General features: G+C 39.3%; 1 non-coding gene and 2 pseudogenes across 1 annotated transcript; all 3 read left to right on the forward strand.

Annotated features, from left to right (window-relative positions):
* The first annotated feature begins 25,777 nt into the window (after window positions 1-25,777).
* On the forward strand, window positions 25,778-34,732 carry LOC136125607 (RAD52 motif-containing protein 1-like; annotated as a pseudogene).
* On the forward strand, window positions 26,703-26,775 carry TRNAV-UAC (transfer RNA valine (anticodon UAC)). Its single transcript has one exon. It is a non-coding gene; the product is annotated as a tRNA-Val (tRNA).
* A 30,725-nt stretch (window positions 34,733-65,457) lies between the features above and the next one.
* Window positions 65,458-72,089, forward strand: part of LOC136125634 (RAD52 motif-containing protein 1-like) — an 8,812-nt pseudogene continuing 2,180 nt past the window's right edge.

The following is a 72,089-nucleotide window of genomic DNA, read 5'->3' on the forward strand; positions in this document are numbered from 1 at the left end:
CACAGGGAACTCTACTAAATATTCTCTAATAGCCTATATGGGAAGTGAAGATGAAAAAGAATGAATATATGTATATGTATAACTAAATCACTATGGTGTATACCTGAAACAAACACAACATTGTAAATCAACTATACTCCAATAAAATTTTTTTAAAAAAGAAGGTGTGGTATATATATAATGGAATGTTGGAATATAATGGAATATTACTCAGCCATAAAAAATGAAAATTTTGCCATTTGCAGTAACATAGATGGACCCAGAGGATATTATGCTTAGTGAAGTAAGTCAGAGAAATACAATACTATATATTATCACTTCTATGTGGAATCTAAAAAATAAAACAAACAAATGAATAAAACAAAAAAAACAGACTCACAGATACAGAGAACAAATCAGTGGTTACCAATGGGGAGAAGGGTGAGGAAGGGGCAAGATAGAGAAAAGGGATTAAGAGGTACAAACTACTAGGTATAAAATAAATAAGATAGAAGGATGTAATGTACAGAACAGGGAATATAACCAACATTTTTGTAATAACATTAAATGGAGTATAATTTATAAAAATATTGAATCATTGTATTATACTCCTGAAACTAATATAACATTGTAAATCAACTATACTTTAATTAAAAAAAAACAAAAAAAACCTACTGATTCTTTGAGGCAAAACAATTAGTGCCTTCTCACCAAGTGGGAATGTTTCATCTCCCAGAGCCTCCAAACTGAAAGGCACCAAGGTCCATAAGAAGTTGACCCACAAAGAGCCATTTACTCCCCCAGATATTATGGTTACCAAGTGAGAGAGTATTGATAGCTCAGTGGGATACCCAATTCCTCTAACAAGAGTAAATTTTACAATGGAATACTCTGGTTCTAAATCAAGAGCATCATCTCTGTGGGACAGATTAGTACTAATACCCAATATTTAGAGTGTATCAGAATCACCTGGAGAACTTGCTAAACTACATGTATGTGGGCCCCTCCATCAGAATATCTAACTCAGTAGGTCTGGGGTGGAGCCTGAGATCTTGCATTTTTAATAAGCTCCTAAGTGATGTTGATGTTGCTGGTTCTCAGACCTTTGTGTAGCACTGGGCTGGACTATCCACATCACTGTATTAAATCTCTGGTGAGAAACTGAGTTTTAGTTAGAGAAAATGACTAAGAAGGTTATGTAGCCAATTAACAGTAGGCCTGGAGCTGCAAGGTAATCTTTGAAGTCTTGACTCTACATCACTGGTATATAGAATTAGAGTTTCAAGGACCAGTTAAATTGCAAAGTTAAATGAGAATGATCTAGACTTGTCTCTGCATTTTGAGATAAATAGGTAGATGATGATGATGATGAAGAAGATACATAGGTAGTGATGAAATAAAATTCATATTTTATAGCAAGACAAGACAAATTTAAACATAAAATTTTTCTCTGCCTGTTTGGGTCTCCTCCCTCCCCTTTACTGTGTATTGTGAATCTGCATTAACCAGAACTCCTTAGAAGGTAACATTCCTTCTTAATCTTGTAAGGAATCAGGTCGACCCACTACTTGCTTTGTACATGAGGATCTGGATTGTGTAAAGTATCAATATGTCATCTGACATATAACCCTTTGTCTCAAAAACTTATATAACTGTACTTTGACCTCTAATGGGTGGAACAGTCCTCAGAGCTTTCTGAAAGACTGTCTCCCAGGTTATAATCCTCAGGTTGGCTCAAATAACATTTTCCATATCTTTCTTAGATCAACCACTGATTATTTTTTTTCACTTATAGTAGATAGATGATAGATGGATAGATACATATAGAATGATATAATTTCAGAATGTGTGCCTTTTAAATAAATCAAAAATCATTTTCAGAAAAAGTCACTACCCTGCTCTAATTTTTATGCTTTTACCACAAAACAGGGAAACCTCTAAGGGGATTCAGCGTTCTATGGGACCATACATCAATATTCCTTTCTGAAATTGCTTTTTCAGTGGCCACATAGATCCAGCTCTACATGGACCCTTAATCTGATTTCCAGATTGAATATTTAATTTCTTTTCCAAAGTAAAAGTTGGCAATTGCTTGATTAATTTAACCTCATTCTTCTTTGTCATTAGAACAAATCTAAACGTCTCAGCTGACAACACCACTTTAGAAACATCCTGATTCTGATAAATGGCTTCCTTAAATGCCTTAAAAGTATTATTAGCGTAGATGCTTGTTTGATTCTGAACTCCTGCTCTCCTGAGAGCCATGGGGTGGGAACTGAATTCACATTGGGAGGGGATTGCCGTGCCCTCAGGCAGAGATTTAGATTAGTATGCAGAACCTGTTGTGCGTGACTGTGTGAATTTTTTAAGTCTTTTTTTTTCCCCTACTTTTCCATTTTCAGGTTCCAAAAGGGGAGCTCAATTATTCACTGTTAAAAAATGGCCATTCATCATCAAAAAATCTAGAAACAATAAATGCTGGAGAGGGTGTGGAGAAAAGGGGACACTCTTGCACTGCTGGTGGGAATGTGAATTGGTTCAGCCACTGTGGAGAACAGTATGGAGGTTCCTTAAAAAACTACAAATAGAATTACCATATGACCCAGCAATCCCACTACTTGGCATATACCCTGAGAAAACCAAAATTCAAAGAGAGTCATGTACCAAAATGTTCATTGCAGCTCTATTTACAATAGCCAGGACATGGAAACAACCTAAGCGCCCATCATCGGATGAATGGATAAAGAAGATGTGGCACATATACACAATGGAATATTACTCAGCCTTAAAAAGAAATGAAATTGAGCTATTTGTAATGAGATGGATAGACCTAGAATCTGTCATACAGAGTGAAGTAAGTCAGAAAGAAAAAGACAAATACCGTATGCTAACACATATATATGGAATTTAAGGGAAAAAAATGTCATGAAGAACCTAGGGGTAAGATAGGAATAAAGACGCAGACCTACTGGAGAACGGACTTAAGGATATGGGGAGGGGGAAGGGTGAGTTTTGACAGGGCGAGAGAGAGTCATGGACATATACACACTAACAAACGTAGTAAGGTAGATAGCTGGGGGGAAGCAGCCGCAAGGCACAGGGATATTAGCTCGGTGCTTTGTGACAGCCTGGAAGGGTGGGATGGGGAGAGTGGGAGGGAGGGAGACGCAAGAGGGAAGACATATGGGAACATATGTATATGTATAGCTGATTCACTTTGTTGTAAAGCAGAAACTAACACACCATTGTAAAGCAATTATACCCCAATAAAGATGTTTAAAAAAAAAAAAAAAAAAAATGGCCATTGAGGGCTTCCCTGGTGGCACAGTGGTTGAAAGTCCGCCTGCCAATGCAGGGGACACGGGTTCGTGCCCCGGTCCGGGACAGTCCCGCATGCCGCAGAGTGTGGCCTCTGAGCCGTGGCCTCTTGGCCTGCACGTCCGGAGCCTGTGCTCCGCAAAGGGAGAGGCCGCAGCATTGAGAGGCCCGCGTACCACAAAAAAAAAAAAAAAAAAAAATGGCCATTGATTATCTTGAAAATCCAGGCCAAGTAAAGGTAAAGATACTGATGCTCAGCTGCTTAAGTAGTCAGTTTTTGTTAATAGATATAATTATTTTTCACACCTTACTAAAGAACATGAAGAGCAGTAAAGAAACAGTATTATTGGTAATTTTTAATCAGGTTTCTATAAGACCCAGTCAGAAAGTAATTATTCAAACAAATGAAGACAGCATAATCCATCACTGTACTAAATATCTATTAAATTAATAACGTCTCATTTTAAGATAAAGTACATAAGTGATATACAATTCAAGTAAAGCATCTTTTTTTTTTTTTTTTTTTTTTTGTGGTACGCATGCCTCTTACTGTTGTGGCCTCCCCCATTGCGGAGCACGGGCTCAGGACGCACAGGCTCAGCAGCCATGGCTCATGGGCCCAGCCGCTCCGCGATATGTGGTGTCTTCCCAGACAGGGGCACGAAGCCGTGTCCCCTGCATCAGCAGGCGGACTCTCAACCACTGCGCCACCAGGGAAGCCCCAAGTAAAGCATCTTTGTTATGCACTTTACCACTTCATAAAAAGCAAATTACAAGTAATTCTATTTAATGATTACATGTTATGTATAAAATAATGCACAATTACTACTTCTAATATCTTTATCATTACAAAGATATTAGAAACATTTTTAATCATTACAAATTATTATTGTTAACATTAATAATATTATTATTAACTATAACTATAGCTCATTTTATAAAGCACCTTTTTCTGTGTAAAGCATTTTGCAGCATTACTGAAGTTAGTCCACAAAACACTAGAGTTAGATATTCTACATTTCTTATTGAAGAAACTGAAACCAAGCAGGACCCTGAGTCCCAAAACGCAGATTTGAACAGTTCCTAATCAGGGAAGGGAGGGGATGCAGAGACAAGGGAGGAGCCGTCAAGAAACAATAGTGCAGCTTTGGGGTGGGGTCCTGGTTCCACCTCAAGGGATACACATAACAATATCTTTGAGCTCTTTACAAAACTAAAACCCCCAAAATGGAGGATGTTAGCATTCTTCTTTCCAAATTAAAGGATCCAGAGAAGCTCTTCAAGAGACCACCTGAGGCCAAATTAAAGGAACCACAGAAACTCATCAGGCCACCTGAGGCCAGATTAAAGGAGTGCAGGCCCTACACACACCTTGATCCTTATCAGCAACCCCACCCTTGAACTATTGTTATAAAACTCTTCATCAAATCCCCCTGGGTTGGGACACACAGTTTTGAGAGGCACGAGCCCACTGTGTCCCCCTTTGCCTGGCAAAGCAATAAAGCTATTCTTTTCTACTTCACCCAAAACTCTGACATTTGATTTGGCACTGGTACACAGAGGCTGAGTTTTCGGCATCAAAACTGAGGCTAAGAGAGTTTAAAGGCCAAAGCATCAATCAGCTAGTAACTATTAGACCTGCCTGGGAAATCAATTTGTGTCTGCCTGTCTCCAAAGCCCATGATTCTGGTCCCTCCCACACTACCACCAGCTATAAGGGTCAAAGATAACACACTTGATATAATAGGGTTCACTGCTCAATACAATGATAGAGGTGTTTCTCTACATGTGCTAGCCCAAAATGGCATTTGAGAGCAGAACAATTTTGCATTCAGTGTCCTCTACAATCAGTTTCTTATTTTCCTTTTTCATTTACTAGAAGTAGTATGTTCCTATTTCTATATCCTAATTCCTGTTTCTCTTATTTTACTGGAAGAGAAAAGTATACTTTTGCTTTGTCTAGGGTAACTTATTTACTACTAAAATACCATTCAACCTCTTGTTCTCTCAAGAGTCTATCAAAATAGATTTTGTCCACAATAGCCAGAGCTAATACAATTATCCCAGGACTAGCAACGGGATGCACTAAAGGAAAGAAACTCATGACCTCCACCTTGTGCAAACATCCTTCTTAACCACTTCTAAAGTCAGTCCCTATTCCTTCACCTCTTCCCTTCCATAAGAAATGTTTCTGATTATTTCATCAATACAGGTCACTCTGGTACAATGGAAAGAAGACAGCCTCTGGAATCAGATAGATCTGGGTTGCAATGCTGGTTCTATGTTTTAATACTTTTGACTACACCATTAACTTCTCTGACCTCAAAGTTCATGCTTGTAAACTGCTATGTTTTGAGGATCTAAGGGACAATTATATGTAAGAACCTGGTACATCAGAAATGGAAGCTAAATTTTTGGTGGTGAGCATGCTATAGGGTATACAGAAGTCAAAATATAATGCTGTACACATGAGGCTTATATAATGTTATAAACCAAATAATTATGATGTGTTCATTTTCCCTCTCCATCTTCTAGAGATGTAATGGGAAAAAAGGCACATGCTTAACATCAATAATATCTCGAAGAACAGTAGGGGAGGGAGACGTCTATGCAAATCAGTATAAAAATTATGCTAAATAGGCCAGTAACTCATGTGCCTCTGTTTCTTTCCTTTATTCAGAAAGTATTTATTGGTTGTCTACTATACTCCAGGTACAAAGGATGACAGTAATCCAAACATTTAAAGAAGAAAGTTCCAGAAAGTAGGGGCAGAGATAGGTAGGAGGACCTAGAGAGGGAAATATTTGATAAATTCAAAGATCAGGAATCAAATTAACACAATTGCAGTATGGTGAACCTGGGGAGTGGTAAGAAATGGCACTGAAGCCAGGCAAATCCTAGGCTATGGGAAATCTAATACAGTCCCTTCACTCACACCCAACTGGTCATTTTCTTAAATTAACACAACTTTACTTCTTACAGAACTACATGATATGAATCTTGCTTTACTTCCAGATGATCCTACGTCTATTGGCTACTTGTTACAGAGGTTATTTGCTTTTTTTTTCCTACTGTTGCTACAGAGATTCTGACTTAAGTGCGTATCATAAACAAAATGTATGACTAAAGCATTTTAGACTTTTCAGATGACCAAATCTGGCAGGGTTGCAGAATGGTTAGAAGCATAGCTTTCAGAATAGCAGCAGCCAAGTTTAGATCCCCAGCTGAGGCATGTACTGGCTCTGGGGCAGACAGCAAGCCCCTTCACTTTTCTAACCCGGTCTCCCCTTCTATAATGGAAACAGATGGTTCTAAGAATTAAATTCTGCTCCAGTGCACCTAGCACAGCACCTAACACATAAGGGCCTAGCACAAGACACTGATATTATTAACATGTAGTATCACATTTCAAAATAAACATATCACTTGACTCTTTCTCTCCAAAACCAGAAGGTAAAGAATAAACTGTTTTATTAAGTTTAGTTTGTAACTGCCAACATGTTTACCTGTGCCTTCTCTAAATTAGGTAAAATAATGACTTAATCAAATTTAATGAATGAAGAGTTTCTGTCTTCATAAAGACTCATCTTACAGTAACAGGCATGATTCTAAAGAAAGTCATGCAGAAGATGGTGGAGGAGTAAGACGTGGATATCACCTTCCTCCCCCAAAATACATCAAAACTACATCTACATGTGGAACAACTCCTACAGAGCACCTACTGAAGACTGGCAGAAGACCTCAGACCTCCCAAAAGGCAAGAAACTCCTCACATACCTGGGTAGGGCAAAAGAAAAAAGAAAAAACAGAGACAAAAGAATAGGGATGCGACCTGCACCTCGGAGAGGGACCTGTGAAGGAAGAAAAGTTTCCACACACTAAGAAGCCCCTTCACTGGTGGAGACAGGTTGCGGCGGGGGGACCATTGGAGCCATGGAGGACAGCACAGCAACAGGGGTGCAGAAGGCAAAGCAGAGAGATTCCCACACAGAGGATTGGTGCCGACCAGCACTAACCAGCCAGAGAGGCTTGTCTGCTCACCCGCCGGGACAGGTGGGGGCTGGGAGTTGAGGCTCTGGCTTTAGAGTTGCTATGAGACTAGATATCAATTACAGGAAAAAAACTGTAAAAAATACAAACACAAGGAGGCTAAACAATACACTACTAAATAACCAAGAGATCACTGAAGAAATCAAAGAAGAAATCAAAAAATACCTAGAAACAAACAGCAATGAAAACACAATGACCCAAAACCTATGGGATGCAGCAAAAGCACATCTAAGAGGGAATTTTATAGCAATACAATCCTACCTCAAGAAATAAGAAACATCTCAAATAAACAACCTAACCTTACACCTAAAGCATTCAGAGAAAGAAGAACAAAAAAAACCCAGAGTTAGCAGAAGGAAAGAAATCGTAACCATCAGATCAGAAATAAATGAAAAAGAAATGAAGGAAACAAAAGCAAAGACCAATAAAACTAAAAGCTGGTTCTTTGAGAAGATAAACAAAATTGATAAACCATTAGCCAGACTCATCAAGAAAAAAAGGGAGAAGGCTCAAATCAATAGAATTAGAAATGAAAAAGGAGAAGTAACAAACTGACACTGCAGAAATACAAAGGATAATGAGAGATTACTACAAGCAACTCTATGCCAATAAAATGGACAACTTGGAAGAAATGGACAAATTCTTAGAAAAGCACAACCTTCCAAGTCTGAACCAGGAAAAAATAGAAAATATGAACAGATCAATCACAAGCACTGAAATTGAAACTGTGATTAAAAATCTTCCAACAAACAAAAGCCCAGGACCAGATAGATTCACAGGAGAATTCTATCAAACATTTAGAGAGGAGCTAACAACAAACAACCCAATCAAGAAATGGGCAGAAGACCTAAACAGACATTTCTCTAAAGAAGACATACAGATGGCCAAGAAGCACATGAAAAGCTGCTCAACATCACTAATTATTAGAGAAATGCAAATCAAAACTACAGTGAGAAATCACCTCATACCAGTTAGAATGGGCATCATCAGAAAATCTACAAACAAAAAATGCTGGAGAGGGTGTGCAGAAAAAGGAACCCTCCTGCACTGTTGGTGGGAATGTACATTGATACAGCCACTATGGAGAACAGTATGGAGGTTTCTTAAAAAACTAAAAATAGAATTACCATATGACCCAGCAATCCACTACTGGGCATATACCCAGAGAAAACCATAATTCAAAAAGACACGTGAACCCCAATGTTCACTGCAGCACTATTTACAATAGCCAGGTCAAGGAAGTAATCTAAATGCTCACTGACAGTCGAATGGATAAAGAAGATGTGGTACATATATACAATGGAATATCACTCAGCCATAAAAAGGAACGAAATTGGGTCATTTGTAGAGATGTGGATGAACCTAGAGACTGTCATACAGAGTGAAGTAAGTCAGTAAGAGAAAAACAAATATCGTATATTAACGCATACACATGGAACCTAGAAAAGTGGTGCAGATGAACCAGTTTGCATGGCAGAAACTGAAACACAGATGTAGAGAACAAACGTATGGACACCAAGAGGGGAAAGCAGCGGGAGGGGTGGTGGTGGTGGGATGAATCGGGAGATTGGGATTGACATGTATACACTGATGTGTATAAAGTGGATGGCTAATAATAACCTGCTCTATAAAAAATAAATAAAATAACATTCAAAAAAAAAAAAAAAAAGAGCACAACCTTCTGAGACTGAACCAGGAAGAAATAGAAAATATAACCAGACCAATCACAAGCACTGAAATTGAGACTGTGACTAAAAATCTTCCAACAAACAAAGCTCAGGACCAGATGGCTTCACAGATGAATTCTATCAAACATTTAGAGAAGAGCTAAAACCTACCCTTCTCAAACTCCTCCAAATTATATAGAGGGAGGAACACTCCCAACTCATTCTACGAGGCCACCATCATCCTGATACCAAAGCCAGACAAAGATGTCACAAAGAAAGAAAACTACAGGCCAATAGCACTGATGAACATAGATGCAAAAATCCACAGCAAAATACTAGCAAACAGAATCCAACAGCACATTAATAGGATCATACACCATGATCAAGTGGGGTTTATCCCAGGAATGCAAGGATTCTTCAGTATACATAAATCTGTCAATGTGATAAACCATATCAAAAAATTGAAGGACAAAAACCATATAATTATCTCAATAGATGCAGAAAAAGCTTTCGACAAAATTCAACACCCAATTATGATAAAAAACCCTCCAGAAAGTAGGCATAGAGGGAACTTACCTCAACATAATAAAGGCCATATATGACAAATCCACAGCCAACATCATTCTCAATGGTGAAAAACTGAAACCATTTCCTCTCAGATCGGGAACAAGACAAGGTTGCCCACTCTCACCACTATTATTCAACAGAGTTTTGGAAGTTACAGCCACAGCAGTTAGAGAAGAAAAAGAAATAAAAGGAATCCATATTGGAAAAGGAAATGTAAAACTGTCACTGTTTGCAGATGACATGATACTATAGAGAATCCTAAAGATGCGACCAGAAAACTACTAGAGCTAATCAATGAATTTTGTAAAGTAGCAGGATAAAAAAATTAACGCACAGAAATCTCTTGCATTCCTATACACTAATGAGGAAATATCTGAAACAGAAATTAAGGAAACACTCCCATTTGCCACTGCAACAAAAAGAATAAAATACCTAGGAATAAACCTACCTAAAGAGACAAAAGACCTGTATGCAGAAAACTATAAGACACTGATGAAAGAAGTTAAAGATGATACAAACAAATGGAGAGATATACCATGTTCTTGGATTGGAAGAATCAACATTGTGAAAATGACTATACTACCCAAAGCAATCTACAGATTCAATGCAGTCCCTATCAAACTACCACTGGCATTTTTCACAGAACTAGAACAAAAATTTTCACAATTTATAAGGAAACACAAAAGACCCTGAATAGCAAAAGCAATCTTGAGAAAGAAAAACAGAGCTGAAGGAATCTGGCTTCCTGACTTCAGACCATACTAAAAAACCTCAGTAATCAAGACAGTATGGTACTGACACAAAAACAGAAATACAGTACAATAGAACAGGATAGAATCCCAGAGATAAACCCATGCACCTATGGTCATCTTATTTTTGATAAAGGAAGCAAGAATATACAATGGAGAAAAGACAGTCTCTTCAATAAGTGGTGCTGGGAAAACTGGACAGCTACAAGTAAAAGAGTGAAATTAGAACACTCCCTAACACCATACACAAAAATAAACTCAAAATGGATTAAAGACCTAAATGACACTATAAAAACTCTTAGAGGAAAACATAGGCAGAACACTCTGTGACATAAATCACACCAAAATCCTTTTTGATCCACCTCCTAGAGAAATGGAAATAAAAACAAACAAACGGGACCTAATGAAACTTAAAAGCTTTTGCACAGCAAAGGAAGCCATAAGCAAGGTGAAAAGACAATCCTCGGAATGGGGAGAAAATATTTGCAAATGAAGCAATTGACAAAGGATTAATCTCCAAAATACAGAAGCAACTCATGCAGCTCAATGTCAAAAAGCAAACAATCCAATCCAAAAATGGGCAGAAGACCTAAACAGACATTTCTCCAAAGAAGATATACAGGGGCTTCCCTGGTGGTGCAGTGATTGAGAGTCCGCCTGCCAATGCAGGGGACACGGGTTCGTGCCCTGGTCCGGGAGGATCCCACATGCCGCAGAGCGGCTGGGCCTGTGAGCCGTGGCCGCTGAGCCTGTGCGTCCGGAGCAACTTTAAACGGAGTATAGTAAATAAAAATTAAAAAAAAAAAAGAAGATATACAGATTGTCAACAAACACATGAAAGGATGTTCAACATCACTAATCATTAGAGAAATGCAAATCAAAACTACAATGAGGTATCACCTCACACCAGTCAGAATGACCATCATCAAAATATCTACAAACAATAAATGCTGGAGATGGTGTGGAGAAAGGGGAACCCTCTTGCACTGTTGGTGGGAATGTAAATTGATACAGCCACTATGGAGAACAGTATGGATGTCCCTCAAAAAACTAAAAATAGAACTACCATACGACCCAGCCATCCCACTACTGGGCATATACCCTGAGAAAACCATAATTCAAAAAGAGTCATGTACCACAATGTTCACTGCAGCTCTATTTACAATAGCCAGGACATGGAAGCAACCTAAGTGTCCATCAACAGATGGATGGATAAAGAAGATACGGCACATACATACAATGGAATATTACTCAGCTGTAAAAAGAAATGAAATTGAGTTATTTGTAGCGAAGTGGATGGACCTAGAGTCTGTCATACAGAGTGAAGTAAATCAGAATGAGAAAAACAAATACCATATGCTAACACATATATATGGAATCTAAAGAAAAAATGGTACTGATAAACCTAGCGGCAGGACAGGAATAAACACACAGACATAGAGAATGGACTTGAGGACACGGGGAGGGGGAAGGGTAAGCTTGGACAAAGTGAGAGAGTGGCATGGACATATATACACTACCAAATGTAAAACAGATAGCTAGTGGGAAGCAGCCACATAGCACAGGAAGATCAGCTCTGTGCTTTGTGTCCACCTAGAGGGGTGGGATAGGGAGGGTGGGAGGGACACACAAGAGAGAGGAGATATGGGGATGTATGTATATGTATAGCTGATTCACTTTGTTATACAGCAGAAACTAACACACCATTGTAAAGAAATTATACTCCAACGAAGATGTTTAAAAACAAAGTTATGCAGTTATCTTTCAGCAGAACAGCCCTGGGCTGGAATAGCTCTTGTGTGTTCATTTACTCATTCCTTCATTCACATATTTATTATCATGTGCAGGACCCTGTGTCATGTACTGGGCATAATATGGAAAGGCATAAGTCACACTTCTTATCCTCACAGTCTTACAGGTTTAAAAAACAGTAAACAAACACTTCTATTAAATCGGTTATGATACAAAAAAGCACAAAATGCCAAAAGAAGCATTTTAGAAGTGAAGACGGAAGTCATGACTTACATCACAGTAAGCTTTGGGAAAACCTTCCTGAAGGAAATCACACATGCACCAAACTTTCAAGGGTAATTATGAATTTATAAGATAATGAAAGGAGAAAGTGTATTCTAGGTGGCCCTGGTTGGAGACCTATTTAGCGGATGAGTGGTGATCAAAGGGGTTCTTAGGGTTGTACTCAGAAGGCTTAGCCTGAGTATAGCACTCACAGGCGGAATGCGAGGGGCAGTTCAGAACAGAGAACTAAGGTTTCCCATGGTGGTGGTAGTCTTCTCGTCTGCTGGGATCAGACGTGGGTCCAGCAACTGAAGAGCTTCATGTGGTACCCATATGAAGACCAATCGATCGGCAAAATTCTGGAGAATCCAGCAATGCGGGATCATTCTAGCTCCCACCATGCTTAATTCTCTCCTTTTTTATTTTGGAGGGTCCAGAATATAAGGCTGTCTCCTCTCCACTCAGTCCAAATATGAAGCAGAACCAAAATACTGGGAAGCCCCATTCTCTGGTTTTCTTTCTGCTGGGCTCACTTTGAGGGACATTGTGAAGTCTCAGTGTAGATCACTCATCCTCTCTTCTTAAATATAAGTCATGAAACTGTGCCTTGTGATAAACTCAGGAGTATCTAGTTGATCCAAGAGGTCTATGCCCTCAACGAACATGTACTCCGTGTGGTTATGACTACACCCTAAAAGAGGCAACTGCTTCAGAGTCTCTGTTCTCATTGAGGGGGATCCTGCAACATTTCTCTTAGATTCTCAGATTATATTGTGTATCTGGTAGGCTGTCTTGTCCCTCAAGCGTTCAGGAAAACAAAACAAGAAGCACCTCAAATTGCACAGTTGCCCCTTCTAGCTTTAAAATTCAAGGAATCAAGATGGACCTTATTTCCCTAATCTTTACAAACAAATTCACAGAAGCCCTCTCTCCTGAAGACTTGTATAAGGCTGATCTCTTAGTCATAAACCTGAGCATATGGTTTGTTAATATTAAAAAGAGGGGGAAAATAAAATTATAACTAGCATTGGAAAGAGGACTAGCCTTGTTATTTCTTGGTTTATACCCGCATCTCACATCAACATGATGTGCCCTAGCCTATAGAACATACATACAATAGTTCATCTTCAGGCAGTACTTTTGGAGAACTTTTAAAAAAACAAGACAAGCCATCTGTTTCAAATGGGTTTCTTTCAAAAGAAACCCTAAATCATATTCTTAATTAACCCACATGACTCTATCATCCATTAATGTACCTAATTGCATTTTCCCAGAATGCAGGTTAATTGCAGAAAAGAAAAAGTTATACAAAATTAGTTGATGTCTCACTCTGCTGAGCATTTCTGATAACAGTATTTCTGATTCTTTTTCTAAGTTCTTTATATTAACTACCTGAACTAGCTCATCAGATAATGTGGTAGAGAGAATAATGGCTCCTCAAAGATGTCCACATCCTAATCTCTGAAACCTGCAAACGTAAAAGAATTTTGTAGACATAATTAAGGATCTTGAGGTGAGAATATCATCCTAGATTATCTAGGTGAGCCCAATATAATCACAAGGACTTAAACCAAGCAGGACCCTGTGGGGCTCCTGGGCACGGAAGCCTTTCTGTTCCCCCCCCCCCCATTACTAGACTCCAGCCTCTATGACCTTCCCTGAGTTCCAAAGGGCAGATTCAAACAGTTGTTAATCCAGGAAGGGAAGGGGATGCAAAGACAAGGGATGGGCAGCCAGGAAACAATAGTGAAGCCTTGGGGCACAGTCCTGGCTCCACCTCAAGGGATACAGTAACAATGTCTTTAAGTTCTTCAGGATATCAGCATTCTTCATACCAGAGAAAGATCACCTGAGGCTACATTAAAGGAACCAGAGAAGCTCATCAAGATTACCTGAGACCAGATTAGAGGACTGGAGGCCCTGCACACACCCTAATCTTATCAGCAACCCCACCCTTGAACCCTTGCTAGAAAACCCCTCATCAAATACTCCTGGGTTTCCTGGACTTGATTAACTATTTCCTTTCCCATATTAGGGAAGTTTTCAACTATAATCTCTTCAAATATTTTCTCAGTCCCTTTCTTTCTTTCTTCTTCTTCTGGAACCCCTATAATTCGAATGTTGGTGCGTTTCATGTTGTCCCAGAGGTCTCTGAGACTGTCCTCAGTTCTTTTCATTCTTTTTTCTTTATTCTGCTCTGCAGTAGTTATTTCCACTACTTTATCTTCCAGGTCACTTATCCGTTCTTCTGCCTCAGTTATTCTGCTATTGATCCTATCTAGAGTGATTTTAATTTCATGTTGTCCCAGAGAATGGACTTGAGGACATGGAGAGGGGGAAGGGTAAGCTGGGACGAAGTGAGAGAGTGGCATGGACATATATACACTACCAAATGTAAAACAGATAGCTAGTGGGAAGCAGCCACATAGCACAGGGAGATCAGCTCTGTGCTTTGTGTCCACCTAGAGGGGTGGGATAGGGAGGGTGGGAGGGAGATGCAAGAGAGAGGAGATATGGGGATATATGTATATGTATAGCTGGTTCACTTTGTTATAAAGCAGAAACTAACACGCCATTGTAAACAATTATACTCCAATAAAGATGTTAAAAAAATTAAAAATAAAATCACTGCCCCGAAATTTATAACCAAAGCTGTAGATATTAAAATACCTTTGTGATGAATTAGTCTGACATAATTGTGATATATATAATGAGGATAACTTCTCTTTATCAGTTATTTTAAAGTGTGGTGAAATATACATAAGATAAAATTTACCATCTTTACCATTTTGAGGTTAATACAGTTCAGTAGTGTTAAGTACACTCACATTTTGGGACAAGCAATCTCAAAATTTCTATTCATCTTGCAAAACTGAAATGCTACACCCATTAAACAACTCATTTCCCCTTCCCCTGAGTCACTGGCAACTAACCTCCTTTCTTTCTCTATGAATTTTTTTACTCTAGGTACTTCATAGAAATGGAATCGCACAGCGTTTGTCTTTTTGCATCTGTCTTATTTCACTTAGCAGAATGTCCTCAAGGTTCATCCATGTTGTAGCGTGCATTAGAATTCTCCTCTTTTTTAAGGCTGAATAATACGCCATTCTATGTACACACCACATTTTGTTTATCCATTCATCCATCGATGGACACCTGGATTGTGCCAACTTTTTGACAATTATGTATAACGCTGCTATGAACATGGTTGTGCAAACACCTCTTTGAGACCCTGCTTTCAATCCTGTTAGGTATATACACAGAAGTGGGATTGCTGAATCATATAGTAATTACATTCTTAATTTGGGGTGAACTGTTATACTGTTTTCCATGGCAGCTGTACCATTTTATATTTCCACGAACAGTGCACAAGGACCACAATTTCTCTACAAGGTGACTCCATTTCTTCAACTATCTCTGAATGTTACCACATCTTGGTCTCCATTTTCTTTTAGCCTTTCTTACAAATTGTATATATCCTATTTACATACTCTTATTTACCTTTGAACAATTTTTTAAACAGAAAAGCCCAACTGAGATTTACTACATCAGAGTTTTTACACATATTTTAACCAGATCCTCAAGGTGATTCTAATGCACACCTGGGCTAGATAATGGTAAATATTTTCTCCTGGATTTAAAAAGCATATGCATTATATCCAGACAAAACTATAATTCGTAAAGATACATGCGCCCCTATGTTCATAGCAGCACTATTTACAATAGCCAAGACACGGAGACAACCTAAATGTACATCAACAGATGAATGGATAAAGAAGATACACACACACACACACACATACACAATGGTGTATTACTCTGCCATAAAGAAGACTGAAATAATGCCATTTGCAGCTACATGGATGGACCTAGAGATTATCATACCAAGTGATGTTAAGCCAGAAAGAGACAAATTCCATATGATATCACTTATATGTGGACTCTAAAATATGACACAAATGAACTTATCTACGAAAGAGAAAAAGGCTCATAGACATAGAGAGAACAGACTTGTGGTTGCCAAGGAGGAAGGGGCCAGGGAGGGGTTGGATTGGGAGTTTGGGTCTAGCAGATGGAAACTAATATATATAGAATGCATAAACAGCAAGGTCCTATTGTATAGCACAGGGAACTGTATTCAACATCCTATAATAAACCATAATGGGAAAAAAATAAATAAAAAGCATATGCATTAATGTTCCCTAGGTTTAAGGTGATTCTTTTCCTTTGAGGGAAAAATGTTTATTTCCTCCAAGATGGACTAGTCTATGCTCCATCCTAGCATCCTGCCTCAGTCAGTGAGTCCTACCTAGTACGGGGAGAATACAGGAGAATCTAGGCATGGTGGACTGTCCCCTAATAAAGTAAGTTTTGCCTTCAGTTCTTGATCAGTTAAGAGGGAGAAAGAAGAGAAGGGTAATTTGTCAAGAAAAAATGGTAGAACACAGGAAAAGTGCTAAAACTCCTGACATCCTAATTTTTGTCACATGATAGGCACTCTAGAGACATGGTCTCTTTAACTTTATTTCTATAAGAGGTAATATTTACCTATTTAAAGATAATGAAACTAAGAGCATAAATTTTAACATTTTCAGATGAGAGGATTCAATCTAATGTCTGCCTGTCTTCTTGTACTATTTATTATTTTACCCAGTCCAATAGAGATAGTAAGATTTTTGAGAAAAAGGACTACATGTGTCCATTTAACCCAAGTGCTTGACAGACACAAGGTACACAATAAATATTTATTAAATATGTCTTAAATGAATAATTGTTCACAGGAGTGTGCTGCCTCCTTTTGCCAGATTAACTCCAGTAGAAAGCGGAGAAACAGTTAATATTCCTGATATTTTTATGCAATTCACTTTTTGACATTTTTTTACACCTTTATTGGAGTATAATTGCTTTACAATGGTGTGTTAGTTTCTGCTTTATAACACAGTGACTCAGTTATACATATACATATGTTCCCATATCTCTTCCCTCCTGCGTCTCCCTCCCTCCCACCCTCCCTATCCCACCCCTCTAGGTGGTCACAAAGCACCGAGCTGATCTCCCTGTGCTATGCGGCTGCTTCCCACTAGCTATCTATTTTACGTTTGGTAGTGTATATATGTCCATGCCTCTCTCTCGCTTTGTCACATCTTACCCTTCTCCCTCCCCATATCCTCAAGTCCGTTCTCTAGTAGGTCTGTGTCTTTATTCCTGTCTTACCCCTACGTTCTTCATGACATTTTTTTCCCCTTAAATTCCATATATATGTGTCAGCATACGGTATTTGTCTTTCTCTTTCTGACTTACTTCACTCTGTATGACAGACTCTAGGTCTATCCACCTCATTACAAATAGCTCAATTTCGTTTCTTTTTATTGACATTTTTTGATAGCACAAGCCTCAGACAGAGATATCTCTTAAAGCTGTAGATGATTCAGGAAAGCCTGTTAAACCTCAGATTCATAATCACAGTAGGCAATGGTGGTTCATTTCCTAAGCTCAACTTGTCACACCTTTTGATCAAGGAGAGCCAGGCTAATGGTGACTATGATTTATCACCCTTCCAGAAGAACCACAGATCCTATTCTACTGTGCCTTGAACACATTTTTTTTTTTGCCTTGAACACATTTATAGCTTCTTTAGACTAAGCATCAATTACCTCAATGTTAAAAAAAAAACAGTCAACAATGAATAAAAAAGTGGGTTTGCTTCTAAGTACATAAAATGTGTTTCTTTATAAATCCTCTCCAAGGGCTCCTAATGACATATAGCTCATATTGTAGTCATAGAATAAGCTGTATTTGCCCCTGGACCTTCTCAGGCTAGTAACACATTAGACAGTTGTGATGTGCATTGATTCTCTCACACCATTCACTGCCTTATATTTCCAAAGAGCTAGTAGCTCAGTGCTAATGAGGTCAAGGTCCCAGGTTTGATTCCTCATGGGCACAGATGATTATCACTCTCACGTTTAGACATATAAATATCACTGAACCTTGCCAGCTTGGACTACTTTTTCTTCATGGACAAATTCTTATAGAGAAAAGTGGGTCATTTCAACCTCTGGGTCTCAATGTTCTACTGAATAAAATGAGAATAATAATAATAGATCCTTATTACCTACCTATCCTGCCTATACTCCATGCTAAGCCACAAGCAGAGGTCTCCTCAGAGACACTGGGGGGCCAATTTGGACAGACACAGAGAACTTCTGGAAGGCCAGCATGCATGCAATGATTTTCAAGATCCCGGATCTGTGGTGATTTTGCTCATTGTGATTATGGACTGAGGTACCCATTTAGTCCTAATACAACCAGAGATAACACATTGTGAGAGAGATGAAAAATGACATGTAACACTAACTGTGTGTGTTTCCTCCAAGGGGATTTTTTCGATTTCTGCTGCGTAAGAGAAGCTCAGGGGAAAGTGAGAGTCAGGTAAATTGGACGAGGATAAAGTACTGTGGCCAGAGAAAGCAGGGCAGATGCAGAATTAATATTTCCCTTTCTGTGTTCTAGGAGGGCTTTTTCAGGAGAAGGCGGCCACTTTGACTTAGGAATACGTATAGGCCTCTCAACGCCACATGCAAGGAAAACATGGCACAAAAGCTACACGACAGGGAGTCTTCTGATGAGGATGAGATATTCTATAAGGATGCAGGGTAAATGATAGGGGACAGTATAAAATTCTCATCTAAAATGAGGAAATAATGAAAACTATAATTGTTCCTTTCAAAAGTAAAAGCCTTGGCATTATTCGTCTTACCCCAGGGAAGTCATCAAAGCCCCAGCAGAGAAGCTTCTGGCTGCATATTGGATGGATGAAGAGGCGGGTGAGGAATGTGAGACAGCACACGAGACTGTCACAGAGTGAGCCCTGTTCTGCCTCAAGCCACCTGCAGATTTTATTTTTTAATATTGGCTTTCAGCATTGCTTGTAAAATACTTATTTTCTCATATTAAAATGTATAAATTCATAACCAAGTCTAACCATGTGGTAAGGAATTAAAATGTAAATAGTTGAGTATTTATATACCAGTAACAAGGGCCTGCAAGAAGAAGCAGAGCTGAAACTAGAATCCTTCATGGTAGCCAGTACTTCCACAAGAGGAAATGTGGGCAAAGGAGGATGAGTAGAAGGATGAAGAGGGGCTTCCCTGCATTGTTTCCCCAGTATCATCTGTCCCTGGGAACTGGAAAACATACCATCTTCAAGGGGCGTAGATCATTAAATCAAATAACAATTTATTCTGGTTCTCTGTCTCCTGGTTCATCAAGTACCAGTTATTTACAACATGCTCGACCTCCTGCCCATAGAGGATCATCTACTTCTGGCCCCTCTCGTACGGTCATTGTGGTTGCCAGAATATTTGGATCACTGGGCCTCCCTCCACTGTGGAGCCAAGGCCTGACTTTTCTTCCGGGTTCTCAAACTCATGACAAATGTGTACCCTGTCTTGGTAGGGGGTTCTCCACCATTTCAAGCTGGTGGAAAATTCCCATTAGGTTGTTTTTTTTCTTTAAAAAAACCCCCAACCCTTGGATAACTAGCAGGGAAGTGCCAGAAAGACAGGGTAAAGAAGAACGTGTGAGAGCAGCCATTGCCCAAGATGGCCCTCCTCAGGCCCTGGCCTCTCCTGACCCCACTGCGGGTCAGCTGTGTGCTGCTCGGCTCCCTACAGCTCAGCCCAGCACCTAACCTACCCACCTCCTGCCTCACCCAGCACAGGCCCCGGGCTGCATGATTCCAAGTGACTATATAATGACAGTGCCACCTGAGGAAGGTGCAAAGGCTCTTCCACTCCTGCCAAGAAAGTCATTAATCACATTTATTAAGTCAGTGAGAGTTACATACATTAATGAGTAAAAGAAATTCTGGATGAACACGATTTGATAATGTACCAAAATGACCACAGATAGTGCTGGTGGTTTAGTAATATGGGGTGAAGAATGGTGCAAGCCATGGGGTGATAGCACACGGTCCCTGAGGATCAGTGGGCCTGGGAGATAGCCCAGCAGGTTCTGCTGGTTGGGTGGGGTTCCGAGAAAAGTGAATGGCCCATCGGTTCTTCTGATTTATTAGTTTGCTGATGCTGCATGAGAGACATCTGTTCTCTCAGTGCCTGCCCAAGTCACCTCCCAAAGTTTCTTACTGAGAATGAAAGACAAGTGTTTTTCTCTGGGCGGTGACTTCAGTGAGGCAACAAGTATTTACTGTGTTTAAGGCGCATGACTAATACTAGTAACGATAGGAAGCAGCAGCAGCCAGCATTTACCACTTGCTTGCTTGGTGCCAAGCCCTGGGTTAGGCATCTTATGGTCTTATTTAGCCCAACAGTCCGTGGAAGCATGTCTTGTTATCCTCATTTGACAGATAGGAAACAGGGTTTAAAGAATGTAGGTAACCTGCTCAAGGGCCCAAGGCCCCATGTCCAAAAGTGTGAGTTAAGGTTGGAGCCCAGAACTGTTAGACTCCGACAGGGATGCAGAGAAGTATAAGCTGTGTTTGCCACCAAAGAGTTGATAGCAATGATAATAATGAGGAGAAGGAGGCAACTGCTGTTTATTGAGCACCTGCTATGGACCAGGTACAGTACTAGGCACTTTGGTTACACTATTAGGTCACAAGAGCGGAAGGTCCCCATGCCCGCTCAAACTCTGTAATGAGTGGGGGTCCGATTTCAATAAGAGAGGTGATCACAAGACAGGGAGCTGACGAGAAACCAGGGGTAGAGATCCTTGTACTGCTGGGCTTCCCAACGTGCGGACCAGGATTCCGGGTAGCTCCAGGTTCCTATTTTGGGAGATTTCCATTATTTCAAAGTCGGTACATAAATGAGGCTTAGATAATATTTTTTGTATCATACTACCTCAGATTTGTACAATTTTTTATTAGTCTCAAATGCTACCCTACCGTATTTGTAAATTGAAATTCCCAAGAGTAAGATTCTGCTTTGCCCAGCTTGACCTAGATTGGGCAGTGTTTTTGCAAGAGCCAGAGACTTCACCTGGGCAGCCTGTGAGTGAGCTGTCTCTCCTTGCATCAGGGACTCATCCCTGGCCGTGGCCCAGAAGCAGGAGGGGTGCCCAGGGTCAGGTGGTACAAAACATGGCCACCTGGGGCTGCCTCTGTCACCATCTTACGATGGACAAACTAGCTCAGAGTCCAACTCCTTACTGAGACCTGAGAGATAGAAGGGGAGAGGGAGATACAAGGCCAACAGCTACTAAATGAATGAAAATTTTGATTACGATGAAATCTGTCAGAGAAATGAGTCACTTTTTAAAAGATAATAAATGAGACCATATATGATTAGGGCAAAAATGATACAGAGAAGAAAATTGTAGGATTTAGAGGAGGGAAGGTTAGGAAACTAGGGAGGGTCCATGAAAAAGGTAGAACTTGTTCTGGGCCTGGATTATATGCCAGACACTGTGCCTGGTGCTGGGGAAAGAGTTGGTTAGGACAAAGTCCCTGCTCTTGTGGGGCCCTAAGACTGAGAGGAGGCACAGACACCTGAAGACATATTATACATAGAAGACAGTGTGTTGACATGACAATGGCAGTGTACCAAGAAGTGGTTCACTTCTTGGTTGGCTGGAAAGGAGTAAATGTGAGGGATGTCTTAGAGGAGGGGAAGAAGAAGGAAGCCAAACAGAAGTTTCTTGGGAGGATGAAATGAAGGAAAGGCATTCTAGACGGAGGACAGTACAGAGGCAAGAGGCATGAAATCTTGGGTGGGCTTGAAGCGTGTGCAGTCTGGTGTTCCCAAGCATGAAGCACAAGGAGGAAAGGGCAGCAGGTGAGGCTGTGCGGGCGAGCAGAGAACCAATCCCAAAGGGCCTGGTCAAGGCACATGGCCTTGAGCGAACAGAGCACAAACTACAATGTTTTAAAGAGAGAAGAGACATGACCAAGCTCTAGTTTTATAAAGAGTACTTTGATGGTGGCCTAAAAGTAGAGAGGCCGAGAGGTCAACTTGGGTGTTTAGACCAAGTAGGAACTGGGAGAAAATGGGACACCAGACCAGAGGTTTTGATGCAACTGAAGACCATGTATGGTGGATACACATGAGTGAGAACTGAAAGGACAAGAGCTTATGTTCAGAGAATGAAAGATTGTACTTTTAAGGTATTTTATGACAAATTCCAGATGATGATAAGGTCCAAATGTAACCTGGGAATGGAGATCAGTGAGGTGCTGGGAATCCAGAAGGTGATGAGAAATAATTCGGATAGTGCTGGACACTCATTCCTTTCCCCTTTCAGTAGCTCAGCAAAAAGCTAGCTCAGCAGGTACCAGCGAGAGCAATGGAGAAATAGGCTCCCCCTCCTACTGTGACCATTTCTGTCACCAAGCAGTTGCCACGGTTAGTAGTATAGACGTTCCCTGCCTCACCATCCCTGTAACTGTGATGCACTCCTGGCTGTCTCCTCCTCTACAGGAACTCAACAGGTCATGGGATACACAATCCAGGTAAGTCTGGTCTAATCCCCTTCTCTGAAAGCTTGGGGGATTGAGTGCACTCTGTTACTGTTCTGCTTATAAGTTCCCCCATGAACAATAAAACCCTACCATATATTTGCACAGTAGGGGGTTGAGGAATATCGTGTCCAGGAAAATCTGTGGGTTGTTGGCATGGCAAGTATTGTGGTAGAGGATAAGACTTGGAGCCCAGGACCGAAGTCCCCAACCGTTACGAGAGCATCATTCATTAATATGCCAGTTCAGTATATTGAGGGTCTCAAGTCTGTCTGGTTCAACCCCTGAATCAGACAGTGTATTGATTATCTGGTGGTATGTAACAGATCACACCAAAATAGTGGCTCAAAACAACAATAAACATTTATTGTTCACAGTTTCTGTGTCAAACCTTTAGGAATATCTTGGGCAGTTCTGGCTCTGGGTCTCTCATGAGGTCCTCAAGATATCGGCCAGGGCTGCAGTCATCTGATGGCTGGACTGAGGCTGCAGGGCCCACTTCCAAGATGGTTCAATCCCTTACCTGGCTGCCAGGGTGGTGCTGGTTGTTAGAGGGAGGCCTATTTCCTCCCTGCATGGGCCTGTCTGTCCACCTGCTACTTGATCGAATGTCCTCACTACATGATGGCTGGCTTCCTCCAGAGGGAGCTGTCCAAGAGAGAGACAGAGGTTATTATTCCTCTTATGGCCTGGCCTCAGAAGGCACATAGCACCACTTCTGCCACATAGCACGGTTAGAAGTCAGTCACTCGTTCCAGCTCACATTCAAGACAAGGGGATTTAGACTCCACCTTTTGAGGAAAGAAGAGTCAAAGAATTTGCGGATATATTTTAAAACTACCATAAACAAGAAAATAGAAAGCACTCTAGATATTTCAAGCAAAAAAAAAAAAGCCAGAAAGAGAGAAAGATTATATCCAAACAGTTGGTGCTTAGCATTGAAGGGGCTAATGGTGGTGAAAGTTGGGGATGGGGGCATTGTAGCACTAGCCTTCAGGTTACTTCATCACAGCTGCTTTCCATAGACTCAAAACTGCTGCTGCCACTCAGAAGTCAGGAAACTTTGGGAAACCATGGATGAGGTCATTGCAGCCCCAAAGCCCCAAGGGTGGTGACTAGATGGGGAATATGGAGTCTGCTGCAGAGGAGGAAAGAATGATTTCCATCTGCTTTTCGCCTTCCAAATTTCACACAAGTACATTTTATTGGCAGAACCCTGCTGTCGAGGGGATCTGTGAAATATGGTTCCCAGGCTTCCAGCACCTGCAGAGAAGGGGGTAGAAATGGGTGTCAAGAGCCAACCAACACTATCCAACATGCGTCCATATACAGGTATGGTGAGGAGGCACCGCCTGTACTTGGAGAAGTCCTGGAGCCCTACTCCTTTGTTTTAATAGGCTTATGGGTGTCCAAGGCTTTGTAAAAGGCGGGTGTTGTCTACATAGCATAACATGGTGGATAGCTAGCTGAGTCACAGATCTGGAAGGTGTCACTGTAGTTGGGCAGCAGGTGAGGTACTGGTTGCTGGTGACATGCAGTCAGCCCCAGAGGTGACTGGAGAAACACCTGGAGTTCATCCTTAGTTGGTCTCTGGAATGTTCTCACTGCAATGAAAGCTGGGTAGACTGCAGGCAGTGCAGCATCGGAGAGAACATAGCTGCCATTTAAAAGGGCTGCCAGAGGAAAGGTGTCCATAGGGAAATATCATTTCTCAAAATATGGTCTGTGGCCCTCTACACTCAAACATCTCTGGGATGCTTCTTTAAAACGCTGATCCTGGGACTTCCTTGATGGTCCAGTGGTAAAGAATCCGCCTTCCAGACTTCCCTGGTGGCACAGTAGTTACGAATCCGCCTGCCAATGCAGGGAACATGGGTTCGAGCCCTGGCCCGGGAAGATCCCACATGCCGCAGAGCAACTAAGCCTGTGTGCCACAAATACTGAGCCTGTGCTCTAGAGTGTGCGAACCACAGCTACTGAGCCCTCGTGCTGCAACTACTGAAGCCCGCTTGCCTAGAGCCCATGCTCCGCAACGGATTAATCCCAAGTATACTTGAGTACCTAATAGAGTATGAGTGTGATAGGTACTAGAAAAAGGATGATAAATCTGTAAATATTGTTCATGAGGTGTTCATAATCTATCTGGAGAAGATTATGGAGATTATCTCCATACACAGATAATGGATACAATGAATAAATGGATACATACACTGACTGCAATGGATAATGATACGGATAATAAATCTATAGTTATTGGTTTGAAACAGTATCAAGATCCAAGTAATTCCTCCAAAGTCAACAATTTTTGAAGTAAAAGAGATCAGAAGTAGGTAATGGGTGGGGATAAGGGTCTGATATATTGAGGTGGAGAAAGTCGTGGGGATGGAGAAATGTGCTCGGTGATTTGGGGGTACTTTAGGAAAATGGGCTAGAAAATAGCTTTTTAAGAATTTCATACTAGACTGTTGATGGCTTTAATGTTATACCTTGATTTGCATGTTTAAGACTCATGAAAACACTCAAGTCGAAGGATTGCATCTTTGGTGGTCATTTCTCACACAGAGTCGGGAAATCTAAATTTTTAAAGTTCAGTGGATAGTTAGCGCTAACTACTTGGTACTCTAGTCTTTTCTGGGAGTTTGAAGATGAAGCCAGCTGCTATAAAGAGTCCGCACCATTCGATCCTGTAAACTCACACTTTGGACTCTACGCTAAAAATACACTTGAATAAAAGCGCTAAACTCCAAGACTTCCGGCCGCCTGGGTTGCAGAAGCAGACCTAAAGAGACAAGCCAGGAGTGGGAGGGTCGAGGGAGAGGTCCGAGTACCGCCCTCGTCCCACTCCCACCAAGCTGGATCCGCCCCTCAGGCTCCCGTTTCTAAAAACGCGCGAGCGCGCGTGCGCAGCCGCAGTCCGTTTGTGCCGCGAGCCGCGCACGCGCAGTGGCAGTAGGATGGTGGAGTTGGTATCTTTTTCGGTTCCCATAGTGGGTGAGAAAACCTTGCTTGTGTGGGAGCTGCGCTCTGGACCCACGGCCGAGGCCTTGCAAGTGAGCCGAGCCGGGGCGGAGGGAGGGGTGGAGGAAACTGCCCCGCGCCCCAGTAACTGGGCTTCCCGGGGTACTGCTTCAGTACCTAATCTGCCTGTGGTCTCCGCTGAGCAGTCAGCTCGCCCCCATAGATTTTTGAGAGACAGTTCCCAACAGACGGCAGTGCCTCTTTTTTTTTTTTTTTTTTTGCGGTACGCGGGCCTCTCACTGTTGTGGCCTCTCCCGTTGCGGAGCACAGGCTCCGGACGCGCAGGCTCAGCGGCCATGACTCACGGGCCTAACCGCTCCGCGGCATGTGGGATCCTCCCGGACCGGGGCGCGAACCCATATCCCCTGCATCGGCAGGCGGACTCTCAACCACTGCGCCACCAGGGAAGCCCCGGCATTTCCTCTTAATGCTTCTCGAAGCTTAGGATTATCAGAGGGAACCTTGTTCATGAAATGAGAAGTGTTTGGAGTTGCAGCCTCACAACAGTTGCCTGTGGCGAAAGGTTGGGGGAATATAAGGGAATGGGCGGTTTGGTTTCCTGGGCCTGAAATTTCCTGCACTTACGTAGCATGGGACCACCCTACAGCATTCTCTGTTGACAGTCTTCTCCCAGTTTGGCCTTCTGTATTCGGTCCGAGTCTTCCCAAACGCAGCAGTGGCCGGTCCTGGGTTCTATGCCATCATCAAGTTTTATTCAGCAAGGGATGCCCACAGCGCCCAAAAGGCATGCGACCAGAAGCAGCTTTTTCACACATCTCCAGTGAAGGTGGGTCCAAATGTGGAATTCCTCGCTCTACTGGGATGAAGTGCTGAATTTCAAACTAATAGGCCATCGGGAATTCCCTGGCGGTCCAGTGGTTAGGACTCTGCACTTACAATGCTGAGGGCCTGGGTTCAATCCCTGGTCGGGGAACTAAGATCCCGGGGGGGTGGGGGGAAGGCCAGCGTTCGTACAGCACTGTGGTGTACAGAATGCTCTCAGATACACGGCTCCACTGATCCCCCAGTTCCCCAGTTCTTTCTTTTTTTTAGATGAAGAAACTCGAACTCAGGATGGTTAAGTGACTTACTTAAGGTTCATGACAGTAAATGTGGAAACTAGAGGGCAAACCCAAACTTAACTGATGTTAAACCCCATGTCATTTTATGCTGCCCCTTAATTTACGAAATCTTCACAAGAGTCTTCTTTATATTTACTTTTATGTGGATTTTAAATATGTGAGGTTGACAAAATTTTTTTTGGTTAATTAATTTATTTACTTTTGGCTGCGTTGCGTCTTGTTGCTGAGCGCTGGCTTTCTCTAGTTGCGGAGAGCGGGGGTTCCTCTTCCTTGTGGTGCGTGGGCTTCTCATCGCGATGGCTTCTCTTGTTGCGGAGTACGGGTTCTAGGCACGCGGGCTTAGTTGCTCTGCGGCATGTGGGATCTTCCCGGACAAGGGATTGAACCCGTGTCCCCTGCATTGGCAGGCGGACTCTTAACCACTGTGCCACCAGGGATGTTCGGAGCTTGACAAACTTTTGTCAAATGTAAGATAGAGGAGGCTTCATCATCATCATCACTCTCAAACTGCCTAATCAGAACTCCCTTCAGATTCCAGAAAATGGTTAAAATATTCTTTAATGCATTGTAGAAACCTTATTCCATATCAACATGCCATCCAATTTTACTTTCCTAGAATTAACATTTCATTATGTGCCTCCATTCAGCCACCATTCCTTTTTCAAGGACCTTTTCAATTCCTCTGAATAAGTGAGTGAGGCTTAGATTTCCCAGACCTTTCCCTTTATAATTGTGTGTCTTCTCGGATTGGCTTATTGCTCTGGCTACTTCCTACTGACCTTGTTGCGTCTTCTCACCCATATTTCTTTACTCACTGATTTCACCTTTATTGAATCTGAGAACTCTCCTCAGATGTGACTCCAGGTACACTACCTCCCACTTCTGTACCCTGTTTAACACCCTCTTCAATCCTCCTGTACTCCCTGGGATTGAAATGATTTTGTGTCAGACATTCTTTAATTTGCGGACCCTGCGACCATTTCACATAACCACTCAGATATTACAGATGGTCCTGGAAAGATTATGAAATAGTTACTTGGTGTCAGTTGTGAGTAATGAGTTCTTTTCTTATATTGGACATTAAGACCATTCCATAAGCGTAGGTTCTGAGATTTTCACAGCATAAAGCCCGTCACTGATAGAATGTTCTACAAGTCACTATAGAGTTCAGAGGAAAGGGCATTTGTATTAGATTTCTGTGTTCATGCAGAGCCTTAGTTTAATGCCCACAACCCTGAAATTGTTATCTACTTTAATTATGCATTCTTTTAAAATTTTATTTATTTATTTATTTGGTTGCATCGAGTCTCAGTTGCAGCAGGTGGGCTCCTTAGTTGCGGCTCAAGGGCTTCCCAGTTGGGGCACGTGGGCTCCCCAGTTGCAGCAGGCAGGCTCCTTTAGTTGTGGCTTGCAGGCTCCTTAACTGTGGTGTGCGAACTCTTAGTTGCAGCATGCATGTGAGACCTAGTTCCCTGACCAGGGATTGAACCAGGGCCCCCTGCATTGGGAGCATGGAGTCTTAACCACTGCACCAGCAGTGAAGATCCAATTATGTGTTCTTTTATTTATTGGCAGTTATACATACTTCTTATCTTTTTCCCCTGTATTTTTTATAAATAGAGAAAAGAGAATAACATCTTAAAATAAAATGAAGGAAAGGCCAAAAGTATCTGAGTTTTTCTCAGTAGCATGAAGGGAAATGTTTGCCAACAAGAACTGTGGCAAGGTTATCCCGAACGTCAACTGTCTCTACTACCCAGGGGCTCAGAGCCCTTCTGAAGCTTCCTAATTGTTCAGGACAGCTCCATTTGACTCACCGTACATGGCCTAGCCTCCCATGCGACACTCAACATTTAAAAATTAATCTTCATTTCTCCTTCCCAGCAGGCAGCTTCAGTTGTAGAAAGTAATTTCAATTTCTTATGTACTCATTCATTCACTCAGTCAACAGACCATCACTCTATTATATGCCAAAATCTATGCTTTTTTCTGGTAACAAGGAAAGAATAATATATGGTTCCTTCAAGCACTTAAGAGCTCATAAATTAGTGTCAGGGGAAGATGCACAAACAAATCAATAAAGAATTAACAATGCTTTGACTTTATTTGTGTTATTTGAATTTTTATGACTATATTAACATACTACACCCTGTTCAAAATGGAAATAGATATTTAAGAAAGAACTAGTGATGTAAAAAATCCACAGTAATATGTAAGTTCTTTAGAGAGTTAAGACTGGATATATTTGCACTCTCAAAGAAGCTTGTTAATTCAGATGAACCTCTAATTCATTTGGTTGCTTATTTACATTTATAGAGGTATATGTATTCCCTCTTCTAACAGCGGTTAGTAACGTGGGGAGGGGGTACTACAGATTAAGTTCCTAATTCAGTGGCAGGTGCTTCTTACCTCCTCTTCAGGTCATATTCTCAAGCAGGAGCTACAGGATGAGACGACTAAAACAGTTCACCTCCTTTGCTTACCTCCAGCCCCATAATAGTCTTCTGCTGGGCTTCCTTGGTTGCTTTCATCATTACTTTCACCACCAGAGGTCAGGGAACTTTCCGGTTAGTTAGGGGCCCTGGAAATGATGCAGAAAAGTACTGACTTAAAAATAATAAATAACATTTATTTAGGGCTCACTGTGAACTCATTGCTTAAAACGTCCTACTTAATCTTCACAACCACTCTATGAAATTGGTATTGATCAGTCTCAGGTATACCCAAAATAAGTCTTTATGTAGCGTTGTGACATTTTTAGGTCTTTTATATCTTTAGGTTTGTCTCGGCACCAGACATAAGGCGATTCAACATAATATGCTTTCCCTAAACAGCTCCAGATGCCAAGAATTGGCAAATTAATACTTTGGTTTCCATGGGTGGTCAAAAAGGATCATCAGGGTAAACTCTGTAGATTTTCTTTGACTAACAAGACTCCTTCCAACATTGAACTCCTATACTTTAGAGAGAAGAATAGAACAGGGCTTTGGGGAGGAGATGTGAGAGGCTTCCGCATGGAAGTATCTGAGCATTGGCCTGCCACCTAGAATTAGTGATAATCTCAATGACTTGGATGGTGGTGTCCATAATTTTCTCCAGTATTTGTATGGCATATAATAAAAAATAGTTGTCCATATCTAGTCATTCATTTGCAAGTCTCACTTGATTTTGAAGCTATAGCATACCTAAACTATTACCTGGGATTGCTGGAGTTTAGTTTTTATTTCTAACAACAGAATATGTTAAAGTCTAGCCTTTAACTCAAAGTCCTAACAGGTTCAGGAACTTTCTAACCTTGAAGAAAGGGAAAATAAAGATACTGTACCACCACTTCAGAAGCAAAGCCTGAAGTTCTTTTGTGCTTTAGAGGTGGTGTTTCCCTTGCACGAGTGCAGGAGTCCTGATGTTGTCATGGCTGAGGAACTTTTGGATAAGTTGGAGGAATGTCTGTTTTCCAGTATGTGTGGGTGGGGGGAGGTGAGGCAGTGGGAGTTCTCTTTTTTCCTTTCTTTCTGAAACTCAACTTTTCAGATACATCATCACCTTTTCTAAGCAACTAAAGCCCTGGGCAGAATTTTTCTGCCCGACAATATAGGTTTTTATCTTAGGCGATACCTGACAGCACCTTAAACTTTAGAATTTTAGAACTGACTGCCTGCCAAGAAGCTTAGGAGGAGGGTAAATTAGTTAGTTGTTTTGTTTTTTTTTTGGTTAATAATTTGTTTTGTGCTAAAATAGTCCTTCATATACAGATGTCTTCTGGCCTTCAGTTATCCCAACAAAATCATTGTCTGAAGATTGAAATAAACTCTTGTGTAAATGTTCAATCCTTTGCCTCCTATAGAAGGGCCTGAGCGGTAAAAGTAAATGTAGATCCCTAGAAAGGGGATTCCAATTGGTGCTGAGTTGTTTCCTAGAATCCCTGGCACTTGGGCTTAGGATTTTAAGTCAGCGGCAGGGCTGTTAGCGAATGGAGTGGAGGAGGCTCCACCATCCACCTGAGTGGGTGGTGGTTGAGGAGAGGCCAGATCATCTGCACTACCACCAAATCTATCTCACTGTATGAATCCAGCCCTTTACGCACACGAGAGCAGGGTCTGTAGCAGTGTAGTCTCAGCTTGTCCATTTGAAATCTGTGAGTAGTATGAGATTTGTGGCACGTTCTTGGTTTGCATTTGCCATGGAGTATTTTAGGAACTTCCAGAATACATCTGAGCAGTAAAAATGTGCCATGCCAGGGTATACCTGCAACAGAGACATTCACCCATACCCCAGTGTTGTTCCTGCCCTTAATCACTAAGATAATGTTCTAAGAATCACAGATGCATTTTTAGTTTTAAACATACTACCTAGAAATCAGTTTTTCAGATAGACATTTTAAATTCAACTCTTTTGGTTGTATTTAGGGTCGTTATCATTCCTTATGAAAAGTAAGGTAACCCGGAAGCTTGTTATTCGGAAAGCTATTGACAGATGCATCCAGAAACTGCTGATTGTGGTTTTAGGTAAGACCTTTTTGATTGTCCTTAAAGTGCTTCAGTTTCAGTGAGGAAATAAACTTATTTGAAAAGTTAATTGGATGAAAATAATGTTTATCTACAACATTACATATTCTTTCAATCACCAGATGCTTTCACAGCAGCAATCTTAAATTTGTTCTTTGTGTCATTTATGAGAAAAATGACAGCAAATATTATTGTCCCCAGTGTTTAGATGTAGAATGACTTGCCTCAGTTCATTTGATCTGAGAAAGTGTTTGATCCACTTCTTCCTCAATTGCTTGCTTATCATACAGAGTAGTGTAGTGATTATAAGCCTTGGACACCTGTGTTTGAGGCCTAACTTTGTCTCTTACATTTTTTGTTGTTGTTGTTTCAATTTTAGGTTTTTGTAGCCAGAGACATTTGAAAGTATTTAATATCTCTAAGCTGCAATTTCTTTATCTGCAAATAGGGTTAGTAATTGAGCTTACCACCTAATGGAGATATTGTAAGAGTAAATGAGATGATGAATGTAAAAAGCTTAGAACTATGCCTGAAACATAGTAAGCAGACAAGATATATTGACTATTATTATTATCATTGTTTTTTTCTTGTTGAAAAGTTTATTAGATTATGTTTTTGGAATCAATTTAATTTCAGTCTTCATTTCTGATATACTGGGTGAATATGATTCTTATATAATAATCGGCTACGTTTTTGTGAGCCTTGAAAGTGGTCATGCTACTGAAGAGTGTTGATTGTGTTCCCTATCGAGTTATACAGCGGTGAGAATATCACAGTCTGTGCCCAAAGGAAACTTTATGATTAGTAGATTCCCAGAACAGAATTGCTCCCCTGCTTCACAGCCCTGCAGGCTGAGAGACTGATAAATCCTAGCTAAGTTGTCAGAGACCTTATTTGCTTGTAAGAGTTGTCCCTGGATTGGTCTTGGCCTTCCAGCCTGGGTAGTCCTTCCAAGTGAAGTTTGACTTCCCTGGTCATCAGGCAGAAGCTCCATCAGCTGTCAACTCTGGGTAACAACCTTTAAGAACCAAACTAAATGCCTGGGTTGTTTGTGCCTAATATGCCAAGGTATTCCTTATATGTACCCAAAAGTCCTTAGACCAAAAAGCCTGGTGGCTCTAGCTTGCCTTGAGGAAAGCTGTATTGTCCAAAAGGTACATGGGCCAGTTTCTGCCAGTAGAGTGTTCAAATGCTGTCTGTCTCTGTCTCCACCTCCAAAGCTTTGTTCATTGTATCTGTTAGAATTTTGGTCCCAAGGAGTAGGCACTTGCCTTGCTTCTAATCGGAAGTATCTATTATAGTCCAGTGGTATCTATCCAGGTTTGAGCTCACTTTGACCCGCACGTAATGCCTTCCTATTTAATTGTATTGTGATTGAACATTTTTGTTTCCACAGCTTTTAGTTCCTCTGTCATTATTCCTTAATTCTTACTTCTAAGATCATAAAGGTTTTTGAACCAAAGGTGTTACATCTTATATATTTTTTCACAAATAATTATGACAAAAACAAGTGTCAGATGAGGGAACTTCTAGGAAAATGCTCTTATTTTCTGCTTTTAGAAATCAAAAGAATGTTTAATTATTGGGTGCTTCCATTGTATAAAGGAAGTTTTAGAACAAGAAAACTTCTGAATTGATCATTGTTAACTTGATTTCAGAAAGTGGTAAAACGGCTGTGGCATCTAGACCCTGTGAAGAGGTCACAGATGCTCCAACCGAAGAGGAACTACAGGGTTTAATTCAAGTATGTGGACATAAAAGCTCAAGGGGTACACAGCCAGTGGAGCCATAATTCAAAACAACCAGCAGGATTTGGAAGACTTCAGCATATCTATTCAGTTCTGTCTTCTTACGGAAAGGTGAAACTCTGAAACTGCTTTTGAGGCAGGGAATTTCTAGGACTTTTCCAAGTCCAGCGCCTTGGCTCTGGCCTCTTACTTGAAGTTTGGAGAGCAGGATTGAGGGCCACCAGTGTACGTCTACAGTTGTGGACACAGGAGAAGACACAGGCCTTTTAGAACTCCCCTCAAATAGAATTGCAGGTATTTGGGAACAAAGTAACTATAGCCTTAAGTGTGATTATGCCACAGTGTTTAAAAACTATTCATGCCTTTCTAGTGAGGTATATTACCCAGATCTGAGCATCACATATATATCTTGTGTTAAATATTTTGCCGAAGAACCTTTCTGTAACCCAATTATATGAATGCCTCGAATTAGGGATTAAGTTGTCAACGTTATTTCTAAAAGAAAACACTAATGTACTGCATATAGGATTTTTATTAAAAAGGAGCAAAAAATGTGTTTCATGTCATTGAGAGCTTAATTTGGGGCTAGATTTCTGATTATTTAACTCACCCCAATGTTGCAAAGTTTGTTTTCAAGAGAAGAAAGTAGAGAAAGAAGAGGTGGTTTTGTTCTGAAAAATGAAAAAAATTTGAAAGTTTTTCCTTTACAAAGTAATTATTTTAATTCACTTTAAATCAGTCAAGGAAACTTCAAACGTATCCATGTTTGTTTGGGCTTTAAGAAGTCTAGCTTCCTGTGAAATGTGAGAGGAAAGGATTCCGTATTGATACTAAAGATTTCGGAAACCTGATTATAACAACAGATCCACTCCTAAATGAGGCCAATCTTGCAATCAGTTCCATTTAGAAACCATTATGTGCTAGGCACTGGAAATAAGGTGAAGCTCCTTCTCTCTTGGAGTTTAGGTGTTAAAGGTGTACCAGACAATTAAAAAGGACTAAAATTAAATAGATTATGAAAAAGACTGTGAAGAAAGTAAACTGGGTGCTAGTTCCAGTATTTCAAGAAAATTACTTAACATGCTGACTTTAACATTCTAAGTGTCTTCTCCGTATGTGCACACAGGGTAGACCTCTGAAAAGTGACACTGTAGTTTTTTCTAGATTAAGGGCTCTGTTGAGACAAGGTGGGGTGGGGGAAGTTTTCCCATGCTAATGTAAAGGGCCATTCACTTGGTTTTAGACTCTCTTTCCCAGAATGAATTGCTCACCTGCCCCAAACCCCTCCTACAGAAGTTCTGGAGTCATCACTGATTCAGTAGTGACCCCTAAAAACAGAGTGGGGAATGAATAATGAGATGTGAATCCTGAGAGTTTGGAGGAAATGGCAACATTTTCGAATAATTATAAGGTGTGTTCCCCTACCCCCACCCTAACTGGTGCTTATTTTGCAGGTCAGCTACTTTTCTTGTCAGCCGTGTGGCCAAAGGGAGCAAGAATGATTCTCAGACTTCAGCTTTGAGGAGGAAGAGTTCAGATTGCCAGAACTGGACTAGTACTTTTGAATTTCCCAGAATGCCAGGTCCTTTGGTTTCCTCGGGAAGCTCTGCATCCTTCCCAACCCCCCTCCACCCCTGGGCTGCTCTAGTTTGTTGCACTCGGGTCTGCAGCCCAAATCCCTCCTCATTGTTTGGGGCCAGGGAGCGCAGGGGCGGTTGGGAAGAGGGCCCGGCAGGAGGTAATTGTCACCTTTGCAAGGGGAAGGATGGCTTGCCCCCTGGGGACTCTGGGAAAAAGTCCCACTCTGGTGGCGCGGATTGGATCTACGCACAAAGCTAATAACGGTGGCGTAACTAAAGACGTCATAAATAACGGGTGGGACGTTAGGCGGGGGTGGGGCACGCGGTTGCTAAAGTGAGCTGTCGCGTCAGCGCTGGCATAGCAGTTCAACTCGGAAGCAGGATGTGGCTCCAGCTCCTCAGTGGCCTGGGTCGCTGCCCCTGGAGCCACCGCATGTTATGTCCCGGCTGCGCCTTTGGTTGCCACGGCTCTTCCTCACGTGGGAACAACTGTGGCTTCTAGTGCAAGCAGTTCAGTCTCCGGAGTGGGCCCTGGGCCCCGTCCAGGTGACCCCCAACCCCGCGCGGCTGACAGAGGCTTGGTCTTCACAAGCCTCAGAACCCCTTCCAAATTGTCCCATGCTCTTACACCCCTGGCAGAAGCCGTGGGCTTGAACTACTTAACGTCGGTGTCTCCAGTGCAGATGTTGGCCCCGCCTCATCAGGAGTTGACGGGAGACTGAGGTTCCATACCCGGACACGAATTCGGTTGGAGAGCTGCCTACAGGGCCAGATCAGTTTCCTGTTCCACATCAGGATCTGAATAACAAGCAAACCCAACATCAAAAGCTCCCAGAGGCGGTTCCAGTGCCAGACTGGGATCAGAATCAGCCCTTGGTTGTGCCTTCTCGACACAAAAGTAAGAGTATACACATACTAGATCAGGGTGAAGGTCACCAATCATTTGAAATACTTATTCCACCTCTAGGTAGCAAGAGCTCAAAACCAATGAAGTTTATTGTTTCACCCCCAAACCTGAAGAAAGATCTAGTTCAGCATCGATGGCTGGCCTGTTGGATCTACAGGCCATTTTGAAAAAATCACTCAGGGTGTAGAACAACAGTTGCAGGGTGACTATTTAGTTGCCAGTATGGATGCCATTTATCCCGAGGAGAGCCTACCTAGGGATTTTTTGGGGAGCCCAGATGAACCTCCAGAGCCCCCTGAGGAAGCTGAAATTTCTGCTTCCCAGCAGGATGGCCCACTGTTAAGTTTGATCACTTGATTAAGGTGGTTTCTTCCATATCTCTCCATTGTAAAATCATTTTTCCCCTTGGTAATTGCTAAATAATCTGTGGGGTGATACTTTGGGATCAGTGAATATCCTACTTTCAAACAACTCTTCACCCAACTGTGCATCAATGATAATCTTTCAGTCGATTATTACATTGATAGTTGCAAAATGACACTTTCCTATTCTATCATACATTTTGCATTTATTAGCTGACATTATTCTATACAGAAGAGCTCCCCAACTTTTCATTTTGAATATCATTATGAACTCATGTGCTTCTTAAAAAATTATCTATGTTATACCTTATTATAATGATAGTGTTATTCTTTGGAATGTTCCTTTTGTCTAGATTTGGCCAATGTGATCTCTGTTATTGTTTAACCACAAGATGCTTTTTTATTACTAGAATAATTTCTAATATATTACTACTCACAAATAGGACCTGAGAAAGGGACTACAGAACGTGCAGTCTTATTCAGACTCTTCTTAGAAGTCTGCCTTCTTCCTGTGTACTCTCAACCCAAAGTGAGGATTTCGGGTTGGAAGGAGATACTTCTGAATTAAACTACAGATCAGTGTCACCCAATTCTAATCCCTATTCCCTTTTTTCTAGGCATACCATACTTACTGCCATCCTAATCCTTCTGTTGGGCACATCTCTCCTCCTCTATATTTATTTACAACAGTCAAGAGCAGCAATTGGCCAACCGGCCACTATTCAGTTCTCCAGTCCATATGCCCTAAGAACTCCTTTTTGCACTGGTCTGTGGTGGCCTTGGCCTACCTCTTCTACCTACTCAAGTAACTCTTTTACCACGAATTTAATTACCTGTGTTTCCATTTATAGGATCTTACCTAGCCGTATGGCCTACTGCCTCTGCCAATTTAAAAATACTATTGAGGTTGTCTGTAAGAGAGTCAAGCTGTGTTCTGACAGTGGATGCCTGACAGAAGTCGCACGGTGTGGTGAGTCTCCATTGCGGGATAATAAATTTTTAATTTAATTTTATTTTTAATCAATGATGATGATTTTTACAATTAATTTAAAATTAAAATTAATGATGTAATTTCATTATTTTAATTAATTCATTCAGAGTTCCAGCTCCCTAAGTTTCTAAGAACTACCGCCTTGGTAAGAATCATAGTCTTGCTTACATTATTAAGCTAATAGTTGCTCAGTTACATTGTTAGCTTAATAATGTAACTGATCCACATACATAAAGGAACAAGAGAAAGGAATGGAAGCGGGAAGGGAATTAACATTAATGGTCACATATCCTATGCTGTGCTCTGCGAATGAGAACTTATTGATATAGTGCCTCACAGTTTGTAAACTGATTTTATATAAATTAGGTCTCAAGTACCCTTTGTCTTATACGACAGGTGTAAATATATTTTTGTTTGTTTCTGCAGTTGTATAAAGAGTACAAGTGATGCTGTCCTATTTGGAGCCTGAGAATTTCTGGTTCCATAAGCAGAAGCTGCTACCTAGCCCTTTTAATGGATGGGAGAGCTAGTTTATTCTTAGACTGTCCAGCTCTGAACTTGCTCTAAATCTCAAGCTTTTTTATCCACAAAACACTCAGGGGCTTTCAACTATTTTTATATATATTAGATTTATTGGCACTAACTCGATGACTTCCAAAATGTGCTTTCATGCCCACGTAGCTTGAATACAGGTCTCTATCACTGATCTAGAGCACACCATAAATAATAACACTTTGCTACTTATATAAAGACAATATTGCTGATTTTTCAACAAAATTTTTTTTTTTGGTTCACGACACACAGCTTGTGGGATCTTAACTCCACAACCAGGGACTGAACCCGGGCCACAGCAGGGAAAGTGCCGGGTCCTAACCACTAGACCACCAGGGAACTCCCCCAAACAATTTTTTTTACTAGTTGTATTACTCCCTTCTCCTCCAGAAGTAGGCAGAAAAGGCATCTTTAATTTCCTTTTACAGGTGAGGAGAAACAAGATCAGAGGTGTTAAGTGCTATGACCACCCTAGTGCTCCGATCTCCTCTCCCCAGTTTGGGGCTCTCTGCAACCCCACGATCCTCCTTTCTCATGACCCTTCCCTCCTCCTTTGACTCTCACGAAAAATACTTTTAATCCTTTTGGAAGAGAAGGTACACATTGTGTACATAATGTGTACAATGGTACACATTACCTTCACACAGTCAGAAGCTTTGGATGTTTCCCCAAGTAAAGCTGGAAATATTAGAAGTAAAATGAAATGAAAGCAAAGTAGCCATCTGACAGAAGTTGCTTTTTCCCTTCTGCATTTTGGACCTCAAGTATTATTCCATTGATTTGTTGAACATTCCACATTGGCATACAAGAGATTTTATTTCCCAAACTTGTAAGAAAAGTGAAAATCATTTGGCACAAGAAATAGATAACTTAATTTCCTCTGGGAGTGGAGGGGAGTGGTAGACTGAGGGACAGAGGTAAGAGAAAAAGTTTGAATTGTGTGCTACATATTTTTGGAATTTTGAGATGTGAATATATATTACATATTTTTAAAAAATAAATTGAAATTAAAAAATTAATTTTTAAAAAGCATGTGTTTGGGAGGTGATACACTATAACATGAGTCTGGTAAGGTTTGAAGATTTCTAAGTCAGCTTGAAGTTTATACCTTATAAGCAGAGGTTCCTAACTGGAGGTCAGTTGTTCCCCAAAGCAGAATTCCTTAACCTCCCTCCTGCTCCCCAGTGTATACCTCTTTGGCAAGCTGCAGAAGCTTATGTTCTTGGGATAATGTTTTAAAATGTATAATAAGCCCAACTATATAGAAAAACAAAGGAAACCAGCTATATTGAAATAGTTTTCAGAATATTTTTAAAATTAGTGAAATAGTAATAAACATGCTTCTCTTAACACATTAAAAAACAAGATACAGTGGTAGGTCTAATAAATATTATAACTCCAGGGTAGTGATGAGAATAAATGGTATTTAGAGGTATCTGCAACATATACGTGATATGAAATGACCTGTGATTTCTGTTGGGCCCAAATTAACTATACTGCTGATCTACTGTGGTTTGTTGCCTACATTCATAATGGAAGGAAGTGCTGATTTTAGTTAGAGATTTGTGAAAACTGAGATGTACTTTTATTTCCCATCCAAGTTTGGCACTCTGGATTCAGTCCTCTCTATTCACAGACCTCTGCCCTAAAAGGATGATCCACAAGTCGAAATTGCACGAACACTTTTGCGTGTGTTCAAGAAAGTGCAGTTTTTTAGGGAAAAGAACCATTGCTTTCATGAAATTCTCAAAGGATTCTTGTCTCAAAAGATTGAGTCACAAATGTAGGGGAGAAGAAAGACATTTCTTTGCCTGTACTTATGCTCATGAGTGACGATAAATGGATAATTTGTTTTAAATAAAAGTATCTGATAGTTGATAACTTGTCAATTTCTGAATTCATTCAAAAAATATTTTTTGAGTATCTACTATATGCCAGGAACTCTTTTACATGCTAGGGTTACAGGCCCAAGAATGAAACAGACCAAGTATCTCAGTTCTCAGGGGGTTTACAAATATATAGAAATAAGTATATAAGTATAATAAATAGATAGATATAATTTCAAGCATTGCTAAGTACTTTGTGGAGAAGGAAAGCAGGGGAAGGAGAGTAGATCAGTTCCAGAAGGGCCTATTGTTTGCATTATATATATATAGTTAAATCAATCAAACAAAGAAACCCTGAGACCTCTCAATTTCCTAGAAGTTACAGAGGTGGAAAGAAGGATAATTGTCAGTAATACAGAATCAAGAATGAATGTGAAATTCAGAAGATTGCCTTAGACCAGAACCCTGGTCAAAAGTTAGACATGGATCTTTCTTAAATGTTACTTCATGCCTGGTTTTGATATTTTCATGGTGTGAGAAAGTTTTAGATCTGGCTTTAACTCTGATTCCCCATAGTTAAAAATTTTTTTTCTTCAGTCAAAATGAATATTTGGAATTTTACAGATTAATGTATTTTGTTTCAGTTATTCAGTTATTGCTTATTTGAAGCTCCTTTTTGGGTAAATTTTTGGTAACTAACTCATTCTCAGTCTAAACTTTACTTCTAGGCTGAATTTACCGTTGTTATTTTAAAAATCTCTACTATCCTGCCATCCAAACAACTTAAGAGAAAGAAACCCCATTAATTTGAAATACATACTGTTTGGTTACCCCCTGTCCTACCATGATATTCAAACTGTAACCAGTCTGATATGGGCATCAGCCAGTCAGAGAAGACAGTGCCGTAAAGAGTTGAGGATGATTTCTTTGCTGTACTTACTGAATTCTTGTCAACGTTCAAAGTTATAATTAAAAGCTACTTTTATGTAGCTTTTTTTCATATACCATCACTTCCTGTGACGTTTGTATATCATGTATGGTGTATACATACAGTTTTGTTATGCGATATGGGGAGGTAGAGTTTTTTCCTACCTTTGAAGGTATGGAAAGGGTTACCATAAATGTCGTTGGACATATTGCTTTGTTTTTTTTTTTCTTTTTGGATCATTTCCATGGAAATATGAAACCACTATTTAGAGGTGAGAAAACAATCAATCTTAGCACCATCTATTGACCATTCCCCCTAACATGTATTCTGATAATCACTGCGATTCCTTCTAAAATGGTGAATTTAAAATTGAGGTCAGGGTCTTTGAAGCATGCTCAGGGCTCCAAGAGTTCTTTGTGGGAATTGAAGTCTTTTGTGTTTTTGTTTTAGTGATCTTATAAAAATGTGTGTGACTATATTCTGTATAATATGAACCACCTTAATAACTGAGTTGCAGAATTTCCAGGTAGTAATATTTTAATTCTCATAAGCTATGTGTAAAGAATTAATTTATGAGCTGGAATTAAGCTATGAGATGGAATTAATATAAACATGTGACCAAGAGACACTGTGAGTGAAAAGCAGAACGTTTTAAATGCAGAACTCAGTGGAAATAGATTCACAAGGCAACATCGCCTGTGCTCAGGTCCCCAAGGCTCCTGAAGGATGTACCACTGTTAATATTACCTGCAAGGAAGGGGATTCTTCCAGGCAAGAGAAACCTACCTTTGACACCTTAGATACTTTCTTCTGTACTGGCTCTCTCTACCACTCCCTCACTCCACTCTTGGGATACTGGCTATGCTCCTTCCTGCTTATCAGATATAAGAAACAGGTGCAAAACACCACACCCTCCTCCCCGCAGCATGTTCCTAGACTTCATTGTGAGACCAGCAGAAACAAAGGGCTTAACATTCTTCATGCAGACCCAGGCGTCAGGCTTGACGGTGAATCGTTCCTGCTCCCTTCATTGTGCATTTTGGAGAAGTCATTGGCTGCATCTCTCAGTTTCCTAATTTATTCTTTAACTGTCATTTCTGCTGCTCATATACTGAGTTTTTTTTTATTATTGCTCACACTTTTCATTCGTATATTCTTGAGTTGATTAATGGAGGCACTATCTGCTTACATCTGTCGGAGGGTAATAATTGTGCTATCCTAAGGTCCTCTTGTGCTTTGTTAACTCTGATTCATTGGCTGTAAGCGCTTATGTTTGTTTTTGTTTTCTGTCCTTAATGGAGTTGGCTTTCTCACATTGTTTGGTCGTTCCTGAGTGTAATTCATCTTTGCAGTTGAGTTTCTTTCCCAGCTTTAGGGGAGAAGTGAAATGAGCTGTTGGGGCTTATTACACCCAATGGGTTCCCCTGAGAATAAGGCAGAGGTGGAAGGTGCCTTCTGGTGGCTAGTCAGGGAGTGCATACCTTTCTTCCAGGGTTCTGGGACCTTGCCCACTTTCTCACACCAATTGCTCTGCCTAGAAGAAAACACCTTTTGCTGCCTTGATCAAGGAGGGAAGATGTGGGGTTGATGTGTGCTGTAGGCTGCTCCTACCGCACTATTCCAACTGATCACCCTGTAGGCAGCTCCGGGACGTTTCTGGTAGGGGAGCTGCTCCCACACATTGAGCTAAGGTTGTGATTTTTAAGTTTTATCTTTTCTATCATTCTTAAGGATTTTGGTGGAAGTTGAAGGGGTGGAGACTTGACATGCTTCAATCTGCCAACTTGAAATAGCACAACTTCTTAGGAAACAATTTTGTATCCCTATTACATCCTAGACAAACTCAGGCAAATATGTATCAGGATACAAATACAAGAAGTTTCAAAGCAGTATTGTCTTTAATAAATAAAAACTAGAAAAATCTCAGTATACACCAACAGTTGAATGAGTAAAGTGTGGTATAATCATACTTAGAAGTCATAGACTTCATCAGAAACATAATGCAAGCCACACAAGTAATCTTAATTTCTCTGGTAGCCACTTAAAAATAAAAGTAAAATGAAACAGATGAAATATGTGTTAACACCTTTTACTTAACCCTAATATCCAAAATATTATTATTTTAACATGTAATCATTATATACATTATTAATAAGATATTCTACGTTGTTTTCATACTAAGTATTTAAAAATATCCAAGGTATTATCAAATCTACATGTAATCAATATAAAAACTGAGAGGATCTACACTTTTTTTCATACTAACTCTTTGAAATCACAATTTGGTTGCTAAATTTTATTACAAATACTTGATTGGTATTTAGATTTCATAAAATTTACAGTCGAAAATGTAGTATCACATATGAAAATTTTGATAACATAAACATTTTCCAATAATTACATTATCAGTTTTAATTTTAAAATAATTGAAATTAATTAAATTAAAAATTCAACTCCTTAGTCACATTAGCCACTTTCAAATACTCAGAATCCTCATGTAGTTGGACATGCAGCACTACATATTACAGGCAAAAATAAAATAATTTTACAAAATAATGTTGAATGAAAAGAGCCATGTGGAAAATAATACATGTAATATGATTCCACTTATATAAAGTTCAAGAAGAAGCAAGACTAAACTGTGTTGTTTATGGCTGATAGCGAAAAGGCAAGACCACATTTAAAAAGCAAGGAAATTATTACTAAAGTCAGGATAGTTATTCCCTCTAGGAAGTCAGAGAGAATATTGTGATTGGAAAAGGGCACACGGGGGGCTTCTGGGTTGCTGGCAGGATTCTTTCTTGACATGAATGGTGTTACTTGGGCATATGTTCTGTAATTATTAAATAGTTGAACAGTTGTTCAATTGAATTATTGAACAGTTATGTATATTTTATGCACATTTTAGTTTTCAAAAAGTTTGTAATGGGGGAAAAAATCAGATGGCTTCATTTGCCCTGATACAGTTCTGTGTGGGACTTCCCAATAAGGTTTGGGGAAAGAGAGTAGGGAAGGGAAGCACTGCAACATTGGTGCAACCAAGAGCAGGGTTCTAACCGAGACTTCGTGATCTAGAGAGTAGGCATTAACTATATGATTTGGTGGGAAGAGTGGGTGGTGTGTGTGTGTGTGTGTGTGTGTGTGTGTGTGTGTGTGTGTGTGTACGCGCATAAGCACATGCGTGATGGAGAGAGACGGACACAAAGGAGGACGTGAAAAGAAGGTTTAAATGGAAACAGAGCAGAAATCACCATCCCTAAATTAAATAAGAATTAGGTTGTTTAGGTGGCACCATTACCCAGCTTTCCTCCACATATAGGAGTTAGTCCTATGTAGTATATAGTTGTAGTTATTTTGCATTTTGATCCAGAAATAGCCTTTTCATTTTTCAGAATTCTCAGTGAAAATTATTTGACTGAATTACATAAGAACTCATTTGAAGGCTTGCTATCCCTCTAATATTTGTAAGTTAATCATATTTATTTGAGTTCTTATCTATAAAGTATATTATCTATACAGTAATTAAGGGGTTCAAGTGAGATAATGTCTTCAATTTCTTCTAGCAGTTAAATTCTACAATTCTGTAAGTCTGTGTAGGGCCCCAGTCCATCACTAGCACTAAATATCTCCTATTGATTTTTAATTTTTTAACTATATAGACAAGGTAAAGATAGAAAAATACCCTTTAGTTGTAGAGGAAAAGTGGTAATGAGGTCTCAGCAATTATAGACTCCCATATGAACCTTGTTATATAAGTGTTCATATAGTCTCCATCTGTATTTACATTTTGTTTATGACCTATGGATCAAATCTGGCCCACAGTCCATTTTTATACAGCCCATAAGTTAAAAGTGATTTTTAAAGGGCTGTAAATGAAAAAAAAAAGAAACGAAGAAAAATATGTGACAGAGACTGTATGTGGCCTGCAAAGCCTAAAATATTTACTTCCCTGGCCTTTACAGAAAAGGTTTGAAAAAGTTGGTTTAGTGAAATGAGAGGAATTAAAGTTAACCTCAAATTGTCACCTACAGGCAAGAAAATATAGAACACTTACATTAATATGAATGCCATTAACTCATAGCTTTGATAATTTAATCTAAATTAAATTAACATTTAAGTATTAAATATTTAAGCAGATGAATTATGTAAACAGTATTGTAAAGGGACTTCCCTGGTGGCCTATTGGTTAAGACTTTGCCTTCCAGTGCAGGGGGTGCAGGTTCAATCCCTGGTCAGGGAGCTAAGATCTCACATGCCTCATGGCCAAAAAACTAAAACATGAAAAAAAAGAAGTAATATTGTAACAACTTCAATAAAGACTTTAAAAATGGTCCACATCAAAAAAAAATCTTAAAAAAAAATTAATACGGTCAAGAACACATTAAGTTACCACAAGAACAAACTGTTGTTAAGGATTTCAATGCATGAACTGTGATACTGATATTAAGAATGTTTAAGATGATGGTTAAGTGGTATATTTAGAAATGTTCACACTAAATAAGCATATCAGAAATGCCCCTCACAAAAATCTCTCCAGCCTTTTGTTTTCTGTTTTTTATTTTGTTTGTTTGTTTTGTTTTTAGGGCCACACCACGCGACTTGCGGGATCTTAGTTCCCTGACCAGGGATTGAACCCAGCTCCCCAGCAGTGGAAGCGCCGAGTCCTAACCCCTGTATCGCCAGGGAATTCCCTCTCCAGCTTCCTTATCAAAGAGGAAATGCTTGCCTAGTATTTCTTTTTACTTAGGGATAAGGAGATAACTGTTTTTTGCTATAAAAGCTCAGTTTTTGTCCTTTGTCCTTGGCATCCAAAGCTGTGTATGTCATTATTCCTTATTAGGCCAATTAATGATCCTCTTTAGCAAATAGATTCTTCTTGCAAATATAAAAGGTTTAAGGGAAGTGGGTATAAAGAGCCTCACGTGACCCGAAAAATAATTCTTTTAATTATCAAACCTTCCGAGCCTTAAGGGGCAATCACCTTTATAATAGTCTCTTCTCTGCCATCTGGGCTCCAAACCTTACAAACACAGTTTGCAGATAAACAAATAAGATAACTGCTCAGTGGACTAGGCCCTTCATTACTTCTACTATGAAATACTTTATAATCTGATTATTTTATGTTAGCATAAGTATTCTCATTCTTTAAAAAAAATGCCAATCAGTAAAAAAGCGAAAAAAGAATATGCTAATACGCACTATGCCTAGTGTTGTAAATATGAAGATGGGTAATACAGGACTCCTTTTAGCAACTCATGATCTCATAGATAAAATAAACATATAATAAGCTCAAACCATAATGACAAAGTGCTATGGAGGCACCGTGAAGTAATAAATCTACATTTCTTTTAAAACAGTCCTTTCCTCCTATTCACTCCCCAGCTATTTGTTGATTTTATAAATATTTGAGTTTGCTTCATGTCCGCGCGTTGGCTTTAAACATGATAGACGATGCACATAAGCAGGATCTAGTCCATACTTTGAAGGAGTTTATGCTCAGAGGAAATGGGTTGCAAAAATAGCTATATTTAAGGAAAGAAGTGAATATGGGGAAGGAGAGCTATAAGTTGGTATTGGAGCACAAAAGAGGGAAAAATAGACTTCAAATTGGATCAGGGAAGATGTTATTAGAGCAATGCTGTTTAAATGGGAGCATGAAGGGCCATTGGGTATCAATGACAGACATCTTGGGAAGAATAAGCTCGCAAAAGGAAAGTGGGAGAAAGGCAAAACACAGGAAAAATACTCTGAGTACCTGTAGAATACAAGTGGGAAGAGTAGGAGATTAGAGCCAGATCATCTAGGGCTTTGGAGGCCAAGCCAAGGATAACATGCCAAGCTACCATGTTACCACAGCAGTGCTTGAGAAAAAGCTTTGGCCTGCAACAGAACCAACCACTTGGAGGGTTTGTGAAAACACAAGATCCAGCCCCGTAGTTATTGACTCAAGAGGTCCAGAGTAGGCTGAATATTTGTATATTCAATAAGCTCACAAGTGATGCTGGTATTTGAGAGCCGCTTCCAAAGAATTAATCTGGTGATCGCGTGGAGGATGGCTTAAAAAGGGAGAGGGCAGAGATGGAAACACCAGTCAGAAGACAGTTATACCCATCCAGGTGAAATGAGAGACTAAGCTGGAATGAATGGAAATATGATAGCTATAGTCAAGAGTAGGTATTTTCGAATAAAAGTCAATGTGATAGAAAGTGTAATCCTGAATTAACATTACATATTAATGATAGGAGTGACTTCCTTTCAAGTTGTGTGAAAGGTTATCTTTTATTTCTTCTAGTAATGAATTGGCCTAGAAAAACAGATCTATACTGGGGAGTGTGTAAATATAAGAATATTCCTTTTAATATTAGAAATTATAATGGTATATAGAGATAAAAACTTTGAGCTCATAATCTAGAATTTGATGAGACCACAAAAGGTGGAATCTAATCAATGCTTCTGCCCTCAGAAAAGGTTACCTCCAAAATCTATTGATCTATAGTTGTATATTTAATTTATGAAGATTCTGAAGGTGAGACTCTTAAGAGAGGTGAAGGCAGGGTTAGGGGCTCTGGAAGGTTCAAATAGTAATTCCTAAGGTTTGGAGATTAGACCAAAGCTTCTTATTTATTATTATCATTCTAACCTCTACTAGTTATTCCTACTAATTAGATATCTAATAGCTAATTGAGGAAATATTTTCCTTTTACTTCTCCTAGAGATTTATCCTGCAATAAAATACCGTCTATCGAAAGACATACATGTGAACCACTACCTTTTTTGCAGTTTATGTAAGTTACAAATATAATTCATTATGTTTGCAAATTTTATAAAGCTTAATTTTTTTATAAAATTAATTTGTTACTCATTTTGAAATATGAAAATTACTACTAAAATTTTGTAGCAAATCTTTTTGTCTCTAGCAAAGATTAGTGTGAGAATTATTACACAGATCAGAGGAATCTTTATGGAGCAGTGGTTCTCACCCAGGGTGATTTGGCACGCAGGTGACATTTGGTAGTGTCTGGAGATATTTTTGCTTGTCAGAACTGTATATGCTACTGGCATCTAGTGGACAGAGGCCAGAGATGCTACAAAACATCCAACACTGTACAGGAGAGCCTCCCACAGCAAAGAATTATCCAGCCCAAAATGTCAATAGTGCTGCCTTTCTAGAGAAATAAAGATCACTTTATTTATTTAAACACAAGTAGTTAATAAGCATTTACTATTTTGTATCTAATGCACCACATATATAATCATGAAAGTATAAATCATAATGTCTTCCACAGTGAGATTTCTTTAGTGTATGGAGGGAGTAGTGATGTTATGTTTCATCATATATAAATGAGAATTATTGCCAAAGGATAAATGTTCTGAAAGAATATATATTTTTCTTCTGCTTTTGCTTGTGTCTTTTTTTGTAGAAATCTTGGTTGCAATTTACTCACAGAACTGAGCTTTGGAACGTTTCAGGCCCAGCATGGAATGCAGTTTTTACACAAGTAGTAAGTGAAACATAAGATGAATACATGTAAAAAACTGTGTGTAAAAACATCATGCAGTTATTGGTTAGCTCGGTGTAAGCCCAGTATGAACTCTGGAAAGTATGTCTTTAGAGCCATTTATTTTTTTTTCAAATGAGGAAACTAAGGTACAAAGAGGCCAAGAGACTTGTTTAACTCATATGTATGAAATGCTCTGCTTTCCATAGTACTTATCTTTGGCCCGGGCAATAAAAGGCACCAAGCAAAAACACTCAAATTAGCATTGTAATGGACTCCCACTGATGCCTCTCCAATATGCGAATGGTCCCTGAAGTTCCACTTTTGAATTTTACTTTGATTCCTGCTCATGTGCAAAGTTCCTAACTGCTTAAAATGTATGCAACACAGAGCTGCAAAGAACTAAGTTTAGCACCGAATTCTTCAGGGAGCAAAAGGTGTGCGTGCTTCCCCAGCCATTATTAGCTCTTTTAAATGGTAAAGCAGAACAAATTCCTGAACACCCACCACAGGGCTCTCTCCAGCCACCCAGAACATTATTTTTGAAAAAGCATATATCTCTGAAGTGAATTATCTGTGGCCAATAAGGAACCTCTGAGGTATGGAAAAAGATGTTGTTTGTGTTCAGCTGTAGTGTGAAAAATATATAGAAAATACATTGCTGTAGCCTAATTCAATATACTTTCTTTGCTGACTACTCTTCAATAAGAAGTGTGGGTTTTACACCCCTTCAGCTCAAAAATTCTGTGATTTCTCTTCACACAAGGAAATGGTAGTGGGTACATTCAATGACCCGAAGGTGATTTCCGACTCAAGGAAAAGAGCTCTCCTACACCTGGCTTTGGAAAAGACTCTTACCTGTCTTGTGGGTCAGAAATCCAGTTTCACACAGTTCACACATTTTGGGTTAATGAAGGTGTTGAGGCTGTGTCTGGAACTGGATTAGCAATTCCTGCAGATGCCTATCTTTAGCGGCCTCCTTCCTTTCCCTTGTTAGTTTGCTGATGCCTACCTTGGGGAGAGAGCACCAAGTGTCAGTTTTTCTTTTGCCAGCACACCGGAGAGCAGGCTGATGAGGTCCCTTCACCAGGAGGTTTTAGTAGCGACAATACAACGTCTTAAACTCACCACCTTTCCTAAACATCCTATAACAGCAGGAGTTCCTTATAAGAATCAGAGTTTCACTATAGTTATGTAGGCAACACAGGACAATACATTGTGGAAATAAATAGATAAAGAGATCGCAGTTTAAAAATTAATGAATTCATTCCAAAACATTCACTGAGTGCCATGCACTGTGTGTCAGCGCTGTACTGAGTGCTGGGGATACAAAGACGCAGAGGGCAGGGACTTTGTCCCCAAGAAGCTTTCATACTGGAAGGAGAAAGATGGATGTTGATGTGAAAACATATATGAGAGCCATTTTAGCATCTATGCAGCAGGGTAACAAGGTGAGGGAGGGGGGTGATGAAGTAGAAAATGAGTGGTAGGTTAGAAAAGATTTGTAATGGGAGAGGCACCAACTTGTTCCTTTTGAATTTGTGTTCCTCTTAAATGACAGAAAAAGGTAGTGAAAGAATCAGAACTATCTGGAGTTGGAAATAAATCAGTACTGGACTCCTAAAACTCATTCACAGTTACTTTCAAATGGTTGTCACAGTATAGTAAGTCTTGGTTTTGGGCTAAGTCTTTCTAATAGACAAAGGTAATTTGCTTCAGGAAACATTTGCCATGGTGAGACATAAGCTTTACTGCATCTCTTTCCAAAGGCAAGCCACCAAGGGAAGACACCACCCTCAAGTTAAGTCATTTTACTACCTATAATGACATATTACTGGGGTGTTTATAAGTTGCCTGCATTAAAAAAGTTTGGAAAAGGGCCCCAGCTTAGGTGGATTTATCATGAATTCAGTGAAGCTTAGGGTTCAGGGCTCCTCACTTGCATAGGCCACTTCCAAGGTCTTGGGAAGGGTCCTAGCGATTTTTGTATTCATAACATTGCATGTTTTTATTAGATAGGATTTCCCAAAGTAGATGAGCTTCAGGTCCCACAAAACCTTGAGTCATCACCAGGTTTCAGGTAATTATAAGTCAGCAGGTTTCTTGAATGAAGCCTCTATGTTATTGACAAATATCAGGTGAAGTAGTTAGCAGTGTGGTAGTCTATTTTAAATCCGAAATCTACTTCAAAAATGAGCTAAGAGCTTATTAATTACTAAAGTACCACTTTTTGAATGTTGGTAGTAATCATATCTCTTTCAGATAAAATCAGGAGTGAAATATGATATGGAAAACCAGCAGTGGTTGATAATCCTAAATGTTAAGTATACCTTTTTTTCTGACTTTAAAGTGTTTCTCCTTCATTCACCTATGCAGGTCCAAACTGATGGCTTATTTTTAAAATTCTTTTAGTCACTTCATTGGTTCTAACAATACAAGCTCCTAGATTTTAGAAACTGAAGGGCTCTACAATGTACAAAGGCTATATAACTTAACCAAACAGAGCACATTCACATGCTTCCTTGTCTGTGGTACATCAATATTGTACCAAGAACATAAGGACTAAGAGAGAATAAGAGGAAAATCAAAGCCTTATCCATATTGAATTATTTACCCCATTGTTGAGAATATCAGTGATGGAGGTGTGGCCACACTATGAAGGCAAATTGCACTGTCATCACAGAGCAACCCTAATGCTCCCCCAGTCAACTATCATTGATTTCCTTTAGATAGCTATGTACACACAAAAGCTTACACACTTCAGGGTGCCGTCATCACTTTTTGCTATGTACTAGAATCCTGGCAGCTTCTCAGATTTAGAAAAGCATTAACGCTAAAAACAAAAATAACTTGGGTCTGCCCTTTGGGGTGATTCAGGGTGGCTCTTTTATTTGTAATAGTTCAAAATTTTGAGATTGTCACACCTAGCAACTACTATACTTTTCTTCTTCAAACTGCATCTTATTCTCCCACCTATAGTATTTTGTCCCATTCTATATGTTTTTCCACTTTCTTGATAGTGTCCTTTGAAGCACAAACTTTTTAAATTTTATAAAATCCCATTCATGTATTTTTCCTTTGGTTCTTTGTGCTTCTGGTATAATATCTAGGAAAGTGTTGTCTAATGCAAGGTCATAAAGATTTACTCCTATGTGTTCTTCTAAGAGTTTTATAGCTTTAGCTCTTACGTTTGGATATTTGATCCATTTGGAGTTAATTTTCATATATGGTGTGAAGTGTAGGAGTCCAGATTCATTATTTTGTGTGTGGATGTACAGTTGGTCCAGCATCATTTGAAAAGACTGTTCTATCCACATTGAATTGTTTTGGCATGCTTGTTGAAAATCAATAGACCATATATATGAGGGTTAATTTCTATACTGTCAATTCTGTTCCACTGATATACATGTCTGTTTTTATTCCAGTACCACACTGTGATTGCAGTAGCTTTGAACTGAGTTTTGAAACCAGGATGTGTGAGTCCTCCCACTTTGTTCTTTACCAACATTGTTTTGGTTATTCTGTTTCCTTGGATTGCCACATGAATTTTAGAATTAGCTTGGCAATTTCTGGAAAGAAATCAGCTGGGATTTTGATAGGAATTGCAGTGGAACCATAGGTCGATTTGGGAAGTAGTGACATTTTAATAAGATTATCTTCCAGTCCATGAATCCAGCATGTCTTTATATTTATTTAGATCCTTTTCAATATCTTTCAACAGTTTTTTACTTTTCAGTGTGAATCTTGTACTTACTGGGTTAAATTTTTTCCTAAGTATTTTATGTCTTTTGATGCTGTTACACATGGAATTGTTTTCTTAATTTCATGTTTGGATTACTCATTGCTGGTGTGTAGAAATAATATTGATTTTATATCCTACAGCCTTCCTGAATTCATTTATTAATGCTAACAGTTATTTTCCTACATTACCAGGTATATATCTTGTGGTCTTCCAATTTCCCAGGAATACATTGGAACATTTAATATCTCTGTGGACATCTCATTCCTCAGCTTTTCTTTTTAAGCTTTTAGGTTGGACTGTTTTTTGCCCCAAACTGTTATTCATTGCCTCATGCAACTGCCATGTTAAAATATTTGCTTGAAAATGTTTTCCAGTAATGCCACCTGAGAAGCGGCTTTTCTCACTAGACAGCTCTCAGTCAGGTCAAAGACAAGCCTTTCAAGTGAGGTATTCCAGGGACCACCAGACATGTAAAACAATGGCAATTCTTTGGGAATGAGCCTTTGAAGGCCCTCCCAGTCCATGCTGCTTCTTTTGGTACCAGGGATGTGGGCTGTTTTTCAAGGCTACCACTGGCATGGAGAGCAAGGATCAAGGACAAGTTCAAGCAATACAGATCTCATTGTTCTTACAGAAATTAATTTGTTTTCCTTGAATAAATTGCTCCTCAATGTGCAGCAACCTGTTGGTTAAATCTCCAGAGTTCAGAAGAAGTTGATTTTGACCATTTTTGCCAGTTTTGTTGTTGTTGTTGTTATTGGTATTGTTGCTTCTATGGAGGGATGAATTTTCAGATGTCCTTCCTCCATCATTTTTACTGATTTTCCTGCAATGTTTTTAAAAAGCTCTGAAGTCTCAATGACCGTAGGCTAATTAAATATTTGTCATGGGAGGTGATTAAGGAAAAAAAATAAAGGCAGACAAGCGTCGCGGTCTGGTGAGTGCCGGTCGGCACCGATCCTCTGTGCGGGAATCTATACACATTGAATTGTTTTGGCACGCTTGTTGAAAATCAATAGACCATAAATATGAGGGTTAATTTCTATACTGTCAGTTCTGTTCCATTGATTTACATGTCTGTTCTTATTCCAGTACCACACTGTGATTGCAGTAGCTTTGAACTGAGTTTTGAAACCAGGATGTGTGAGTCCTCCCACTTTGTTCTTTACCAACATTGTTTTGGTTATTCTGTTTCCTTGAATTTCCATATGAATTTTAGAATTAGCTTGGCAATTTCTGGAAAGAGGTCAGCTGGGATTTTGATAGGATTTGCAATGTAACCATGGGTCGGTTTGGGAAGTAGTGACATTTTAATATGATTATCTTCCAGCCTATGAATCCAGCATGTCTTTATATTTATTTAGATCTTCTTCAATTTCTTTCAACAGTTTTGTGCTTTTTAGAGTGAATCTTGCCCTTACTTGGTTAAATTTTTCCTTAAGTATTTTACTTGTTTTGATGCTGTTACACATGGAATTGTTTTCTTAATTTCATGTTTGGATTACTCATTGCTGGTGTGTAGAAATAATATTGAACATATATCCTACAACCTTGCTGAATTCATTTATTAATACTAACATTTATTTTCCTAGATTCCCAGGAATATGTCTTGTGGTCTTCCAGTTTCCCAGGAATACATTGGAACATTTCACAGTCTCTGTGGACATCTCATTTATCAGCTTTTCTCTTTAAGCTTCTCAGTTGGGCTGTTTTTTGCCCCAAACTGTTATCTGTTGCCTCATGCAACCGCCATGTTAAAATATTTGCTTGAAAATGTTTTCCAGAAATGCCACCTGAGGAGCGGCTTTTCTCACTAGACAGCTCTCAGTCAGGTCAAAGACAAGCCTTTCACGTGAGGTCTTCCAGGGGGCCACCAGACATGTAAAACAATGGCAATTCTTTGGGAATGAGCCTTTGAAGGCCCTCCCAGTCCATGCTGCTCCTTCTGGTACCAGGGAGGTGGGCTGTTTTTCAAGGCTACCACTGGCATGGAGAGCAAGGATGAAGGACAAGTTCAAGCAACACACATCTCATTGTTCTTACAGAAATGAATTTGTTTTCCTTTAATAAATTGCTCCCCAATGTGCTGCAAGCCTGTTGATTAAATTTCCAGAGTTCAGAAGAAGCTGATTCTGACCATTTTTGCCAGTTTTGTTGTTCTTGTTATTGTTGCTTCTATGGTGGGATGCATTTTCAGATGACCTTCCTTCATCATTTTTACTGATTTTCCTGCTATATATATATATATAAATTTTTTTTTTTTTTGCGGTACGCTGGCCTCTCACTGTTGTGGCCTCTCCCATTGTGGAGCACAGGCTTCGGATGCGCAGGCTCAGTGGCCATGGTTCACAGGCCCAGCTGCTCTGCGGCATGTTGGATCTTCCCGGACTGGGGCACGAACCCATATCCCGTGCATCGGCAGGCGGATTCTCAACCACTGTGCCACCAGTGAAGCCCTCTGTAATATTTTTTAAAATCTCTAAAGTCTCAATGACCATAGACTAATTAAATATTTATCATGGGAGATGATTAAGGAAAAAATAAATAAATGAGAAAATATAATTCTCATAGAGGCTTTCCCAGATGGGTAGATGAAGATTGAAAAGGTATTTCTATATTTAGTGTTCTCAAAATTAAGGTTAAAGTAACATGTTTTAAACCCTCCCCCCCATTTTTTTTCATTCAGTTTAAACAGGCTTTACAGTCAGAGCTGAGTTCAAAATCCAGCTCTGCTTCTTACTAGCTTGATGACTTAGGACAAGTTATATAACTTCTCTGTGCCTCAATTTCCTCATTTGTACAATGGTGTAATATATCTATCACATAAGGTTACTGTGAGGATTAACTGTTAAATGCTGAACACAGATGCCTGGCAACGCAAAAGATCTTAGTTTTGATAATTATCTTTATATTATTCTGCAAAAATATGCTAATAATTCTTGAGTAAAGTTTACCTAAAGTCAGATATTCTTTTCTTTCTTCCTGTTTCTGTTGGTTTTTGTTTTTCCCCTTATTTGTTTTAAACAACTAATAAAAAAAAAAAGAAAGAAAGAACTAAGAAGAAAATCTATTCCAGCATTTTGGAATTAAATTTTGTTCCCCAAAATTAATTTGTTTATTTTGTTGATATATAAACAAAGTGTTATTTATTTATTCAGCAAACATATATTAAATACCTAGTAAATATTAGGCACTGTGTCAGGCACAGAAATAGTAATGATAATAAAGTATGGTTCCTGCTCTCAAGTTGCTGACAATCTAGGAGGCTGACAAGTAAACAGGTGATTACATACACAGTAACAAAGGCTATGATAGAAGAATACACATGGTACTATGTGATGGGAGTATGGCTTTCACCAGTTCCTCTTGGATTTATCTCTCCTTCTTTGGCTCCAGAACCAAGGAATTAGCCTGATTTTTGTCTTTAACTGGGTAGTATAAATCATTAAATTTAAAAATATTTGCAGAGATGAAAGAAAAACACCTTGAATTATGGAGGACACTAGAAATAGTACTTTCTTACAGAGCAAGGGCTTCCTACCAGTATAGTCACTTTGAGGGTTTTTAACCTGAAAAGTTCTTTGGCATATTTTTTCTTTGCTAGCCACTTTTTTTCTATTTTTTTGTTTGTTTTGTTTGTTTCTATTTTCCACTTTATCTCTAGAGACCTGGGTCTTTTCCAATGAAAGAGTGTTTTACAGATTCTAAGGGTGATTTCTAGGTAAAGACAGAAGATGATTTTTTTTTAACCTTCAAGGTCCATACCAAAAAAATGAATATAAGCTTTCATGGAAGCAATTGAAAATGCAGATCATTTTAATTCCATCCCATTTTTCAGAATTCTCAATCGTAATCCTTTGACAACAGTTGAAGATTCTTATCTTTTTAAATTGCCAGCATTAAAATATTTGTACGTATTGCAACAGTTTCATGGCTCATGAGATAATTTCTGCTCTTTTTTACTTTTGTCAAAGATTGAGTACTTTGGCTAAAAAGTCATAATTTAGATTTTAACTGGGTTATTGAAAATAAGAGTTACTGGCAAAGAAAAGGATTAAGAAAGAATATATATGGGTAAGACAGCCAGCAGAGAATGAGAACAGTGTTGTAGAACACATATAGTTATGGAAGATGTAGATGCATGTAGGAATGTTATTTAACCCAGAAAGCAAAAAGGAATAAGGGGTACATTATTTTTTTTAATGAGTGATCAAAGAGGTAGATGCAGTTGATAATGAGAAGTTAGGATAATAAAAAATGATGGTGCTGTTCAGCACCAAGGTCATTAATTTGATGATGCAAATTTAAATTTCTTCAGTAAGAGCCCTTTAGAATTATCATCCATGGCAAGTAAGAAGCCAGAACTGAAGTAATCACTTGTTAAGTATCTTTTTAAGTTTAGAATTTTTGTGGTTTTCTATCATGCATGTTTGGGCTTCTCCTTCAGAGACATGGGAACAACACAAGTGTCACAATGATTGAAAGCATCCTCATGATGACCCTTGAATTGGAAAAACTGTAAGTTGATTTTTCTGACATGTATTTTCACTCAGTTGTTTTTTTAGGTTTGTTTTATTATTTTCTTAAGTCAGGTTTATTTATGTATAATTTTCATTTCACAAGATTCACTATTTTTAAATATACGGTGTGATGTGTTTCGACAAACGTATAGTTCTGTAGCCACCACCACATTTGAGGTTAAGGAAACTTCTGCCCTCCCAAAAGACCCGTCATGTCCCTTTGTAGTCAATCCATCCTCCTCCCACTACCAGGCCCTGGCAACCACCAATCTGATTTTTGTCTGTATAATGTTGCCTTTTCCATAATGTCTGAAATCATGTGGTATGTAGCCTTTTGTTTTTGGCTTCTTTCACTTACCAGTCTCTTTGGAGCTTCATCTGTTTTGTTGCACCTGTCAGTAGTTCATTCCTCTTTATTGCTGAGTAGTATTCTAGTTGTGTGGATACACATTTTGTGTACACATTTGTCGTGTGATGAACATTTGAGTTTTTTCTAGTTCTTTGGCTGTTATGAACAAAGCCTCTGAAAGCACTCACATGTGTATGTGAACATATGTTTTATGTGAGCATATGTTTTCATTTCTTTCGGGTAAAATACCTAAGGGTGGGATTGCTTCATCATATGCTAAGTGCATATTTAACTTTTTAAGAAACTGCTAAACTGTTTTCTAAAGTGCCTGTGCCTTTTTGCTTTCCCACTAGCAGTCTATGCGCATTTCAGTTGCTCCACCTCTTCAGCTGATCCTTATATTTGTTTTTTAAAAAAATTTAGCCTTTCTAGTAAGTGTGTAGTTGCATCTCATGTTTTTTGCCACATTTTGCGTTTCTGTGATAGCTGATGATGTTGAGTGTCTATTCATGTGGAAATATCTTTTTAAATGAAGTGTCTGTTCAAATCCATTTTTTAATTGGATATTTATATTGAGTTTTAAGAGTGCTTTATATAAAAAGCAATGGAAAAAGTCCTTCTCTAAGATATGTGTTTAGTAAATATCTTCTTCCAGATTGTGACTTATCTTCATTGTATTAAAGTGTCTCTGAAGACAAGAAATTTGAAATTTTTGATGAACTCTAATTTAGCAATTTTTCTTCATATTTATTTAATTAATTTATTTGCTTGTGCTGGGTCTTAGTTGCAGCAGATGGACTCCTTAGTTGCAGCTCATGGGCTTCTTAGTTGTGGCATGCAAACTCTTAGTTGCATCATGCATGTGGGATCTAGTTCCCTGACCAGGGATCAAACCCGTGCCCCCTACATTGGGAACGCGGGGTGTTAACATCCAGGGAAGTCCCTTAGCAATTTTTCTTAGGTGGTTTGTGCTGTTTTGTGTCTTATCTAAGAAATCTTTGTCTGAGACCCCATTGTCTAACCCAAAATCACAAAGATTTTCTCCTATGTTTTCTTCCGGAAGTTGTATAGTTACATATAGGTCTATGGTTCATTTTGAGTTAATTTTCATATATGTTTTGAAGGATGGGTCAAGTTTCATTTTTTCATTTAAAAAACTATTTCTGTAGGACCCTATTGTGACAGTTTATTACAAAACTTACTGCGCCTTAAAGTGTGCCATCCACCCTCCAGTATGGCAAGCTAATAGAAACTTTCTGTTATGCCAAGGCTACTTGAGGGATTACATGAGATTAGTATGTGGAAAGGGCCCTGCATTTAGCAGTCTGTTCCAACCGTCTTTGTCAGGTCAGCTGACAAATGACTGTCTTCACCACGCTGTCACACATTGGTCACTTCTCTAACCTCATCTTCCTCAGCCTCCAAAAGCGTCTGCCACAATTGCGATCCCTCTCTTGTCAGCTAGATGCCCTCCGCTCTGGATATTAAAAATTATTTCCCTATGTAACTACAATACTGTTAACACACAGTATTGAAGAAATTAAATTCCTACACAATAATATTACCTAATAAAGAGTTGCTATTCAAATTTCCCCAATTGTCTCTCTCATATAATATCATTTCTTTTAACAGCTTTTTGAGGTATAATTGACATACAGTAATCTGTATTCACACACACATGTACATAAACACCATGAAGACATCACCAAAATCAAAATGTCCATCACCTCAGAACGTTTCTTAATGTCTCTTTATAATTCTTCCTTCCCATCGTTCCTTGCCCTTCCCAATCGACATGCAAACATTGCTCTGCTTCCTGTTTGCATTTTCTAGAATTGTATGTAGATGGAATCATGCAGTGTATACTTTTTTCTAACTGGCTTCTAACTCAGCATGATTATTTTAATCTTCATATTGTTGTATATATCAGTAATTCATTTCTGTTTATTGCTGAATAGTATTCCATTATGTGGATGTACCCCAATTTATCTATTCACCATTGATGGACATTTGAGTAGTTTCAGTCTTTGTCTATTACAGATAAAGTTGCTATGAATATTTGTGTACAAGTCTTTGTATGGATGTATATATCCATTTCTCTTGGGTAAATACCTGCAAGTAGAGTGGCTGGATCATTGGTAAGTGTATGTTTTAGTTTTTAAAAAATACCTATTTTCCATAGTGGTTTGATCATTTTACATCTCTACCTGCAGTGTATGAGAGTTGCATCTTCTTTATGTTGCATCCAACACTTGCTATGCCCAGTATTTTTAATTTTAGAAAGTTTAATAGGTGTGTAATTTTATCTCACTGTAGTATCCCTAATGATTAATCATGTCAAAATCTTTTCATATGCTTATTTTCCATCTGTATATCTTTGAATCTTTTATCTATATTTTTCTGGAGTTTTGAGAGTTCTTTATATATTCTGGAAATTAGTCCTTTATCCAATATGTAAGTTGCTAAGTATTTTCTCCTGTTGTGGGACTCATCTTTTCATTCTCTCAGGTGTGTTTTTTGCCAGGCAGAAATTCTTAATTTTGATGGTGTCTAGTTTATTTTTTTCTTTTATGGATTATGCTTTTGGTGTTGTATCTATGAAATATTGCTGAACTGAAGGTCATAAAATTTTTCACCTGTTTTCTTTTAGAAGTTTAATGTTTTACATTTAGATCTTTGAACCAATTTGAATTAATTTCTGTATATCGTTTGGATGGAGGTTCTTTTGTTTTTTTTTTTGCACCTGGATATTCAATTGTTCCAGCATCATTTGGTGAAAAGACTATCGTTTCTCCACTTAAATGCCTTTGAACCTGAAAGTCAGTTGTCCACATCTCTCTATTTCTGAACTTTCTCTTCTGTTCCTTTGATGTTTTTGTCTATCTTTACACTACCATCACAATGTCTTGAAAGTGTAGCTTCATAACGCTTGAAATCAGTTTCTGTTAGTTCTTCAAATTTGTTCTTTTTCAACGTTGTTTTAGTTATTCTAAACTTTATTTCCATATGAATTTTAGAATTAGCTTGTCAATTTCTATAGAAAAGCCTACTGGGATTTTGATCTATAAATCAGTTTGGGGAGAATTGATGTCTTAACAATATTGAATCTTCTGATCCATGAATACCTTATATCTCTCCACTTATTTAGGTCTTCCTTAATTTCCCCCAGCAATATTTTACAGTTTTCAGTGTGCAAGTCTTTTACATCTTTTGTCAGATTTATTCTAAGTATTTTATATGTTTGATTCTATTATAACTAGTAATTTAAAACTTTGATCTCTGATTGTTTGTTGAGATTAATTAATCTTTTTGTATGTTGATATTGTATCCTGCAAACTTGATAAACTCATTTATTAGTTCCAGTAGCATTTTTGTATATTCTGTCAGGTTTTCTACATAATCATGTTATCTGCAAATATAGTTTTACTTCTTTCTTTCCATTCTGAATATCTCTTTTCTTTCTATTGCTCTATTGCACTGACTAGAACCTTCACTGCAATGTCAAATAGAAGTAATGAGAGTAGACATCCTTGCTTTTGTCCTGATCCTGGAGAGAAAGTACTTTGTCCTTCACCATTAAATATGATGTTAGTTGTTTTGTAGAAGTCATTTATCAAGTTGAGGACGTCTCCTTCCATTCCTAGTCTACTGAGGGCTGTTTTTTCTTTAATCAGGAATGGATGTTAGATTCTTTTACTGTTTTCTTGCATCTGTTGCAATGATTATGTGATATTTCCCTTCTTTTCTTAATTTGTTTATTTATTTTTGGCTGCATTGGGTCTTCATTGCTGCATGCAGGCTTTCTCTAGTTGTGGCGAGCAGGGACTAAACTTCGTTGTAGTATGCAGGCTTCTCATTACTGTGGCTTCTCTTGTTGCAGAGCACAAGCTCTGGGTGAACAGGCTTCACTAGTTGTGGCACATGGGTTCAGTATTTGTGGCTCACAGGCTCTAGAGCACAGGCTCAGTAGTTGTGGTGCACGGGCTTAGTTGCTCCGTGGCATGTGGGATCTTCCTGGACCAGGGCTGAAACCCATGTCCCCTGCACTGGCAGGTGGATTCTTAACCACTGCCCCGCCAGAGATATCCTGATTTTTCTTTTTTAGTGTACTAATTTGGGTACATTGATTTTCAAATATTAAACCAACCTTCAGTCTTCAGATATACCCCACTTGGTCATGATGTGTCATCTTTTTATATATTATTGAATTTGATATGCTAAAATTTTGTTAAGAATTTTTTACTCTGTGTTCATGAGAGATATTGGTCTATAGTTTTCTTGTAATGTCATTGTCTAATCTTGATACGGTGAAAGTTGGCCTTATAAATAAGTTGGGAAGTATTCCCTTCTCTTCAACTTTCTGGTAGAGTTTGTGTAGAATTGGCATTATTTTATTCCTTAAATGTTTGGTAGAATTTATCAGTAAAGCCACCTGGACTTGAAGCTTTCTTTGTTGGAAGGTTTTACACTGCACATCCAATTTCTTTAATATCTGTATTCTTGAATAAACTTTAGTAGTGCTTGTCTTTCAAGGAATTTGTCCATTTCATCTTGAATTTATTAGTATAAAGTATTCTATGTATTCTCTTATTATCGTTTTCATATCTATAGTATTTTTCGGTTTTCCATTTTATTTATTTCTACTTTGATCTTTATTGTGTTCTTTCTTCTCTTACTCTGTGATTAATTTGCTCTCGTTTTTCCAGATTAAGGTGGAAGTTGAGGAAGCTGAGTACAGCGTTAGCAATATCCCACATGTTGACATACTATGTTTTCAGTTACAGTGAGTTCAAAATAGTTTCTGATTTCTGTTTTCATTTCTTCTTTGACCACAAAGTTACTCAGAAGTGTGTTGTTTAGTTTCCAAATATTTGGAGCTTTTCCATATTTGTTAATTTCTAATTTATTTCCATTGTGTTCAGAGACATATATTGAATGACTAAAATCCTTTCAAAAATTTTTAAAATATTTTTTTAAATTTATTTTTTTGCTGCGTTGGGTCTTTGTTGCTTCGCCTGGGCTTTCTCTAGTTGCGGCAAGCAGGGGCTACTCTTCGTTGTGGTGCACCGGCTTCTCATTGGATGACTTCTCTTGTTGCAGAGCACAGACTCTAGGTGCGTGGGCTTCAGTAGTTGTGGCACACAGGCTTAAGAGTACAGGCTCAGTAGTTGTAGCGTATGGGCTTAGTTGCTCTGTGGCATGTGGGATCTTCCCGGACCAGGGATCTGACCCTTGTCTCCTGCATTGGCAGGCAGATTCTTAACCACTGAACCACCAGGGAAGTCCCTATTCCAGTATTCTTAATCTTTTGTGTAGATCCATATTCCAATTTGGTGTCATTTTCCTTCTGCTTAAAAATGCTTCTTTTAGCATTTCTTATAGTGCACGTCTACTAGTAATGAATTCTTTCAGCTTTTGTATGTCTGAGATAGTCTTTATTTTGCTTTTGTTTTGACAGATCTGGGTATAGAATTCTAGCTTGATAGAATTCAATTCACTACTTTAAAGATGTTATTTCACTGAGTTCTCATTTACATTTTTTCCAACAGAAATTCTGCTGTCATTGTTTTCTTTGTTCCTCTGCATGTATTGTGTAGTTTTTTACCCTGGCGGCTTTTAAATTTTTCTTTATTGCTGGTTTTGAGCAATTTGATTATTTTTGTGCCTTTGTGTAGTTTTGTCCAATGTTTCTTTTGTTTAAATTTCATTGAGCTTCTTGAGTTCGTGGGTTTATAGTGTTTATCAATTTGGAAAAATTATGGCTATTATTTCTTCAAATTTTTGTATTTCTCCTCTCCTTCATGGACTCTAAGTTCACATGTATTAGGCCACTTGATGTTGTTGCACAACTAACTGATGCTTTATTCATTTTTGTTGTTGTTTTGTTTTGTTACTCCTTTTGTTTCATTTTGGATAGTTTCTATTACTATGCCTTAATGCTCACTGACTGTTTCGTCTGCAGTGTTTAATCTCCCATTAACCTTGTTCAATATCTTTTTCATTTACATGTGGTTTTTCATCTCTAGAAGCTCAATTTGGGTCTGTTTCACATTTTCCATGCCTGTACTTAATATTTTCAATGTATAGTCTGGGATTTTTAACATATGAAATACAGTTATAATAACTTTTCTTCATGTATAATAACTTTTTAAATGTTATTTAATGTCAATTCTAACATCTGTGTAGATTATGGGTTAGTTTTGATTGATTGCCTTTCTCCTCAGTATGGATCATAGTTTCTGACTTCTTTGCATGCTTGCCAATTTTACATATGATTCCCGATATTGTGAGTTTTAGTTTCTTGGGTGCTATATATATTTATATTCCTGTAAAATGCTTGGGCTTTGTTTTGGGTGAAATTAAGTTACTCAAAACAATTTTATTCTTTTAGGTCTAGCTTTTTAGATTCGTTGGGTAGGAGTCCAAGTAGCCTTTAGTCTGGAGCTCATTATTTGCAACTACTGAGACAAGTCCTTTCTGAGTATCATGAGGTCTTCCAGTCTGACTTATAGGAACAGGTATTATTCCTACAACCCTGTGTGATATCCAGTTATTATTAATCCTTTCATGTGGTTCTTTTCCTGGCATCAAGTAATTCCTCACACAAACGTACTGACCAATACTTTGTTGAATTCTCAAGAGATCCCTCTGCATACCTCCAGAGTTCTTAGTCTGTGCACTTCTTTTGTCTCTGATACTCTGCTTTGTGAACTCTAGTTACCTTGGTTTTCCCAGACTGTCAGCTCCATTTCCTCAGTCAGGGAGTCCACCAGTCTCTGCCTGGACTTCTCTTCCCTGTACCATGACCTGGAAACTCAGAAGTAAGTTAGGGCAATTACAGGGATCACTTCATTTATTTCCCATATCCTGGGGATCATTGAACTTTATTGCCTGAGATCCAGTTTCTTGAAAACTGTTGTTTCATATGTTCTGTCTGATGTTTTCATTGTTTCAGTTGGGAGGTTAAATTGGTCCTTGTAACTTAATCTTGGCCAGAAGCCAATAACATTCTTTAAGTCTGTTTTGTTTTGATACAGGGAGCAATGAAAGATTAGGCATTGCATGTTACGTCTTTGTTTCCTTTAATCTAGAATATTTCCCTACTATTGTTTTTTTTTGGTCTTTTATGACATTGACATTTCTGAAGAGTCTAAGCCAGTTGTGTAAATTGCCCCACAGTCTGGATTTGTCTGTTTCCTCATTAGATTCAAATAAATATTTTGGGGAAGAATACTATATAGGTGATGTATTCTTCATACTTCAGCACTTCAGGTGGCCCAGTGCTAAGTTTGATCACTTGATTAATGTGGTATCTTCCATATCTCTCCATTGTAAAGTTATTTTTCCCCTTGGTAATTGATAAATCATATGTGGGTTGATACTTTGGGATCAGTGAAGATCCTACTTTCAAACAACTCTTCACCCAACTGTGCATCGATGATAATCCTTGTCTGAATTGATTATTACATTGATAGTTGCAAAATGACACTTTTCTTATTCTGTCATTCCCTGTGCATTTATTAGCTGACATTATTCTATAAAGAAGAGTTCCCCAATTTTCATTTGAGTATCATTATGAACTCATGTGCTTTTTTAAAAATTAACTATGTTATACCTTATTATAATGATAATGTTATTCTTTAGAATGTTCCTTTGGTCCAGATTTGGCCAAGGCGATCTCTGTTATTGTTAAACCACACGATGCTTTTTTATGACTAGAATAACTTGTAATATATTACTACTCACAGATAGGACCTGAGAAAGGGACTACAGAAGGTGCGGCCTTATTCAGACGACTCTTAGAAGTCTGCCTTCTTCCTGTTTACTCTCAACCCAAAGTGAGGCTTTCGGGTTGGAAGGAGATAATTCTGAATTAAACTATAGATCAATGTCACCCAGTTCTAATCCCTATTCCCTTTTTTCTAGGCATACCATACCTACTGCCATCCTCATCCTTCTGTTGGGCACCTCTGTCCTCCTCTATATTTATTTACAACAGTCAAGAGCAGCAATTGTCCAACCGGCCCCTATCCAGTTTTGCAGCCCATATGCCCCAAGAACTCCTTTTTGCACTGGTCTGTGGTGGCCTTGGCCTACCTCTTCTACCTACTCAAGTAACTCTTTTACCACGAATTTAATTACCTGTGTTTCCATTTATAGGATCTTACCTAGCCGTATGGCCTACTGCCTCTGCCAATTTAAAAATATTATTGAGGTTGTCTGTAAGACAGTCAAGCTGTGTTGTGACAGTGAATGCCTGTCAGACGTCACACGTTGTGGTGAGTCTCAATTGCGGGATAATAAATTTTTAATTTAATATTTTAATTTTTAATCAATGATGATAAATTTTAAAATTCATGATGTAATTGCATTATTTTAATTCATACATTCAGAGTTCCAGCTCCCTAAGTTTCTAAGAGCTACCCCCTTGCTAAAAATCAGATTCTTGGTTACATTATTAAGCTAATAATAGCTCAGTTACATTGTTAGCTTAATAATGTAACTGATCCGCATACATAAAGGAACAAGAGAAAGGAATGGATGGGGGAAGGGAATTAACATTACTGGCCTCATATCCTATGCTGTGCCCTCTGCAAATGAGAACTTATTGATATAGTGCCTCACAGTTTGTAAACTGATTTTATATAAATTAGGTCTCAAGTACCCTTTGTCTTATAGGACAAGTGTAAATATATTTTTGTTTATTTTGTTTGTTTCTGCAATTTTATAAAGAGTACAAGTGATGCTGTTTTATGTCCTATTTGGAGCCTGAGAGTTTCTGGTTCCATAACCAGAAGCTGCTACCTAGCCCTTCTAATGGAATGGAGAGCTAGTTTATTCTTAGACTGTCCAGGTCTGAACTTGCTCCGAATCTCAAGCTTTTCTATCCACAAAACACTCAGGGGCTTTCAACTATTTTTCTATATATTAGATTTATCGGCACTAACTTTTTAAAAAGTGCAGGCTCGCGTTTCCTGGCGCAGTCCGCTTGCGCCCTGAGCTGCATACACGCGGTGACTGTAGGATGCTGCACTTGGTACCTTTTGCGGTTCCAATCGCGGGTGACAAAACCTTGCTGGTGTGGGAGCTGAGCTCTGGACCCACGGCGGAGGACTTGCAAGTGAGACGAGCCGGAGCGGAGGGCTGGGTGGAGGAAGCCGCCCCGCGCCCCAGTAACTGGGCGCCCCGGGGTACTGCTTCAGCACCTCATTTGCCTGTGGTCTCCGCTGAGAGGATTCTTAGTTCTAGAGCCGACCTGAGCAGTCAGCTCGCCCCCATAGAGTTTTGAGAGATAGTTCCCAACAGACGGCATTGCCTCTTAATGCTTCTCGAAGCTTAGGATTTCAGAGGGAACTTGTTCATGAAATGAGAAGTGTTTGGAGTCGTAGCCTCACCACAGTTACCTGTGGCGAAGGGCTGGGGGAATATAAGGGAATGGGCGGTTTGGTTTCCTGGGCCTGAAATTTCCTGCACTTACTTAGCGTGGGATCACCCTACAGCATTCTCTCTTCACAGTCTTCTCCTGGTTTGGCCTTCTGTATTCGGTCCGAGTCTTCCCAAACGCAGGAGTGGCCGGTCCTGGGTTCTATGCCATCATCAAGTTTTATTCAGCAAGGGATGCCCACAGAGCCCAAAAGGCATGTGACCAGAAGCAGCTTTTTCACACATCTCCAGTGAAGGTGGGTCCAAATGTGGACTTCTTCGCTCTACTGGGATGAAGTGCTGAATTTCAAACTAATAGGCCATCGGGAATTCCCTGGCCTTCCAGTGGTTAGGACTCTGCACTTTCACTGCTGAGGGCCCGGGTTCAATCCCTGGTCTGGGAACTAAGATGCTAGGGGGAAAAAGAAGAAAAAAAAAAAAAGGCCAGCGTTTGTACAGCACTGTGGTGTACAGAATGCTCTCAGGTGCACTGCTCCACTGATCCCCCGGTTCCCCAGTTGTTTCTTTCTTTTTATTAGATGAAGGAACTCGAACGCAGGATGGTCAAGTGAGTTACTTAAGGTTCATGACACTAAATGTGGAAACTAGAGGCCAAACCCAAACTTAACTGATGTTAAACCCCATGTCATTTTATGCTGCCCCTTAATTTAAGAAATCTTCACAAGAGTCTTCCTTATATTGACTTTTATGTGGATTTTAAATGTGTGAGATTGACAATTTTTTTCTAAATTAATTAATTAATTAATTTTTGGCTCCGTTGGGTCTTGTTGCTGCGCGCCGGCTTTCTCTATTTGCGGCAAGCAGGGGTTGCTCTTCGTTGCCGTGCGTGGGCTTCTCATCACGATGGTTTCCCTTGTTGTGGAGCATGGGTTCTAGGCACGCGGGTTTCAGTAGTTGTGGCTCACAGGTTCTAGAGCACAGGCTCAGTAGTTGTGACACACGGGCTTAGTTGCTCTGCGGCATGTGGGATCTTCCTGGACCAGGGATCAAACCCGTATCCCCTGCACTGGCAGGTGGACTCTTAACCACTGTGCCACCAGGGAAGTCCCGAGCTTGACAAACTTTTGTCAGATGTAACATAAAGGAGGCTTCATCATCATCATGACTCTCAAACTGCCTATTCCGAACTCCCTTCAGATTCCAGAAAATGGTTAAAATATTCTTTAATGCATTGTAGAAACCTTATTCCATATGAACTTACCATCCAATTTTACTTTCCTAGAATTAACATTTCATTATGTGCCTCCATTCAGCCACCATTCCTCTTTCAAGGACCTTTTCAATTCCTCTGAATAAGTGAGTGAGGCTTAGATTTCCCAGACCTTTCCCTTTATAATTGTGTGTCTTCTCGGATTGGCTTATTGCTCTGGCTACTTCCTACTGACCTTGTTGCGTCTTCTCACCCATATTTCTTTACTCACTGATTTCACCTTTATTGAATCTGAGAACTCTCCTCAGATGTGACTCCAGGTACACTACCTCCCACTTCTGTACCCTGTTTAACACCCTCTTCAATCCTCCTGTACTCCCTGGGATTGAAATGATTTTGTGTCAGACATTCTTTAATTTGCGGACCCTGCGACCATTTCACATAACGACTCAGATATTACAGATGGTCCTGGAAAGATTATGAAACAGTTACTTGGTGTCAGTTGTGAGTAATGAGTTCTTTTCTTATATTGGACATTAAGACCATTCCATAAGCGTAGGTTGTGAGACTTTCACAGCATAAAGCCTGTCACTGTTAGAGTAATGAAGAAAATGTTCTCCAAGTCACTATAGAGTTGAGAGGAAAGGGCATTCGTATTAGATTTCTTTATTTAATACAGAGCTTTAGTTTACTACCCACAACACCGAAATATTTCCCTACTTTACTTATGACGTTCTTTTTCAATTTTATTTTTTTATTTGCTTGCACTGGGTCTCAGTTGCAGCAGATGGGCTCCTTAGTTGCGGCTCAAGGGCTCCCCAGTTGTGGCATGTGGGCTCCCCACTTGCAGTAGGCAGGCTCCGTTTTCTGTGGCTTGCAGGCTCCTGAAATGTGGCGTGAAAACTCTTCGTTGCAGCATACATGTGAGACCTAGTTCACTTACCAGGAATCGAACCCAGGCCCCCTGCATTGGGAGCACGGAGTCTTAACCACTGCAGCAGCACGGAAGTTCCAATTATGTGTTCTTTTATTCATTGGCAGGTATACATACTTCTTATCTTACTTCCCCTGTGCTTTTTATAAATACAGAAAAGAGAATAACATCTTAAAATAAAATGAAGGAAAGGCCTAATGCATCTGAGTTTTTCTCAGTAGCACGAAGAGAAAGGATTGCCAGCAAGAACTGTGGCAAGGTTATCCCAGATGTCAGCTGTCTCTACTACCTACGGTCTCAGAGCCTTTCTGAAGATACCTAATTGTCCAGGGCAGCTCCATTTGACTCACCGTACAGGGCCTAGCCTCCCATGTGACACTCAATATTTAAAAATTAGTCTTCATTTCTCATTCCCAGCAGGCAGCTTCAGTTGGAGAAAGTAATTTCATTTTCTTATGTACTCATTCATTCACTCAGTCAACAGACCATCACTCCTCTATTGTATGCCATGATCTATGCTTATTTCTGGTAACAAGGGAAGAATAATATATGGTTCCTTCAAGCACTTAAGGAGCTCATAAACTAGTGACAGAGGAAGATGCACAAACAAATCAATAAAGAATTAACAATGCTTTGACTTTATTTGTATTATTTGAATTTTTATGACTATATTTATATACTATACCCTGTTCAAAATGGAAATGGACATTTAAGAAAGAACTAGTGTTATAAAAACTCCGCAGTAATATGTAAGTTCTTTAGAGAGTTAAGACTGGAAATATTTGCACTCTCAAAGAAGCCTGTTAATGCAGATGAACCTCTAATTCTTTTGGTTCCTTTATTTACATTCATAGAGGTATATGTATTCCCTCTTCTAACAGGGGTTAGTAACGTGGGGAGGGGGTGCTACAGATTAAGCTCCTAATTCAGTGGCAGGTCCATCTTATCTCCTCTTCAGGTCATATTCTCAAGCAGGAGCTACAGGGTGAGATGAGTAAAACAGTTCACTTCCTTTCCTTACCCCCAGCCCCATAATAGTCTTCTGCTGGGCTTCCTTGGTTCTTTCATCATTACTTTCACCACCAGAGGTCAGGGAACCTTCTGGTTAATCAGGGGTCCTGGAAATGATGCAGAAAAGTACTGACCTAAAAATAATAAATAACATTTATTTAGGGATCATTGTGAACTCATTGCTTAAAATTTCCTTACTTAATCTTCACAACCACTCTATAAAATTGGTATTGATAAATCTCAGGTATATCCAAAATGAGTCTCTATGTAGGGTTGTGATATTTTTAGGTCTTTTATGTCTTTAGGTTCATCTCTGCACCAGATCTAAGGTGGTTCAAAATAATACACTTGCCCTAAAGAGCTCCAGATGCCAAGAATTGGCAAATTACTACTTTGGGTGGGTGGTCAAAAAGGATCATCAAGGTAAACTCTTTAGATTTTCTTTGACTAACCAGACTCCTTTCAACACTGAACTCCTAGACTTTAGATAGAAGAATAGAACCGGGCTATGGGGAGGAGATGTGAGAGACTTCCACATGGAAGTATCTGAGCATTGGCCTGCCACCTAGAATTAGTGATAATCTCAATGACTTGGATGGTGGTGTCCATAATTTTCTCCAGTATTTGTATGGTATATCATAAAAAAAATAGTTGTCCATATCTAGTCATTCATTTGCAAGTCTCACTTGATTTTGAAGGGATAGCATATCTAAACTATTACCTGGGATTGCTGGAGTTTAGTACTTATTTCTAACAACAGAATATGTTGAAGTCTAGTCTTTACTTCAAAATCCTAACAGCTTCAGGATCTTTCTAACCTTGAAGAAAGAGAAAATGAAGATACTGTGCCACCACTTCAGAAGCAAAGCCTGAAGTTCTTTTGTGCTTTAGAGGTGGTGTTTCCCTTCCATGAGTGCAGGAGTCCTGGAGTTGTCATGGCTGTGGAACCTTTGCATAAGTTGGAGGAAGGTCTGTTTTCCAGTATGTAAGTGTGTGGGGAGGTGAGCGAGTGGGATTTCTCTTTTTTCCTTTCTTTCTGAAACTCCACTTTTCAGATACATCATCACCTTTTCTAAGCAACTAAAGCCCTGGGCAGAATTTTTCTGCCCGACAATATAGGTTTTTATCTTAGGCGATACCTGACAGCACCTTAAACTTTAGAATTTTAGAAATGACTACATGCCAAGAAGCTTAGGAGGAGGGAAAATGAGGAATTTTTTTTTTTTTTTATAATTATTTTTGTGCTAAAATAGTCCTTCAAATACACATGTCTTCTGGCCTTCAGTTATCCCAACAAAATCATTGTCTAAAGATTGAAATAAACTCTTGTGTAAATGTTCAGTCCTTTGCCTCCTACAAAAGGGCCTGAGCAGAATATGTAAATGTAGATCCCTAGAAAGGGGATTCCGATTGGTACTGAGTTTTTTCCTAGAATTCAAGGCACTTGGCCTTAGGATTTTAAGTCAGAGGCAGGGCTGTTAGCGAATGGGGTGGAGGAGGCTCCACCATTCGCCTGAGCGGGTGATGGTTGAGGAGAGGCCCGATCATCTGTACTACAACCAAATGTATCTCACTGTATGAATCCAGCCCTTTATACACACGAGAGCAGGGTCTGTAGCATTGTAGCCTCAGCTTGTGTATTTGAAATCTGTGAGTAATATGAGATTTGTGCCACGTTTTTGGTTTGCATTTCCCGTCTAGTGTATTATGAACATCCAGAATAGATCTGAGCAGTAAAAATGTGCCATTCCAGGGTATACCTACAACAGAGACATTCACCTGTACCTCAGTGTTGTGCCTGCCCTTAATCACTAAGGTTATGATGTAAGAATCACAGATGCATTTTTAGTTTAAAACATATAACCTAGAAATCAGTTATTCATATGGGCATTTTAAATTCATCTGTTTTGGTTGGATTTAGGGTCATTATCATTCCTTATAGGAAGGAAGGTAACCCAGAAGCTTGCTATTCAGAAGGTATGACAGATGCATTCCCGAAATTGCTGATTGTGGTTTTAGGTAAGACCTTTTTGATTGTCGTTGAAGTGCTTCAGTTTCAGTGAGCAAATAAACTTATTTGAAAAGTTAATTGGTTGAAAATAATGGTTATCTAAAACATTACATATTCTTTCATTCACCAGATGCTTTCACAGCAGGAGTCTTATATTTGTTCTTTGTGTCATTTATGAGAAGAATGACAGCAAATATAATTGTCCCCAGTGTTTAGATGTAGAATCACTTGCCTCAGTTCATACAGAAAGTGTTTGATCCACTTCTTCCTCAATTGCTTGCTTCTCATACAGAATAGTGTAGTGATTATAAGCCTTGGACACCTGTGTCTGAGTCCTAACCTTTTCTCTTAGATTTTGTTGTTGCAATTTTAGATTTTTGTAGTCAGAGACATTTGTAGGTATTTAATATCTCTAAGCTGCAATTTCTTTATCTGCAAATAGGGTTAGTAATTGAGCTTACCACCAAATGGGGGATATTGTAAGAGTAAATGGGATGATGAATCTAAAAAGCTTAGAGCTACGCCTGAAACATAGTAAGCAGACAAAACATATTGACTGTTATTATTACTGCTGTTTTCTTGTTGAAGAGTTTATTAGACTATGTTTTTGGAATCAGTTTAATTTCAGTTTTCATTTCTGATATATTGGGTGAGTATGATTCTTATATAATAATCGGCTACGTTTTTGTGAGCCTTGAAACTGGTCATGCTACTGAAGAGTGTTGATTGTGTTCCCTATCGAGTTATACAGCAGTGAGAATGTCACAGGCTGTGCCCAAAGGAAACTTTATGATTAGTAGATTCCCGGAACAGAATTGCTCCCCTGCTTCACAGCCCTGCAGGCTGAGAGACTGAGAAATCCTAGCTAAATTGTCAGAGACCTTCTTTGCTTTTAAGAGTTGACCCTGGATTGGTCTTGGCCTTCCAGCTTGTGCAATCCTTCCAGTGAAGTTTGACTTCCCTGGTCATCAGGCACAATCTCCATCAGCTGTCAACTCTGGGTAACAACCTTTAAGAACCAAACTAAATGCCTGGGCTGTTTGTGCCTAATATGCCAAGGTACTCCTTATATGTACCAAAAACTCCTTAGACTAAAAAGCCTGGTGG

Source organism: Phocoena phocoena, chromosome 7, assembly GCF_963924675.1.
Source record: "Phocoena phocoena chromosome 7, mPhoPho1.1, whole genome shotgun sequence".
In the NCBI taxonomy this organism is placed as follows: domain Eukaryota; kingdom Metazoa; phylum Chordata; class Mammalia; order Artiodactyla; family Phocoenidae; genus Phocoena; species Phocoena phocoena.